The 72,089-nt window shown below is 33.8% G+C and overlaps 4 protein-coding genes and 2 long non-coding RNA genes across 12 annotated transcripts; 1 reads left to right on the top strand and 5 right to left on the bottom strand.

Annotated features, from left to right (window-relative positions):
- Positions 1 to 3,344: 3,344 nt before the first annotated feature.
- LOC132033187 (peptidyl-prolyl cis-trans isomerase FKBP43-like) lies at positions 3,345 to 9,222 on the bottom strand. 2 transcript variants are annotated; one of them, XM_059423083.1, is made up of 9 exons: positions 8,613 to 9,222; positions 7,670 to 7,778; positions 6,219 to 6,342; positions 5,733 to 5,949; positions 5,572 to 5,659; positions 5,305 to 5,346; positions 5,176 to 5,224; positions 4,957 to 5,074; positions 3,345 to 3,544 (listed from the first exon to the last, which is right to left on the bottom strand). In XM_059423083.1, the coding sequence occupies exons 1-8, from the start codon at positions 9,129 to 9,131 to the stop codon at positions 5,011 to 5,013; spliced, it is 1,212 nt and encodes a 403-aa protein (XP_059279066.1). In that variant the 5' UTR covers positions 9,132 to 9,222; the 3' UTR covers positions 3,345 to 3,544; positions 4,957 to 5,010. The 2 variants fall into 2 exon arrangements, with proteins under 2 accessions (XP_059279066.1, XP_059279075.1); XM_059423092.1 differs by having other exon boundaries at positions 7,670 to 7,775.
- Positions 9,223 to 18,544: 9,322 nt separating this feature from the next.
- Positions 18,545 to 22,413, bottom strand: LOC132047936 (uncharacterized). The gene is made up of 5 exons (XM_059438904.1): positions 22,143 to 22,413; positions 21,876 to 22,039; positions 21,314 to 21,698; positions 18,927 to 19,039; positions 18,545 to 18,837 (listed from the first exon to the last, which is right to left on the bottom strand). Exons 1-5 carry the CDS (start codon positions 22,410 to 22,412, stop codon positions 18,723 to 18,725), a joined length of 1,047 nt encoding a protein of 348 aa, XP_059294887.1. The 5' UTR covers position 22,413; the 3' UTR covers positions 18,545 to 18,722.
- Positions 22,414 to 30,033: 7,620 nt separating this feature from the next.
- LOC132033178 (methyl-CpG-binding domain protein 4-like protein) lies at positions 30,034 to 33,799 on the top strand. The gene is made up of 5 exons (XM_059423070.1): positions 30,034 to 30,211; positions 30,796 to 31,104; positions 31,176 to 32,585; positions 33,150 to 33,346; positions 33,423 to 33,799. The coding sequence occupies exons 1-5, from the start codon at positions 30,152 to 30,154 to the stop codon at positions 33,538 to 33,540; spliced, it is 2,094 nt and encodes a 697-aa protein (XP_059279053.1). The 5' UTR covers positions 30,034 to 30,151; the 3' UTR covers positions 33,541 to 33,799.
- A 7,730-nt stretch (positions 33,800 to 41,529) lies between these two features.
- Positions 41,530 to 45,841, bottom strand: LOC132033159 (uncharacterized). Of its 5 annotated transcripts, none has more exons than XR_009408670.1 (3): positions 43,767 to 45,841; positions 43,471 to 43,607; positions 41,530 to 41,907 (listed from the first exon to the last, which is right to left on the bottom strand). It is a non-coding gene; the product is annotated as an uncharacterized LOC132033159 (long non-coding RNA). The 5 variants fall into 5 exon arrangements; XR_009408669.1 differs by having other exon boundaries at positions 44,474 to 45,841; XR_009408671.1 differs by having other exon boundaries at positions 43,471 to 44,775; positions 45,483 to 45,841.
- A 172-nt stretch (positions 45,842 to 46,013) lies between these two features.
- On the bottom strand, positions 46,014 to 50,129 carry LOC132033152 (uncharacterized). The gene is made up of 3 exons (XR_009408665.1): positions 49,487 to 50,129; positions 48,149 to 48,225; positions 46,014 to 46,340 (listed from the first exon to the last, which is right to left on the bottom strand). It is a non-coding gene; the product is annotated as an uncharacterized LOC132033152 (long non-coding RNA).
- A 60-nt stretch (positions 50,130 to 50,189) lies between these two features.
- LOC132033142 (uncharacterized) lies at positions 50,190 to 57,017 on the bottom strand. 2 transcript variants are annotated; one of them, XR_009408664.1, is made up of 4 exons: positions 56,815 to 57,017; positions 55,716 to 56,178; positions 54,722 to 54,771; positions 50,190 to 52,538 (listed from the first exon to the last, which is right to left on the bottom strand). XR_009408664.1 is itself a non-coding variant. In XM_059423028.1 (2 exons), the coding sequence occupies exons 1-2, from the start codon at positions 56,873 to 56,875 to the stop codon at positions 55,817 to 55,819; spliced, it is 423 nt and encodes a 140-aa protein (XP_059279011.1). In that variant the 5' UTR covers positions 56,876 to 57,017; the 3' UTR covers positions 55,406 to 55,816. The 2 variants fall into 2 exon arrangements, 1 of the variants encoding a protein (XP_059279011.1); XM_059423028.1 differs by lacking the exons at positions 50,190 to 52,538; positions 54,722 to 54,771 and having other exon boundaries at positions 55,406 to 56,178.
- Positions 57,018 to 72,089: the final 15,072 nt, after the last annotated feature.

The raw sequence follows: 72,089 nt of genomic DNA, 5'->3' as shown, positions 1-72,089 counted from the left end.
CGGTTTAATCGGCCGGTTCAGGTTAATCGGTCGTATTTTTTAAAAATCGGCCCGGTAGAGAAACCTGGTAGATCGACGACCGGTAAATTGGTCCACCGGTTCCGGCTCTAGTTCCGGTTCCCGGTTACCGGTTTTAACCTATCCAATCGGACCGGCTAACAGGCTTACACAAGGTCTACTAATAGTGTGACACCTTTTTGGAGAAAATCGGTGCAAGTCTTGCCCGAAAACGAATAATATAATATCATGTTAACACAGAGGTGTATTTAGGATTTGAAGGTGGCGAGTGCCACAATTTTCTTCAATGTACATCTTGTTAGGAACGTGTATTTGGGTCGGGTCCATCTCTTTTTAGTTTATTCAGGTCAACTTAATAGGCTTTTTTTTATTTGCAAATATGAAAATTACATCTCAAAAATCAAGAACGAACATAATTAACATCTTAAACAAGGAATCACACTCATTAACAATAGAAGTAAAATCCACATTTTCACCAATAGACTTGCATCTCTTATGTATATTAAAAAATGAATTTGCACAAGTAAAACAACATCTTCAATAAGGGAATTACACCAATCAAAATAAGAAAAATAATAGAAAAACTTTTCAATAGGTAAATACACCCCATAAGTAGATGTAGAATTAGATAAACTACAAGTTCTCAAAAATAAATCATAAATTTCATGTTTTTTCTAATTAGCGCTGACGAAATTTCCATCACAACTTAAGTAGTAAAGTGATTTAAATTGAATTTAACAATTATAAATAGCATAAATTTTTATAACACACTCCCTCCATCCATTTTTTGTTTGTCCATTATACTAAAAAAATATATGTCTACTTTTACTTGTAAGTTATATAGTTTGAAAAATCAAGATATAATTTACCATTTTATACCTATATTATCCTTATTATTAAGTACTCCAATTCATTTCTCATTTTATTTATTGCTTATTAAGAGTGTCCCAAGTTAAATATAGACAAGTAAACATGGACGGAGGGAGTAATAAATAAAAGAAATTATAAAAAATTTTAAAAAAAAAAATTGGTCTCAATCCAAAATTCCCATGGACACCCAAGTTTTTCGATTTAAATGCTCACAGATTTGAGATTAAGAGAAATGCTTAATTTAAGGGATTTTGAAGTTTCTATTTGTGTGTTCTCGTTAGAGATCACAAATAAAATAATAAAAACGAGGAAATGCAATATAAATAATAAAAAGATAAATAGAAAATTCGGAGGGCCGAAAAGGGAAATACTGGTACAAAGGAAGTAAAAAGCGCAAAGAAAAATGGGAGTCGAAAAATATTCAAGATAAATTTAAACTTTTCTTTTTTCTGGTTGTGGCACCTTTATCTAATTTACGACTGGAGGTGGCAGGATCAAATATTTAACCTAATTTAAGCAAACCACAACACAAGTATATAAAAAATTTATTAATCGAGGGACACCCCCACCCTAAAGGTGGATCAGCCCCTGTGTTAACAGCATCTTTGGGATGGTTTAGCCCAATAATACAAATGCCCCTACTAGCTAGACTATCATTGGCGTTCTAGCTACTAATTAATGAGTATTTTGTGAGTGTTAATAACTGCAAAACATTTAAAAGTTTGTCTTCTTTTAGACGCTTGGTTCTATCTTGCTTCCAAAAGTGTTTAATTTTCTCAGGCCCAATAAAAGTTCAGTTACTCGTATGACTTAAGCTAATTTTGTAATTGAGCAACCTTGTGTATATGTAAGCAATTGTGATGTCATTAGTAGTATATGGGAAAACTACGTATATATACGTATTGGAGAAATATTTACGTGATGTCATTATTACATATTTTCATAGTTTTTCGATTGTTTTGAAAGATATATATATTTTTTATAAAAAATGAACTGTCATGACTAGTTGTATGAAATGTGTATGTGTGAGCTTTTTAATAAATTCAAATTTTGAGCGAAGCCTTATTGTATGAAAATTATTACAATGATTAAAAATGTGAATGAAATTCTAAGTCTTGAGGAAGATATACACATTTCATACCATTCTTATGAAAATTTTAAGCATAAAAAAAAGATATTCTTATATATAAAATTTGCTTTTAAGGGAATTACACATTTCATACACAAATTTATATTTTAAGTCTTGATGTTGTAAAAGATATATACAATGTTGTTGTACTAACATGAACTTTATACATGAAAATGTGAGATTTTAAGTATAATTTTTTATTTTTACAACAATTCAATTGAACCCTTTTACACCTCTCTACCTCCACCATTTTTAAGTAGGGATAGATTTCATACAACTTTCATACATAAGTTTTTGAGCAAAAAAAAAATATTAATTTTTTAAAAACATAAAAAAAAAAAAAATATTTTTAAAAAAAATGATTTTTAAAAAATAAAAAATAATTTAAAAATATTTTTTAAAAAAAAATATAAAGCATGTTTTGTATAGGATTTGTAATGTTATGTTTTGTAAATATAAAAAAGCTATCATCGAGAACCCATTATATATGTCCAACGTATATTATATATCTATATAGAAACTGCTCAAATAACAGATATGTTAATGAACTTGAACAAAAAGCCTATTGGGTGCTCTGGTCGGATGGATGGCCTGACGGGGGTATCTTTGGTCCAAGTCGAGGGTTCACACCCTGGTGTGACGATTCTTTTTAAAATTCAGAGTCATCTTTAGCTGACAATCCATGTTTCCATTATAGAGTTTAGTTTTTACTATCTTTGATTACTTTACATTTAGTTTACAAATTCCTTTAACATTGTGTAATTTCTAGTGAACATAGAAAGAGGAAAAAATCATTGTCCAATCACTTCTTTTATTTTTCTTGAGAGATTTTGGCAATTTGGCTAAGAAATCCTTCAAGCTAATTCATTATTTTTCCCAAAAAGTGAAAAGTCATTTTTTTTTGTATAATGATAATATTAATCGTAATTTTCTCATTAACTCTTTAAATCATCACGTTTAAATAATTGTGTACTTATACTATGTGATCTATAGTAACTTTATATTAAAAGAAACGAGCACCCACAATCCGAAAATCCTGGATCTACCACTACCACTTGTCATGACTCAATCTAGGGTCGTGACCAGCGCTTAGGGGTAGGGGACCCAAGAAAACCTTACCAAGATTTTAATGAAAACCAGGCAGGGTTTTTTCCATATTTCTTGGATACCCGATTATTTTTTGAATTGCACAGTTACATAAATTTGCAGCAAAGATAACAATACAACTTAAACCTTCAAGTCAAGAACTTGGTTAGCCTGGCTAACTTAGCCATATAATGCGAAGCGCTTAAAGCATGAAGCTAGCAATTATATGACGAGCATGAAATGATAGTCAACAATAAATTTTCAGATATAAAAACAAACTAAGTATTTGCAAAGGAGAGACATCATCTCCAACAAAGATAGTTGTTAATGGTTTCAAGACAACCCAAAAAACATGGCAGATTGCTTTAGTCACACCTTCCACTTCCAGACAACACTAGCAAAACCTATTGTTGGCCAAGATCATTCTTCCATGCTATGATCCTATAGATGAACAAAAGAATGGTATTGTCAAATGTATAATCTTAGATGCTTCTTAGATGAATGGACATTAAAGGACAAACAGAATAATAAAATAAGGACAAGGAAGAGAAACCAAAATTTTCATCAATGTAAAATTTCATTTATCTGCGGACAACTGATGAAGCTTATTCTAAAACAGTCCCCATTAGAATTTGTTGATTCATCAATTTGTTATGTCCCACATCGGTGGGAATAATGTGCTTATGTGGGTTTAAATGGCCTGAAGGGCTCTCTCAATGCAGACAAACGATGAATATGGCCCCTAATACAATGCGGAGTGGTGGTTTGTTATGTCCCACATCGGTGGGAATAATGTGCTTATGTGGGTTTAAATGGCTCCTCTCACCTTAATAGCTAGTTCCCGCTATGCCTCTCACAAACGAGGAATAAATACAAAGTGAAAACCTAAATAGCCTCCTGGTTACAAGGACTCTCATTTACCTACATGTACTTGTTAGAAATTATATGTGCTTGTATCAGATATTTACCTACACCCCGAGTTTATTGTAACATAACAACAACAAGAAGCTGCCTAGAAAACAAGAGTTGCCCCAAAAATAGCTCCAATGGAACCTAAAACTGATCGAGAAGCTCATGATTTCTAAATAGGTGTTGATACCTTCCAATATTGAGAGGAAAGCAACAGTTTAGCCTACATAGAGGTATGAATCACTTTTAAGTATGCAAATTTAATGGTGAACATGGAGAACTATTTATTATATCAGCTCTGAGTTCATATTGTTCTGGAAGAAAATAAACTTGCAGCAAGATACATCTGCGCTGCAGCAAATTCTAAGTTGACATTCTACTGAAAAGCAGTTTGACGACTGAAAGCCGGGACTGTTTTCCAGTTTGTTAGGACAACGATCACAGGAGTTCAGCTAATAAAATGGAAAGGAAAATACACTGCTAAGAACAAGAATGGGGGATGAGAAAGAGAGGGGATGGAAAGGAAATATTTCTTAGCCTAAAGACATAGTCTGCACTGCAGATCACAGAAACCATTAAAATCCATAGTCAACTGATGGTAAGTTTTTACCACAGAAATAATAATGTAACACAATTTTGAGTAAAATGAAAGGAAGCCCGGTAGACAAAGCATCCTGCGTTAGCAGGGTCCGGGGAATAGGGGAAGGGCCGCACCCTAGATGATGTGATGTAGATAGCCTACCCTATTGCAAGCATTAGTGGCTGCTTCTGCTGCTCGAAGAGCAGTCACTGACAGGTACGCCATTTCACGGTAGAATTCTCATGGGTCAATATGCAAAGTTAGCAATCAAAAAACAAAAATACCTTCTGTTTACAAAATTAATATCATCACAAGAGCTGAGAAAAATGCAGTTACCAGCTAAGACAACTCTTCAGATAATTACCTCTGCGAGGGGTTGGCAAAATTCCTTTCATTGTGGAGTAACTATATATTATCTTCATTCACATATATCAACCAATTCAACATCATACTGGATCCATGAGTCTGGCAGTTGTGTAAGGCTGCACCGACATAAGGCATGAGAGCAGAGAAATGTTTTAAGTGTTGGAATCACAACAAAGAAGTTTAAAAAATGAGCATTTCAGCAATGGTTTGTATATACCCCCAAGATGGTGGAATAGTGAGTCTTCTCTTTTCACCAACATGCATACCTGTAAGATTATAGTTTAGCCACCCATAATAGAACGCTTAAGATATAAAGGAAATAGTTTCAGTCCATGAACATGGTTACCTTCAATGCCAATGCTCAATCCCTTGCACGTTTTTTCGTAACCTGATCAAACATCAACATAAAAATTTAAAGAGATAATCGGTTAATGTCAATGGTGGAGCAAAGTCACAACTTTTATTATAGGGAAAAGAGTGATGAGAACTTTATCGGAAAACATGAAGAACAAAAAAAATCCACCTAAACTATATATACTCCTCATCTGTTTATCCAGACAACTAACAGAGCAGTGTGTGTATGAGTAGAGAGAGAAGAAGAAGAGAGAGAGACCTAGATTTAGTATATAGGGAGCTCCACCAATGATTGAGGCAACAAAGTCTTCAGCATCTTTTACTTTGAGGGTGAAATAAATTTTGACCTGGACAAAAGAAAGGATCAGTCAGTAGCACGACATTTGCAGCATCTCTATCTGAATGTTCAAATAGGATCACCTGCTTTCCCGGAGAAGCTACTTTTCCGTCTGGTTTTCCCTTCACCAGCACCTCAACGGTCATTCCATCCGGTAATGAAGTGGCACTCTCATTGATCTCCTTAGAACTAGCAAAAGCGTGAGATGGTATACATGAGTCACAATGATTTTCTTGGTTTTTAATCTTCCTTTTCTTCTTTTTCTTTCTCTCTTGAGAATGGGGGCTTGTGTTTGAAGCTCTGAATATTCAAAGCGCAAGTCATCAGTTAGACAAGAAACTAAATGTGAAAACTACCAGAAGTCGTCATATAGGTTCAGCAGCAAAACAGAAGAAGATGAAATATTAATGAAAAGATCGGTGAAAACCCATAATAATACGCCTTGAGGAATTCCTACCAGAAGACTTTCCTAAAATTTACTTGATTCTAGTACATCTTGCAAGGCATGTAATACTGTCAAAAAGGAAAAACTTGAAAGAGGAACAAAAGGAAATAATAGAAAAGCTTACTTTCCAGTGATTGGTTTCCGACATCCAATTGTTTCCACGTTCATAGCCTTTGGTCTATCTTTGTTGAGTCCACAATCAGTTGCTATATTACACGAACCCTGTTTTCCTTGGGAAAACTCATTTCCTGAAAATTTAGGACAGATTAAATGATAGAAGCAGAAGAAATTGAAAAAACAATACGAGAGGCATCATGAATTGTAAATCTGAAATTTTGCACTTATGCATCAGGCTCCAAGAAGATGAAACTAAAGAGAGGATACAACATAATATAGGGATAATATTTTCAGTCTTCCAAAGTAAGATCTTTGTTTGAGCATGTGGATATTTCCATGTCACATGACTCAAATCATAGAATTAGAACTCTTCATGGAACCGTACATATGCATACATTTCTTTAGATAGTTTCATATAGATCGATGGACCCGATCACGCAAAATCAGAAAGGATAGATGTCTAAAGGTTAAGAGTCTCTTGCATTCCAGTTCTTTGGTACTACAGTTTTTCAGATTACCTTTGAGCTTTAATTAATATATAGGGGACAACTTGTTAATTTATTTTCTTTGTACTCAATAAGTATGGTATTAGCAGAAAATTTAATTTGTGATTTGTTCCTTCAAAGGTGAACTTAGTATGGTTCTTTTGGAATGAAACGAAATTTCTGCGACAGTTGACTCCCATAGGCAGAAGATTCCTGTCCAGTTGGGGACGAGTTCTTAAAAGTTCATTCCGCAATAAACTAATAAATTTGAAGTTAATTTTGATAGCGTAGATAGAAAGTCTGCAAACTTTTCCAAATAAATTCTACAGAAACTATAATTTCTATGATTTATGCCCCAGCTGAATACCATTTGGAGTTATTTCTTAGGAATGTGGATAACAAGGACCCAGCATAGGTATGCTAACAATTGGGATTGATATCACTTCTCTTTTCTTTTTTTCTTTTTCCGGTGCGAGAAGTGAAAATTTATTTGTTGAAATCGTCCTAATTAATTTAGCTCACAGACAACACTAACAACCAAGTAGTTGCTTATTAACTTGACAAAGCGAACAGGAAGAGAGCAATATATGCCCAAGTTTTTAAGTTTCTTTGCCATATATTTGTTATTCATGTCACTGGAAAGGATATACATATTCCACATGTGAAAAGGTTGCTGATGCTCATGCAAAACCCTATTTGGTACCAGCAGATAAACTGATCTTGGAATTGGAAAATGAAAATGAAAGCACCAAAAGATCATCAATAGTTCAAAAACTGATTCAGATCACTAGCAGATAAACTGATCTTGAAATTCGAAAATGAAAATGAAAGCACCAAAGATCATCAATATATCAAACTGCTAACACTGCTTCTGATTCAGATAATTGCAACCAATAACAATTACATATATAAGATTAATTTTCCCCTCACACACAATGAAAACTAGATATTCTTAGCTGGATAGAAAGCTTACCAAAACTATGGCTAGCATTACAGGCATCTGAAACCAATCGTCCATGTTTTATCTTCGTGTCCAAATAGCTCATTGCTATCTTTTGTTCCTCTAGTTCATAAAGCTCCTCCTTGCATAAAAGTGATCGTAAGAGAAAATATACACACCTGAACGGTACCAAGACAAACAAGTTTTAGCTTTGCATATGTTCCTTGCAAAATATGAATCACAAAATTGCACACTAATTTTATATGATATGAGAGTACTTCTGAAGAGACTAGAAGTTCAATAACAGGCATCAGATATACAACTTAATTATTAAACCAAGAACAAAAACAAAAACAGTTCACACTGAAACAACTGACCATAAGCTCAACGTGTTAATTTAAACAACTTAGGTCCCAACAGACGCAATCTCTTTTTGTCCCAAAAAAGAGAAACGAGAGATGCCCAATTCTCACTTTACACAGCACTTAATGAATACACCAAAAAAAAAAAATTGTTCATTGATCCTTCCATTACACATACACCAAGTGGTAACCAGTGAAGGACGATAGGGAAAATATATTTCTTATCGCTGGTTCCAGTTGAAGAGAAAATTGATAGAAAAAAGTTGTTTAACAGACTAAATCAGCTCTGTTTGAGCAATAAGGAGAGGAAATTAATAACATGAGAACTGTAAAAATCTTTACACATGTTTATGCATATATTTAAAACCCTTGCAAACTTAAAGATCTGCAAAACCTGTTACCTTTGGAACCACAACTTGAATAATTGGTTGCCAATAAGTAGTTAACTTTGAATAATTAATATGCAACCACCACAAAAGTCTAGGCAATTTTTAAAACAAACTAATTATGCAGCTTTGGTACATGATACTGAAGGTGTGTGGGAAGAAAATTAGTATATTAATTAATGGAAATCGATCTTCATAAAAAGATGAAACAAAAACAAAAGATTATACCTTTTTTGGGGTTATCCATGCCTCCAGTATTTGGTTGCCATAATTCTTCCTAGTATTCAAACTTTGAGAAAGTAATTTAAATTGTTCAAGAGCTACTTGCACTGGATTAGACTGATTCCTAGTGATAGCTGTTAAGGCTAGCCCTACTTCTCCCACAAAAAATTTATCCGATGGTTGCGGATCCAAACTGTTGTAAGGCCTAAAGGAACAAGAATTACTACTCTGGCGAGTAAATTGTTGGTTATTCTCATGATCCTGGTTAACATCACCCCAAATTTTGTCACTTAAGTAGAATAGCTCTTCCTCGTATGGGACGCTCGGAGTCCTCCCCCTCTTTAAATAATTCTTTTCAAGCTCCAGTGATGGTGTCTCAGTATATATCATTTTTTTCTTACTTGATGGCTTCCCCTCGGATTCCTTTGAACCACCACGTTTATCATCCAGTGAATGCGTCACCCTTAGATATTTTCCGTTCCTTTTCTTTTCCATGGAATCATTTTTTCCCCTTGACAATGACATCACTTCATCATAGTCATATCCTCTATGCCTCTTCTTTTTACTTTGTCGGGAATCTGCATTTGAAAAAATGTATAGAACGAATAAGAGAATACATAGTGAAGAAGGAATATATAGAATCTTACTTTTCATTTCCAAGTAAACAAATACCTATTACTAGTGTTTTAGTACTCAAATTGGTGTTTCTAATTCAATACAATATTAGTTATTTAGATAGTAATATCTTTATAAACCTATTATTCCACCTACTGATTAATTTCTGGAATATCTTCACAAATCTCACTTAAAGTTTCATCTAATAACTCATGCTTCTCCTATAGTTTTAATATTAAGGACTCCCTTTTCTTTGATATTCAGAATAATAAAACTATTTTAACTTGTAAATTGATAATTTTCCCTTTAATTATATAGGGTTAACTAACAAGAGAAATTAATTGTGCTTTATTTTTCTCTAAATGATACCGTGAGGTAATAGCAGGCTCATAATAAAAAGAGAACATGGAAAATGTAATAGCATTGACTGGAAAAACATATTGTGTTTTTCTTGTGGTATCTCTTTGCCTTTCTTGTGGAGTGCCTAATCCTCCATCTTCCATCTTCAAAACAGAAGCAGAGAGACAGAATTAAGGATAATCTAGAGATGAATTCTTTAATGGGAGAGAAGAGGAAGAGTCAGGAAAAAGAAAAGTCACAGTAATGGGCGGGAAATAGGAAGAGTCATGAAACAGGAGTGTGTAATTATTTTCAATCATTTTCAATGTAAAACTAGTTTAAAATGAATGGGACGGAATCATTATTACTAATACATACTCCAAAATGAATTTCAAACTTGAGCCTGTTTGGATTAGCTGAAAAAATTTGTTTTTAAGCATAAGTGCTTGAAGTATTAAAAATTATTTTATAAATAGGAGGTCACGTGTCATATCTAGTATTTGGATAAAAGTGTTTATATGAAAAATGGGATGGATTGAGACATTTTGAAATTATAAGAGATAAAAGGATAAAGTTGTTGGTCAAACTAAATGGTTTTTTGGTTTTGACTTATTTTAAGTACTTTTTAACTTAATTTAACCGTTAATATAATACATACTCCAAAATGAATTTCAAACTTGTCCTCTTGAAGTTTACTACTCCCTCCGTTTCATAATAACGGGTGTTTTTAGTTTGGGCACATCCCTTAAAAAAATTACTCACTTTAAAAAAGTATGAAGTGTTTTTACTAACTTGCCCTTAATCAAATGCCATGAAAAAAGAAGTATAGCTCTTTAATGTTTTCTTGGTTATGTAAAAATCCACTTATTTAATAAAGATTAAATTGGAAGAAAAAAATTAATATTTTCTTGATTTTGTGAAACACCGCTTATTTTGAATAAAATGTAAAGGTAAAAACACCACTTATTATGAAATGGATGAGTAAATACATCAGCAAGCATCAAGCTCACAAGTTGTGAATTATTTTTAGAGATGTATTTCTCTTGTATTCTCTTGTACTCTATGGTAAAATATTTGTTTTATGTGTGGCTCGACTAATGTAAAACGCATGACTTATATCAAATCAAGATTAAATCTCGTCCATTAGATCAGTTATAAGTCTTAAACTCTATTATAAGTTAGTTCTCCCTCTACCCATTAGTATCATGACCGACTTAATGAGGAAGCCACTAAAGCAATACCTTTAGGCTCCCAAAATTTAAGGCCTCAATTTCTTTATTTTATATATTATAAAATCCTCTATTTCAATTTATGTACTGTTTGAAATATGAGGATCAAAATACTCAATTTCTTACTATGAATTCGAATATCATTTCTTCAAAATATTACAGAAAAAGCTTAAGAAAAATATTTGACTCCCAAACAGTAACACCTTCACATAAAACGGGGCGGATAGAATAATAAAAAAATATTAGTTTTATGCTGATTTCTTTTGAATGCAATAGAAGTTATTTGGACAAATAACCCAAATTATAATAAACATACAATATATGATAATTAGCAATTTGATGACATCTTTGATAATTTAAAAATGGAGTCTTGTAGACATAAAGGGTAGATTAAATGATTTTCAGTTCAAAATAGACTTGAATTATTCTAGAAGTATGAAATTATTCTAACATCTACTCAGTGGTACAAAATTGAGATTATGAGAATTTATTGGAAAAAATTATCTTAACCGTATGTTTCTTAAAATTATATCATCTACATCTTAGTGAGTAGAGTTGTCAAATATCTCCTATCATGGGAGCTAGCAGGTAACAGGGAGATGAACAAGGTATATACAAGATGTACACCATAGGTACAAAAAAGAGAAGAAATAAATTGATTTTTTAATTAAATTAATTTAAGGCCTCTTACAAAGTTTTGCCTTGAACCACTGATTTTGTTGAGTCGCTCCGATTAGAGTTACCACATATTCTCTGCACAATTCCATCACTGATAATTGTGGTAACGTAAAGCTAGGGTAAAGAGGTAGAAATCAATTTCAACTAACTCTTCCCCTTTGGGTTGGTTCACGTCGCAGTCGCCTGGTGTCCTCCGTGATCGCCTAAGTAACAAGTTCAATTCTAGGCTATTAGCACTTTGGGTCAGTTTGTGACTATTAGGGAGTCGATTTGTTAAGAGTCAGGTATGTACAACTAATAAATAGGGTTGTGTCTCCTGTGAACATGTGTAAGAAAATATCCGGATCAGAATGCAATCACTCTTTTTCTTTTCTGCTACACTTCTTCTCTCTGGTAATTGCTCTTGTAATCTCAATTGTATGTGACATTTAGCTGTGTAATTCAGCTTAGATTGTAGAATTTATCATGGTATCGGAGCTGGTGAAGTAAATTGAAGCTCGATTAGGTAGAATTGCTCGCAATTACTGATTCACGAAACCTGACATTGCTCAACAATGGCGGATGATGAAGTACTTAATTAGCAAGTTAAATCACAGTCACGCATCAACTGATAAGAAGCTATGGAGAAACATTTTAAATTTTACATTTAATTATTTTTAAATAATGAAATTCATGATTTGCCACCTTAAACTACTATTCTCTGTATCAGCTCAACAACAAAAAAAAAAAAAAGTGACGCAAATAAACTTGTTAGAGAAAGGGTTCAATTTAATAACGTATGACTTATCTTAAAGTTGGCAAGTACCATAGTCTCCGTGAGGAATGTTGGTGTTGGAAATAGGTGAAAACAAAAAAGAAAAAGAAAGAAGTATTTGTGAGCTAAAGATTAACAACTTAGACATGTTACATGATCTACAAATCCTCAATTACCAGTAAATGCGTGTTGTTGACACCAGGAGTTGAAATTAACAGCACATTCACTAGGAGTTGTTGACACCAGGAATTGAAGTCCATCCAGATTTAGGTACTGGATTCAGACCTAGGGAAGTCCATCACTTGGGTCGTACTTTGCACGATTGTCCTTATTCGGGGGTGGTCTTTAATTTTTGCCCCTCAAATTGCTGGTCTTTAATTTTTGCCCAGATATTATCACAAAATGCGTGTTAGATAGGAAATGATAATACAATAGTTTTGGATATAGTTGGTTAACTATTATTGTGATTAATAGCAGCTTTATGTTGCAGAAAATGGAGCACCCAATTCCATAATGCTAAATTCTGAAGCCAGCAATATCAATTTGTAGTCCACACAGTATCTCTAGAAAACAAAAACGAAAAGTAACCTTCTGAATGGAAGTTCTTAATTAGCCCGATCCATCAATTGCAAAATCTTAATATTAATTCTTGCAGAATTTATAGCAACATCCGGTGCGTATATCCTATCCATCACACACCACATCTGCTCAAAACCATCAGTCCAAATATTCAATGCAGCTTCCATCCTAAAAAAGAATTAACACCAATAAATATAGCCACTGTGACGTACATATTGTCTTATACTCCATGATTAAAGAAAAACATACAGATCTCATTTTATGGTTGGCTCTGAATGGAAGGCTGAGTACAAGTGATAGGTTGTTTAAATGGGGAGTGGATCCCCTCCAGTAGAGGTTACGTCCAGTTCTTCCGGTACACAACTAGATTCATTACACGTGTCTCACTTAAAAGCTGTTAGAACCCGTATTTTTGTACAGTGGAATAATCTGGATTAATTACGATAAGTTAAGGACAAAAATTATTTCGGGATACAAAGTCGGGATTCTTGACCTTCGATTTTATTTTGAGATATAAGTCTTTATTGGTATGGAACAATTAGAAAAATTTGGGGCCAAAAGTGATAAAAATTGGAAGTGGAAAATCATCCACAATTTCCATGGCTATCTTCACAATTTTGTGTCACCTTTTAAGTGGTCCAACTCATTTAATGTGGGCCAAGGGAACTTGACCAAGTCTTGCTCTACTTGAAATAAAGATGACCACTTCATTCTTTTAACTTCATCCACTTGAAAAATAAAAGAAGTGAAGACTCCCTCCATTAAGGAAGCTCACGGCCAGCAGCAGCAAAATCATCCCTCATTTCTTGTCCTCCAAAAATTATTTTGATGATGAAAACCCACTATTTTGAGGTCCCTAAGTGACGTGGACAGGAGCGATCTAGCCATCAATTTTTGAGATTTCAAACCCTAGCCTAATTGTGGAGTAAAGAAGAAAGGTAAGAATTTCTCTTGTTTTATGAGTTGTGAATGTTTTGTGCACATTGTAGTATGTTAATATGGATGAAAATCATGAGATATAGTATGTTGGAAGTGGGTTGTGTGATGTTGTGCTAAGCTGTAATGGGTATTGTGATTGGGTTATTGAATAAATTCCTTGTAGCATGTTAAATTGTTGTAGGGTGTAGGATGGCTAAGAATCATCAAAATATGTATATGTGTAGTGATAGACGAATATGGGTCATGCTATATGCCAAAGAACACACTAATGTCGCTTAGCGTTTTAATGGTTGTTGTGATGACTTCTAGTTTGGAAATGAAAGTTTAATGTCCCAAAGTGATATGGTGAATTGTTGCGGGCTGTTTTGAGGCTGGTCGTGCATTTGACATGAATTGTATATTTTATGAAAATGACATCGTTATATTGAGGATTGTGATGCAAAGCATGACTTGAAAATGAGGAAAAATGAAAAGAGGGCTGCTTTCTTGGGACTGTTTTCGCCCAAAAATGGAAAAAATTGTGGGTTGTTGGAATTATTATGTGAATTGTTTAGAATGTTCTTGAATGTTGTTAGTATGGGTTTGGGTTAATAATCAAATGTATAGCGATAATACGGCTTGAATGTAAACCGTTGAGTTAATTTATGTAAGTTGTTGAATAATAGAAAAGAAAGCTATTATTGTTGTTTTGCCTTTCGGATTGGTTGTTGATGTTGTTAGGATTGGTCGTTGTTGTTGTTGTTGATTGATATGGCCGAGTTAGATTCTGGGTAGCCTATTTATAGGGGAAATGACCTAATTTCCGGAATTGGCAAATTTGGAATCTAATGCCCAAAAAGTCTTTGGCTAATAATTGGCATTTTATGGCTTGTTTATAGATCGTGGGCAGCCCGAATCATAGATTGGATTAGCTTGAGTTTGGGTCATTTGGAGAGCGTTTGAGGTATGTAAAGTAACCTTCCTTTTTGGCATGTCTCGTTGAATTAGGCTATGATTCAAGCCTCGAGGAAACTCTATTCTCGAAATCCGAGCTTGTACGTGATTCGCACTTGTTTCCTTGGTATCCTTGTGCTAATATGCCATAATATTGATCCTTACATCCTTGGAATTAATAATTTGCAAAGGCTACTTAAAAGCTGATTTTTTTTTAAGAACTTATTCATTAGTGATTCAAAAACTACAAACGCTCATAACTTTCTCGAGAAGCTCGAATGCTTTGAAACTTTCGTAGGAGTTTGTATGATATATAATGAGTATGTTTTTCATAGGTGGCTCAGTTCGGGTCTATACTCGTCCGTGGGTCCCGCGACGCCCTTTTATGTAAACTCGGCAACTTTGAAACAAAAAGTGATAATTATTATTCCGATTTCGAATATGACTATTTTATTTATCCTTCGGGTTTATACTAATGATTTTATGCATATGATTCCTCACTACTCCGCTCGTGCCTACTATGATATCGTTCGCGGCTCCCGGCCTTCGTTGTCGTGCGCTTTGTGATACATTCCGGTGTTATCTCGTGTTTATGGTTCACCGTGCTCTTTGGAGGGCCGGGTTCCACTTATGTTTGGCGTTATCGTGATCGGCGTTATCTTTGTGTTGTGATGTGTGAGGGGATTCGAGATTTGAAACTTTCGGTGTTATCTGTGTTATGGCGCCATCGACGGCGACCATATTTTCCTTCGTGCCCTATGCATAATTTATACTTTGGAAATAAAAATTTTGATATTTTTGGATATGTATTATTTTCCATACTTCCGATTCGATTATTGTTGATTTCGCCCGCTTTGCATACTCGACATATTTCGTTTACCCCCTCTCCGGGCTTTCATGCCCGCAGTGGTCGCACGTTCACCGGTGATCCACACGGACACCCTTACCTTTTGGGAGTGCTCCTCTCATTCGGAGCTTATACTTTTGGTATATATATTCTTCGTTGATTTATATATATTGTTCATGGGTACGGCGGGGCCCCGTCAAAGATATGATTCTCGTCTAAATACGTTTAGGATCTACGACTTGTTTTGTGGGTCGTGCCTATGAGTTCGTGTGTGTGTATACGTCGTGTTTGGGGCGATCCCAGCCGCCGCGGCGGCCGGATATATGATATTTTGTTGAGTGTGGCCTTTGTTGGTATTTTAGTCACGCAGGGTTATTTTGGATAGTCCATTAAACAAAGGAAAAATTTTTTCCGGAAATTATCTAAATTTGAAACATAGCCTTGTCTTCGCTATATATTTGAATGCGTTCGTTATGATTTGAGATAGCGTTTGATAGATGTGTTTGGGTGCCCAGATCGGGCACTAGTCACCGCCTACGGGGTTGGGTCGTGACAAAAGCAATGGTCAAGATTTGTCTGGTGAAACTGTTATTCTGACCGTGGTTATATTCCCTTTCGTCCATCTTTGGACCATTTAGCCCAATCTTCCTCTTATGTAATGAAAATAATCCTCCACTTTTTAATCTTATATTTTTGCAGAACTTCACCCGTTTCTATAACGAATTAGTTTAGGCAGTAATTAAGTTTTAGAAATTCTACCATGGATTAATTGAGTGAAGAACTAGTTGGCTTCACATTGTAGAAAAAGTTCAACAAGATTCGACAGGAGTTACATGGAATATCAATCGAAAGGGACGAGGGAGAGGTAAAACATAATTAGAACAATGAACCGAAAAAAAAAAAATGAAAAACACTAATGCTATAGCTTTTGATGTTCTAAAATTACTTCAGTTACTGGATATAATCGCCAGGAAGTGTTGGATATGAATACTTTCTCTATTAAGAAGATGTATCAAAAGCTACGAGGGGATTTCATCAAAGTACCTTGGAGGAGATTGGAGTGCAACAACCTTGGACTTCCAAAATGGATATTCACTCTCGGATTCTTGGAAATTATATACTAGGACAAAAGCTAGTTTCGTGGTGGATGACAAAGAATGTGCCTTATGCAAGGTAATAGGACATGGACCATCTCTTCTTCAAATGCCCTTATTCTAAGAATTTGTGGACTAAGCCACCGGGCTGGCAAGGAGTGCATCGACGTTCCTAGGTTGGAATGCGGGAACTAGTATGGGCGGGTAAGTTTGTGAAAAAAATGCTAGAACTATGGTGTACGAATGGTGTTGGCAAGAGTCTACTTCATAATGGGGGAAAGAAATAATAGGATATTCCAGACAACTAGACCTCATAAGTATTATGCAAGATGATAGTGCAGAAATACATTCTCGAGTGCCGCATTCTCAAAGCTTTGGTGCTCAAGAACATGAATTACTACCCGTAGAAGTAATAGGTATAATGTTGAGTTCATGTAGAAGGAAGTATGATGGGTAACTGGGATGGTCTCTGTTTGTTTGTAGGTTGGGGTATGTCCAACTTTCTGGGGGTTTTAATTTGCTTGTACATATTTCCCTTGGTATATAAAGATCACTTATTTACCAAAAAAAAAAAAAAATTACTTCAGTTACTCAATTTGATCTTGCAATTTCACCTCCTTAAAATATTAAATAACGACAGTTTCTAAGGTTCAAGCCTGTAAAGTGACATTGGAGATAGACGAAAGAGAAGATAAAACCATGGTTAAAATAATAGTTTAACCAGACAAATCTTGACCATTGCTTTCTAAGTGCGACACGTGCAAGAAATCTGGTTGTGTACCGGATGAACTGGACGAAACCCCCACTGGAGGGGATCCGCTCCAGTTTAAATGGGGCATAGTGAATACAGAAACATGCCCATTATGTGATCAGGCTAATGCCAGCATATCCTATCTTTTCTTCACTTGTGCTGTTTCTTGGATCATCTGGAAAAGGCTATTGGTTTGGATGGGCATTAACAGGGGACCTATGGGCTATGGCGTGGGAAGATGAAATCAAATCAGCTGTAATGTCAGGTGGTGTGTATTTCATATGGATGGAAAGGAACCAACGGGTGTTGCATAACAAGCAACAAAGCATTGAGACTTTGCTCAGAAGACTTATCCAGGAGATACATCATGGAGGGGCATTACAAAGAAGATTGAGAGCTTGGCTCGAATAGCATAACCATTATCCCTAGCTACTGAGAGTAGTTCTAGTTGTCGGGTGTGCGAACAAAGTAACACGTTGGTAGCTAAAAAAAAAAAAGAAAAAGAAAAGAAAGCTACCTTACAAGGTGTTGGATACTCTTAATTTTGTGAGGCCTTTTGGGAAAAACAGTTGGGGCTTGGTCCAAAGCGGACAATATCATACCGTATAAGAGTATCTTTGGACCATTTTAGCCCAACAATTGATATCAGAGCCAATGGGTTGGCAGAATGAGTATGAAAATGGCGGAGTGTGGCGTGGGACCCGGCTTAGTTCCTTTGCCCGTCTATGGACCTGTTTACGTCCTTTGCCCGTCTATGGGCCGGTTTACGACCCTTACCCATAGCTTTGAAGGCGCATACACAGCCTTTAGGCTTTAGTGATCGTAAATACTTTGATGATGTGGGTGGCACAAAGACACGTTGAATCTCTGACCCTTGATGAGTAGTGTGGAACTTAGTTCGAGGGGGAGATTGTTGGGTGTGCGAACAAAGTACCACATTGATAGCTGTAAAAAAAAAAATAGCTACTTATAAGGTCTTGAATACTCCTAATAGTGTGAGGCCTTTTGGGGAAAACCGCATTTAAAGCGGACAATATCACACCGTATTACGAGTATCTTTGGACCATTTAGCCCAACACTAGCTAATGCAACAGTCGTATTTTGTGATTGAGTAGCCATCTGTCATTTTGGGGCTATATGTCCAAAAGACAGTTTTTTGCTCTGTACCTAAACTCTTCACTTGATAATAAAATTCTTTATTATAAAAAATAAAAAAAACATATAGATTTACAATTTCCCAATTTCCAACTCACAGAGCTAGTAATAATGACTGCCATTCATACATGATTCTAGCAAGCTAGTACTGCTAATTCAGATTTGAAACTGCTAAAACCTACACGGCCATAATGTTACATACCTTAATACTTCTTGTTCTTCTTTTCATAGTTTCCGGTGGCATGATGATATTCTGATGGTAATAACACATTTAATGTCTTGCCAAGTTTTATTTCATAAGAGTTGGCAAGTTCAAACCTAAAGATAATCAAGAAATAAAATAAATCAAGTGTATGATTAGAGCTCTACAAATTAAATGGAAATGGAGGATAATATCCACAACTTACCAGTAAGCCAAACACTGAAATGGATGATAAAGCTTGTAGAATTGTTGTAGTTTGTCCTTTTTCCGGAGACTAATCGATCCCTTTTTTCGCTTTCTCAGATTAAGTCCATGAAGCTGAAATCACGGCAAGTAAAATGGAAATACTATTCTGAATTTTCTACCTTGTGCCTTCTGGTGTCTATCTGATGTTACTAAGCAAATGATTGATGTGTAATGTTTACATGAACAATCAATTCATTAGCTTAATTTAATGCCTCTGTTTCATCCTACTTTTTCTGCATGAAGAAACACAGATAATCCATCCTAGAAAATATGGAACAGTTATCTGCTTCTCATGGACAGATCGACTCCATGGGAATTCAAATGATCTCTGGCAAAAGACAAATGTCTCTGTCTTTTGCGACCAAAGATGTGTATTTTCTAAAAATTGAACGTAGAAACTGAAAAAGGCTCATTAATCAATTGATGACCGGTATTTCGTGAAATGCATGCAAGCTGCCTTTAACTATGGGAAATGAATCATTGAATACAAATATCAATGTAATCTTGATAGATATGCATATATGTGTTGCCTACCAACAGATACAATGATAGGTTCTCCCATCTCTGCTCCATCATTAATCCAACTCAACATGGAAGTTGCAAAAAACACTCAAGAAGAAAATACTCTTAATTCAACAAATATCAGCGTATTAATTACTTCAAATTGAAATGAATACGAAAACTACTTTTACGTTATCTACGTACATGAACTCTTCATTAGGCTTTACATATCTTCAAACGAGAGTGACATGAATATGGTTACAAGATGCAGACTCTTCAAAATACCCTAAGAATTAGCAGCAAATTAAACTGCACATACTCACACCAAGAGAAACGTTATAATTCGGCAGAGAACGTCTCGGGTGGAGGAGTACAGTTACGTTATAAAAGGGATAATAGAGAAAGAGAGCTAATAGCTTATAAAGCTCCTTCTCCAATAAAGTATTCCAAACATTCACTTCTGAAGAATTTGAACTAATCGTGCCACAATTGAGTGATTCTGATCAATCCTTACATCGACACAATACAATATCTGACTACATTAACATGTAATAATGAAGTTCAGTTGATTTTTCATGGACCATAAGCTTTCATTTTCCTTCCGTTGCTCAAGATCAATTGGAAAATAAATATATGAGATATCTACTTTCCACAAAACTTCTCTTTGATTTTACGGCTAAATACAAATTTATTAAAGTGATAGTTTCTAATACGTTAATCATCCTGCTCAGATATCTTCCTTTATAGCTCCTCTGTGAGACAACCGAAACTGATTCAGTGAAACATATACGTGCTAATACATGAACAAAATAAATTCTCCTGTCCCAATTAATTAATGAAAAATATTATATAACTTATAACTTTAGTTCATACAATAAATCAGCAATTAGCGTATAGGACTGGAGGAAAAAATTGGCGGTAACGACAGTTGAAAATCTTCTATCTTTGCCATTGTATGTAAATTTCCAAGGCTAATTAGCGTTCAAAATCTATTGCTAGAAGTCTCAACTCTCAAGGTTGTAATATTTATGTTGTGGATCAGCTCTCATAGCCTGACGCGGCCCTGGTATTGGATCGCACTAACTGAGTTAGAATGACTTCAAGAATTCTGAATTTTAATCCTTTGTAAATAGCTTCTTTGTTTTCTTTATTTTCATCATAACACTATATTTTAAATGTTTTACTAGCTTGTTTTCAACCAAAAAAGTGTAAAGGCAAAAAACAAAGAGTTTATACCAAAGCCATGCTAACTATGTTCATGCTAATTATATTTTCTTTCTTTCTTTCCTTTTTTTTTTTTTTTTTTTTTTTTGATAAGTATATTTTTCTTTCTTTTGCAATATCTCATGTTGTTATGGATTACTATTTCACTATCTTAACAGGTTCTCATTTGTGACTAGGTTCTAGTATAAATCTTTGTTTGCCAATTAGTTTTATCCTAAATCTGGTCTTCCTTTTTAACTTTCCACATATTATATTAAAATCTTCTATATATTAAGTTGTTTCCAATAAGGCAAGCCTCTTAGTATAAGAATCAGATCTGTAAATTTCTTCTCACTTGAATTTTCAGTGCTTTTAGAGGTTACTGGTCTCACAAACCTCTTTTTTATTTGAACGGGGGAGTTATACCATCACTTCCTCTTCTAAAAAATCCACGAGTAGATCAGTTCATGCAAAATGAGAGAACACTGATTCTCTGTTAAAAAGAGAATCTAAACATGTTTCTGCACTTGCTATTTATTTTCTATGCAATTCAATAGGCAACAAAGCACATCAAGTAAACCAAGAATAATCAATTATCAAATATTAAGAAGAATGAGAAAAGAGGATGTCTAATTTTTTTACCTCTTTCATATGACGCACCGTTTCGCTGTCAATTGGAATATTATCATAGATTCCAGCACACATCATGATAGTATCAATGGTGAAAGGACCAGCACCATTTATCTTCAGCTTAAACCTTGCACTTGGTATATCACCAATGTCGTCTTTTTCAATATTAGACAGATTAATTTTTCCATCAACAACTTGTTTAGCCAAGATAATCAAGTCCGCTGCTCTATATCCAAATTTCGCTTTGCCTTTTAGCTCTTCCTCTCTAAAACTTGCTAATTCTTCTGGACTCGGAAAGTCTCCAATAGGTGTAATATTAGTTCTCTTTCTTTTGGACATGACTTTTTTAAGTTGTAGATCACAAAGAGCCTTTGCCAGATCCAAAGATGTCTTCCACCTAAGTAAAAGTTGGCAATATATATTTTTAACATCAAGCACTCTGAGCGATACCATATTAATTCATTTAGATGGTCAAAGAATCTAGCTTTACTTCAAAGGCGTTGATGTTTGAGTTTTAGAAACTTAACAAGGTTTTTCAGCTTCTTTCTACGTTTTGTTGCATCTATGAACTTACGGGCAAAAGCGAAGAAGAAGAGACTTGGCCACATCTTCAAATAAGGTTGGTGATCGAAACAACCGACCAAATCCTTTGGCCTCAGCATCTGGATGAATCTTATGAAAACATCCCACATCTTGTTCATCCTTATCAGAGAGTCTCAGCATTCTCTTCACCTGAGACTACATAGAAAACATTATTTCAAGTCAGGTTCTTTATAGTTTTTTAGATGTTCTCCTATTTTTTCTTTTTGTGTGTTTACAAGGAGAGAAGCAAGAATAGTACCAGGATGGCTCGCTCATCCTTAAGTGAAAGAACACTTGCACCATAAACCTTAACGACAAGATGATCCCCTCCAGGAGGTTGTGAAACGAAAGTCATAGCAGATGTGACGGAATCTGCCAATCGCAGAGGACGGAAAAGGCTTTTAGTGGACGGCTCCCAATGGTTGGGAGCCATCATGAAAAACCCATGGTTGCACACCGCTTTTTGTAAATTGAACAATGGAAACTTCTTCAATTTGATAACGAAATCCCAAGATGGTAGTGTCTCCATTTATTTTATTTTTTTTCTGCATTCAGAAGTGTAATTCTATTTGATAGTCTGATTCTGAAAAATTAAAAAAAGAAACGGGATTTTGTAAGGTGTGATTATGGCCAGGGACAAGGGGGCAAACTGAAAACCTGGATGCGCTATCAATCTATGTCAGTTATTTCATGGGAGCAACATCTACATGGAGTCATCAAGGGGCTAAAGGGAAGTCACAAACAGCTCAAATTTTCAAGATGATTTACACAGACTGTGTTGTCTCTGGATAGAAAAAAAGTAAGAAACCTGAAAACCTTCGAAAAAGTTGGTCGAGATCATGAAGTCATTGCTAGAGAAATAGCCTATGTTTGTTGTGTGGAGGATTTGTTCTTCTATGTCTGTTTTTCTGTTCTAGTTTGCCCCTGAGTGTCAGAGGCGGATGAAGCACTGCAACTAGGGGTTCAATTGAACCCCAAACTTTCGATGCGATTTATAAATTTATCTGTAAAAATTTTACTAATATTATAATAAATAATAGTAGATATGAACCCATAACTTTAGAAATATAATGGTTCAATGCTAAAAAATTTAAAAGGTTGAAGCCCTAGAGTTTAAATCGTAGATCGGCCTCTGCTGAGTGTGGTGCTGCTTCACTGGTGATTCATGAAACCGTTAGGTACCCAAAAAAGTAGTAGTATATTGTAATAAGTAACTCGCTTCAGGTTATTAACAATTTCTGTTTGGTTATTTCTTCTCTTTGTTAGCCACGGGAGATCAGGTCATTTCTGGATCTTTATTATTAGAAGCCCCCTTTCCCTCTAATTAACTTCATTTATAAAGGCAAAATACATATATTACCCCCTAAACTTGTCCGGAAGATTTGGTTGTACACTTCAACTTCAAATGTGGAGGATGACGTTGGCTAGTGAACTTCACAACCCAATTTATGACAAGTTAATGGGGGCATTTTATGAATTTTCCCATTTATAAAAACCATTTCTCTCCTTCTCATTTATAATATTCTTCTTTCCTCGTTAACTTTATAAAGTCCTTAGACTTTTTCTTGTTCCATCTTTTGTAAAATTTCCTGGTTTAAGTCAGTGAGGGACTTTATGTGTGTGTGGGGTGTGGGGTGGATGGGGATGGATAATACTAGTACTAAGTTATAAGCAACTGCAAATTTTTAGTCATGCATGTGAACAAATTAAGCACCTTGCATTTGCATGACCTTTAAACCACCTTAATTAATTCCTAGATATGTCTAGTCACATAATATCTTTGTCTTATTTTAAACCATAAATTTCAAAAGTCCTCTTTCATTCTTCTGTGTTCATTCTAGGGGTGTTAAAAAAGTATGAAAAATCGACCGAATTGACCTAATCTAATCATACCGAACCGATTTATAGTGTTTTTTCAATGAAACCATGACTTTTTATTTAAGCTTAAAACCGTCCCGAACAATTAGGGTGGTCTTTTTAATTTATTAAAAAAAACTAAAAAAAATCCCGAACCGAATAGCTTTACATATATGAAATATATTTTATATATTACAGATATGTTAAATTGAATATATAAAATATATTTTATAAGTTATATTTCAAATATAAATTAAAAAAGAATTGTGGCCACTGGACATATATGTATCAAATTCAACTTGTGGTTTCTGTGGCCTATAAGCTGATGTTTGTTTTGGCTCAATTGATCAACATTGTTGTCTTTGGTAAGTTACTATTCTCCCTGGTCAATCAGTGAGGGATTCACGTCATGATGATGCTATCGTTGTTGTCTTGCTACTTGATATTACACATTTCAGTTTAATTACTTTGTGAAGTTTTTTAATATCTTTTACATTAAATATTTCATAAGAAGAAATAAATAGAAGCTTTATTTGATGGTGTGCTACAAATAGGTTTGTGGAGGTCTGCGTCGTTACATTTTAATAATGGTGTATTCTTAGGTGACACTTTAAAATTAAAATAATCGAAAATTAATCGAACCGTACCGATATCGAAGAAAAATCGAGATAATGGGACGGTTTTGAAAAGTCTAATTTTGGTTATAACAAATAAAATAATCGAAAATTGGGATGGTATGATTATTTAAAAATAACCGACCGAACCGTCCCATTTACACCCCTAATCCAATCAAGCAACTTAATTGGTACTTATTTACTTACCTCTAAATGCCTTGTTAGCTCACTTTATCTTAGCTTACTTTATCTTATTGTAAGAAGGATATTCTCATCTCTGTCTCTACTTCCCTAAAACAGAAAAATGTACACCGATCAAGCAGCTAGTATTAAATAAAAGGATTAAGAAATAAGGTAATTCATAAGACATGCTGTAGTAATTTTCCCTTTAACTTTTTCCACTGCTACTCACCGAACAACTGAGAACTCTGTTATAAGAATGAACATTGAAGTGATGCCTATTCACCTATCTGTAGGATCTCGAGTTTATATCATTTCCTGGATGAAGGCAGCATTAAAGTTTCGGATTACTCATTGATCATATATTTTTTGTCATTTCTTTTTCAAATTCCATACACTCCTGATCATTGCATGACTGTTACTTACTCTCTTGATATTCACTCCTTCCAGCCACCTAAGGCTAAAGCAGTTCATCTATCTAATCTCAGGGGCTTATGTAACAATGTTTTCCAAAAAAAAAAAAAAAAAAAAAAAAAAAAAAGAAAGAAAGAAAGAGTGTACAGTCAATACAGCAAAGATAATTAACTTAAGAAGAAAGAGAAAACTAACCTCTGTGTGTTGGGAGTAAGAAGAAGAAGAGACACGCTAGCTTTGTTCCTAAATAAAGAAGAGATCAATTTGTTCAGATTAGATCAAATTATTTTTATCTAATCATTAGATTAGACAAGTCACTGAAGAGGTGTGTCAAAAATTAAAGTCCGTCTCAAAAAGAACTACTCGCTCCCTCCAAAACAATATCTTACTTTCCTTGTCACTTTGTACCAAAAAGATTAACACATTTCTATATTTAGAAGTAATTTAATTTTATAAAATGATTTACACATCTAAAGCATATTTTAGACCACATATTTCAAAAGTTTTTTTATTTTTATATTTTGTATCAAGTCAAACTAAGATAATTTTTTTGGGATAAAGGGAATCTTTTTCAAGGTATTTATTAAGAGCAAGTTACTAAAAATACATTTTACTTTCTAGGAATGAGAAATTTTTTTAAGGGTGTGCCCAAGCTAAAAACACCACTTATTTTGAAATGAGAAAAATATGATATACTCCCTCTGTTTCTAAATAAATAGCGTTTTAAGCTTTTCATTTTATTTCAAATAAGTGGTGCTTTAGAATTTGAAGAAGAAATTGATCTTATTCTTTCAAAATTACCCTTATCAAGAATCATTAACTATTTTTTCTAGGAAAGAGGTAATTTAAACAGAGATAAAATTTGATTAGGTATTAGTTAGTAAAAACACTTATAATTTTCAAGGAGCGAATAATTTCTTAAAAGGTGTAAATAAGCTAACAATAAAAAATAAAGGAAACAGAAGGAGTATATAAAATTACAAAAAGGGAAACATAAAGCCTTAACCTTCCATAAGTGACAAAAGAAATGTACATGATAGAAGCAATCAAGGGGGGTTACCCTTAGTCAGAAAGCCCGCCAAAAAAAGGGGATTCCCTCGCTTTTATTCTCTTTCATTTTGTAATTATCCATATCTTAGCTTAGGATATGTTTGGAAAGCCACCTGGTAATTGGAATTGATGGATAGTAATTACACAATCCAGTAATTACATGCTATAGTAATTACGACGACCTAGTTATTTGTCATAAGTCATAACGTAATTATAGTATAATTATAAGCTTACTGTTTGGTTGCACGAGTGTAATAACACAGTTAGATTAATTTAAAAATAAAATTTAATTATAAAAAATTAAAAGTTAACATTTGAAAAGTATGTGCCTTATAAATAATATAAAATTAGGTATTTAAGATATATATTTTTTCTTGAAAATATATTAACTAATAATCATATATTTGTAACTTATACTATAAAAAATAATTGATATATATATTTTAAATTAATAATAAAAATTAAAAACACACATTTTGTAAGAACCTCTTGGACTGCATGTTCAACAAAAAGATTAATATTATAAATATAATGACATAACATTATTCAAATATTTGATAAAATAATAATCTATCAATTGTGAGTCAAAATTGAACTGCATGCAACGTGAAATAATAAGTCAATAGTACTAAAGCAAATAAATTAAAATCGAAAATATAACTTAAATTCAAAATCCAAAAAATAAGTTTTACACAATACTCTTATGTCATTCAATATACTTTATTATGGATATACCTCATAGAATTCTCATAGTATAGAAGTATAAGTGTTTGAATTTAAGATATTAAGAGTATATTCAAAATTGTCATATTATAAGATGTATCGCGTAATTAACATTTTAGTTTATTTATCATGGACTAATGTCATTTTCTAATCAACCAAGCTAATGAATTGGCTGGATTAATTAATAATCAATACTCATTCATTTATATCGTAAAAAATAGGCGGAATAGTATGGGAGATCCCTGTACTTAATACTCTGTGACATCCCGGTGTTTGTACTTACATGTTTGTCAATTGAACCCATCTACCCATCAGAACTGAGCATTTTAAACACCTTTCATCCTATGTGGCATTTGACTTAGCTATGCGTATGATACACTCACTTTAGGCGAGTGAGGTCTTGTAAAAAGGCATTAACAGTCAATTTTTGCCTTTTAAAAGCCACCTTCTTCTCCAAATATTAAATCACCATTGTTGAACCAATTTTGAGCTCTGCCATAATGTTAGTACATTATGATATCCTCTGCATGAAACCAATGACTAAGTCCCCTGACTATTCCTAGGAAGGAACCATCAGTGTTGGTATTAGCCTGTAAAAAACCTCCATTAAGAGCTTCCCATTCGATCATGATGCTTCTAACCCCTGAAAGAACACCATATTTGACAAAATCAAAACTTCAAATTCAAATATCTAAAGTTTTTTAATGATTCTGATTTTTAGTGGAGTTTACAATTTTTTGTGCCTTTGGTGAGAAAGAAAGAGCGAGGAGAGAAAATTTATAGCCTAAAATGGGAAAAATTGAAGCCTAATTCCTTACTTATCCTATTATTTTGCTGTAATTAATAAATTATTGTCATATTTTATTATTAAGTGTAAGTAGCTTAAATAATTATAATTATGATTTAAAAATAGCTTATATCCATGTAAAAGACAAATGGTGCTTTAGTAATTTTGATTTATTATTTGAGTCATCATTTAAGGGTTGGGAAATGATACACCCTCTACATATTGAATGGAAACGATAACCCCCTTATGTAATATTTTTCAGTAAATTTTTTGTTCTTGGATAAATATCTTTTTCTTTTTCTTTTTAGAAATAAATTACAAAAATATATAACCCTTATTATTATTCCATTCACCTATTCAGTTGAAAATAATGTACTTATCTTTTATGAATTAACAACGACTTGGAATATTTTTGTTAATAAATTTCAAGCTAGGAGTTAGTATTTTCTTAAATGGTATGCTAAAAGTTATGTGAACACTTGTTTTGAACTGGAGGGAGTAATTTAATTTTAAAATTTCCATTTCACTGTGAATAAGATGATTTATAGTCATACATATATATTATAATTTATTGTAGACAACAAATTTAAAAGCTTTATTTTAAAACTCCGTGTCTAGTCAGAGTTTTCATATTAATAGGAATGGAGAGTGGAATTTTATCAAAATTTATAATTTGGCATGCATAAAGCGCACATGTTGAATGAGATTTATATATGTCCTAAATAGAGGTATTCAATGATCTAAATAGCTTAGCTCTTGAAGAGAAAACCAACAATTTTTCAAAGTTTAGTTCATACAATCTTTTTTTTTTCTCTAAAACTAAACACAAAAATATATAGCCAATTAAAATTAGGAAGAAAAAATATTGATACAAAATTAACATATGGTGTGGAAAATTATTTAATAACAAGCAAATGTCAGTATTTTCTTAAATTATGCTTAACAAATTATTCCAACCAGTTGTTATATCCTAAAAGATAATTACATTATTTTCCAATGGAATAGGTGAATGGGACGATAATAAAAATTATATTTTGTAATTTAATTAGACTACAAAAAAAGATCTTTATTCAAAAAAAAAAAAAATCACCTAGTCAGAGTTTCATAAATATTGGAGAGTGGAATTTTATCAAAATTTATAATTTGGCATTCGCATATGTGGAGGGAGATTTTTATCCCTTAGGGGTCATTTGATAGTTGAACTCTTGAAGAGACCAACTTATTCATTTGCTAATTTATCCATTAAAACTTGACACCAATTATGTTTTAAAATTAGGAAAAAAGCACCTTGTTAAATAATTTACGTACTTATACGCGTTTGGTATCTAGTTAGGAAGTAAGTTATTCATGAATAAAATTAGTACAACGTTTGGTTTGTAATTTAGAAACCGCATAACTAATACATGTATGAGTTATGATGAAATTTGTGTATTATTTTATGCGGGGTAGAAGATAGAATAACTAATACATGAATAAAAAGTTAAAATGACAATATTACCCTTATCATTCTCAACTAAATACTTTCCTTTTCTAAACAAATGTTTTATATAATATTTTAATATAATATTTTACGATAATATTTTAATTTTAATTATAAGCAAATATTTTAATTTTAAGAAGTATGTAATTTGTTAACTTTTAATATAACCAACCAACTTCCAAAGAGATGATTTATGCATAAGTAAGCCCTATATAACTAAACCCTGCATAACTAACAACTTATTTGGCCTAGTGGTTTTGAGGCCAAAAACGTTTTTTTGGGAGGAAAAAGCACTTATTTGGGTTATTTGAGATGTTTGGCTAATTAGTAAAACCGCTTTTAAGTAGAAGCGAGAACGGTTTTTTAACGTAGAGAAAGCGAGAAATTGAAAAAAGGAGAAGCAGAAAATCATTTTTTTCAAGATAAAAGTATCCCTACCATAAATACATATTAACAAGTATATCCCTCATTAATCCATTAATTTTTAATTAATAATTTATTTTTATTTTACTTAGTATAAAGTTTGCTTTCACATATGTAATAGGCTTTTATAATTTGTGGAATGATTTTTAATTTTATTTTGATCGTAAATTTTTAATAAATTTAAATCATTGTGTTGATATTGTATCAATATTTAATATTTTTATAATTTATATATGTATTATATTAAATGAAATTTTTAATATATAATTTTATTAAGTTTTAATTAAATAAAAGTAAGAACTTAATTAAAATCTTTCATAATAGATATTTAAAATAATTTCTCTTTGTACAATAATCTTGATATGTCCTTTTTCGTAATTTGACACTCAAAAATACTTTTAAAAAAAAATTAATCAAATACAATCTGCTTATTAAACACATCAAAAATATTTTTCAAATGAATTAGCCCAAACACATAAATCGTTTATACTAAAAGTACATTTTTAAAAATCACTTTTAAAAAAACACTTCTCAAAATAAATATTTTTTAGCCACTCTAATACCTGTATTACTATCACCTACATAACTAATAACTATATTACAAATCCCTAACCAGCTACCAAATGACTCCTTAACGTTAGCGGTAAGGTGAGATTGACTTATAATTTGGACAATAGAGTTAGATTGTTTGATTTTCCCAATTTTGTGTCCAAGTGCGATACAGTACATATGGCGGGAGGATGGAACCCAGATGGACTGTGAAGGAATCCGTAGGCGGTGGGTCGGTCCATGTGAAGAAGGTATTATTATCTATTGCTCCTTCTTTTTCTTTATTAGGGATTCACTTTTTACAGGTTAGGGCTATACATTCCTGATTACTCTGAGTGACCCACTGGGTTTCAGCTTTTCTTTCTTTTGAATAATAGATAGTGAGAGTGCTTTCTGGGCAAACCAAATTCTTTTTATCCATTATCACAATATATAGATTCCTTCAATTCTTCAAGGGAAAAGGGCTATAAATATCATTCATTATAAATTTGGATAAAAAATTAACTCTTCCGTTATTAAAATTTTCAAACATACCCGTCTTAATTAAAATCTTCGACATAACCCGGTTTCATTTTTAAATCCAAATCAACTAAATAAAAAACTCACATGTTATCTGCTCCCTTGCCTAATGGTTCCAGATGTAGGACTCGGGAACAAGTTGATCGTATATTGGTTTTTTTATATGGAGGGGCAGTTTTGACCCTTTTCCCGTTCTTCAAAGACCCATGAATCCCTCTGTTTTTTGCTGAATATTTCAAGAAAGCACTAAATATTCATGGTTACATTTGTGTTGGTTGGATGACTGACATCTATCATTTATTACTTGTGTTATTAGATACGTACAAGTATGTCCAGTTCACGCCGCAGGGCGAAGCCATGGAGGGAGTTCCTCATCGGAATCCTCTATGAAGAATTGGTGATTCATGACAAACATTTCAACCAACTAGACTGGCAAGGAGTTGTTCAAAAATTATATCATCAAACAGGCAAACAAATTGGTGTAACACAACTGCAGGCATTATGTAAAAAATTTAGAGATGAGACAAAGCAGTTCATGGATCTGTTACAAGTTACTGGTTATGAATGGAACCCAAATAACAACAAAGTAACTTGTAACGATGACGTCTGGGAAGATATTTATTGGGTGAGTTTGTTAAACCTACTATATTTTTCGTGGTCAAAATTTGAGTCTAATAAATTTATTTTCTTTCACAGATCCATGGTGGTAAGAAGATGTTTAGAAACAAAGGGCTTTTACATTATAAAATGTTAAGGGAGATATTTGGCACTGCTAAATATGGCAATCACAGTGTCAATTGTAGGTTTCTTTCAGAATCAGATGATGGTAAGAACCAGACAAACAGGGCACGTTCATCAAGGTCAATGTCAGCTCAGAGTTGTGATAATGTTTCTATTGTAGCAAAAGTCGGTGATGATATGCAGGATGTATGTATGGATAATAAAAGAAAGAAGAAAAGGAAGAAGCAGAGGGAGAAACATTGTGAAGAGGAAGTAAAAATTGTAAAATCTTCTCCATATTTCAAGAAAGTGCCTGACTATGAGGAGACTCGAAGTAGTCAAGCTATTTCTGATTTGTATATGAAGCCTATCAAGAGTGAGTGCATGGTTACTCCGGAAATGCATCAGAGGAGTAACAAAAGGAAGAGAAAGAAAAATGCTAAACGTGGTGATGATGAGAAATTGGGAAATGATAAGAGGGAAATGGATGCCAATCCAGTCCTGACTGGTCCTCCTGATACAAAATTGGAAAATATTAATGAGAATGATAATAAACAATCTGCTGATTTAGATGAGGGAAGTGCTACTGTTGCTTCAATTTCGGTTAATCGTGGTCATAATGCAGTGGTCAAGAGTATTGATGATCTCTTATCACAGTTTGTATACAAAGGTGGAAGCTTTAGTTCCGGTAAAAGGAAAACTGAAGATGAGAAGATTGTCCTCAAGTCACAAGTTAGTAGCCCTTTCTCTCGAAGGTTCAAAACAATGCAAAAGTCTTCGGAATCTGGCTCTATGATTGGAAATGAGAGTCATTTATCACATTCTGGGGAAGGAGGCTGCAGACCTAAAGCTGATAAAACTATGTTTGAACCTTGCGTATCTCAGAATTTGATTGATGAAAAGATGATTGAACAGAAAGCACGAGTAGTTTCCCCTTACTTTGTGAACTCAAAGAATGGTGAAATTGAAGTGAAGAAAGGAAGGTTGGTAAAACGTGTGATGAAAGGAAATGGAAAAAGTGACAAGAAATCACGAACCAAAGTTCGAGTGGTGTCCCCGTACTTTGCTAAGTCAACAGTGGGAGAAGACACAAAGGTAGGGGTGGATAGACCAAAGCCTTCTAAGAACTGTCTCACCAAAAGAAAGGTTTCTCCCTACTTTCAGACTGCACACCGTGAAAAGAAGAAGAGTGGAAAAAGTTCAAAAGGGCAGAAATCTCTCCTCTCTGCTTCCCAGAAAAGAGATGAGGCTTATTTAAGGAGGAGTGAAGATAACACGTGGGTACCTCCGCGATCCCATTTTAATCTCCTCCAAGAAAACCATGCTCATGATCCTTGGAGGGTGTTAGTTATTTGCATGCTTCTAAATTGCACCACTGGCGTGCAGGTAATTGTTGCCACTGTTCCCTTTCTTAAGTAGTCACGGGTTATTGAGATGTTTGGCTTATGTTGCTAGATAAAGTTTCCTGCATATTAAGCAGCAGCATCCTATGGGCAATTAGGAAGCAAATTTTAGACCTAAAAGTGATATATAGGCAGATTCCATTCTCAAAATAGGGGATATACAGGCAGTTAACTGGTGAAATTATTGTGTCAAAGTATCAGCTAATTGATAAACGTAAATACTTCTGATAAAGCCTTTCCATTTCTAGTCACATAATAGAACAGATGCAAGGATAGACCCAAGCATCAAAGCTCAAGTGTTTTGGGATAATTTATTGCTTTGCATTAGCTTAAAAGTACTGGTGGACCTATTTAATGAACAATATGTAAGGGACAGCCAATTTTGAATGGGGCATTCCCCTTTTCCTGTGGTTCGGGTTGCTTGTTGATCAGAAGTGAAGCAATGAGAGCCACATAGTTATTTGTGTCTTATATTTTGTATAATGACCTTGTTATGTGAGGGTTCTGTTTATGAGATCACATACTAATAGTGAGCACATGCATGTAGGTTGAGAGAGTGCTAGCAGAGTTTTTTACTCTGTGTCCAAATGCAGTGGTTGCTACAGAGGTTGCTGCAGAGGATATTGAAAATCTGATACGACCTTTAGGATTATATAGGAAGAGGTCACTGGATATTCAACGGCTCTCTCAAGAATATCTTGGAAAAACTTGGACTCATGTCACACAGCTGCATGGCATTGGCAAGTAAGACACGCAACTAAATGGATTTTAGCTCCTCATCACAGAGAAACTGAATTGATGCTTCTGTTTAACTTTCCAGGTATGCAGCTGATGCCTATGCAATATTTTGTACGGGCAAGTGGGATCGAGTCTATCCAAATGATCATATGCTAACTAAATACTGGGAATTCCTGCATGAAATCCATGGAAATGGCTAGGCCTAAGGGTTCAATGTATTTACTTGAAGTTAACAGCAGATAATGCGTAGTTAGGGGTATATTTGGGGGTCAGTTACATATTTTTGGTAGATTAAACCTCTGGACTTTTTTAGTGGTATAGAAGCCTTATGGTACTTACTAGGCAACTGTTTTAATATGTCATCTCTGTATATGACAGGTGCTGACTTCCTTTTCCAAGAGTATGTGAATCCTTGTTCTATTTTTATGGCTCAATACATATTGAACATCTAATATATAATATATGCTCAAACTGTCCCCATTAAACACAAATTTGACAATTCTAGATCAAGTTCAATCACATGCTACTGACATGGAAACATATCACAAAACAAGTCAAGGTCCAAAAAAGAGACAGAAGTTAACTGGAAATGGATGATTTTCGCTGCGGTTTACTCTTTCCGGCAATTTTTTTTTTCCTGACGTTAGTGTTTGAACCGGAATAGGAAGAAAGAGTGCATTTTCTCATAAAGTGTTCAATAGATGAAGAGAAAGACGTCTTCACTAATTCTCAAGCATTTGATTGTTTTTTGTTCTTCGACCCAGTTTTTGATCATTTGTAAAATGGCAGACACAGCATAAAGGTTGAATTTAGATATAAAAGGGTCAAATATTGTGCTTTTCGCGGAAAAGAGAGGAGTATTTGGGTGCCAAGCATCTCGATTTTTTCCAGTAAAGGTGCTTCTTCATCTAGAAATGTTGTAGTATCTAACCTAGGGAAGGCAATGGGGCGGTGCGGGACAGGTTTAAGTTCATGGGGGGCGGTGAGTTTTTCTGTATAAGCAGGGCGGGATAAATGATATGTTTTAAAATCTTAGGCGGAGCGGGGTGGTTATGGCTTTATTCCACTAACTAATATATGGACATTTTAGCATTCAACTACTCAAGTAGAAATATCCTCGGCCACTGTAAGTTCTGTACTTTTTTTTAGATTGACTTAAAAAGTTTCATGTAGTTTCCAAGAGCTTTATCATGAATCATAAGAATAAAAGTTAATTTCGACAGAATGTGCTATTACAGAACCAATTTTCAAAAGCTTATACGTTGCCAGTTAAAAGAATTTTACAAAACATAAACAACTCCTGTCATTATGAGAAGCAGCTTAATATGTTTTTGCTTCTATTGAGAAAACGCGAGAAAACTGTAGCAATAAGTGATATCATTCTTAACACATTTTCTTTGGAAACTAATGAAAGTTTGGTTTTTATGTTTATGATTTATAATTTTAAACAACTGCATTCATTATTAATATATTTAAGGTTAGTGATAGTTTTATCGGTTGTTCAAATCAGTACTCCGGAAAAGAATCAGTCACCAAGAAATGTTTTTCCGTAGTGTAAAGGAGCGAAAATTAGTACAAACTACATGCTGACAAAAACAATTACTCAAAAAAAAAATTTGAAGCGGGGTGGCCGGGGCTGGTTGAAAGAGATTTCTTTTCCTATACAGTGCGGGGTGGAGCAGTTGAAGTCTTCACGGGTTAAGGTTAAACCCGGCCCGCAACTGCCTCTCTCCACCTCGCCCCGCTACATATAAGAAAAAAAAGCTACATATAAGGTGTATGAATATTACTAATAACGTGAGACCTTTTAAGCAAAGCCGTGCGAGCTTGACCTAAATGTTATATCCCGTATTTTTTTTTAACGTCGGATTATTTGTAAGCTGAGGTGGGGCCCACACGTCAAGATTTTTTTTTTGGAACATGTGACAAGTTATATGAATCACATATGTGGAGTTAAACACAACTCAAGAAGGACCCTTGGGCCAAATCAAAGTGGAAGCCCTCCAAACGAATATTTTTAAGAAAATATTTTCGGGTGACCTGACTTTGAGGGGCAAAAACGGTATTATAAGTTTGGAATTTGGAAAAATACCAATAAATAGAAGTTGTAGATAATTGAATTAGCTTTCCAACCATAGGTCGTGGGTTCCCCAGTGTGACGACATGGAGATATGGACATTTTAAGGTCGAAAGGTCGGTGGGCTATGCCCAACTCCCAACCGGTTGGCCCAAAAAAAAAAAAAAAAAAAGAAAATTTAGGCCCAAAAGTGAGGTTGGCCGGCCATGGTGTAATGGCCCAAGCCCATGGGAATTTTCCATGTGGCAAATTAACAATTTTTTGCGCGGAGTGCCCTTCTTTTGGGGTGGTCTTTAAATTTTGCCCCTCATATTTGTGGTCTTTAAATTATGCCCCTCATATATTTTTTGCCCTTGCTCAAGCAAAAATTAAAAAAAAAAAAATCGCAAGACAAGGGTTGAATCGCTTTCCACCCATACTTTTGTTAAGGAATTACAAATTTTATGCCGAACCCGATACTCATACCTTATGGGCGATTGGCATAAGTATGCGGTCCGGCATAACTTTGATAATTTCTTCACAAAGTTATGCATATACTTTTAATGGGCAAACTTTCTTCATCACAACACTTGCACATAACACAAATTGGTTCTACACTTTTGTATGATCCTATTAGCGAAATCGCCTTCCATGTAAGCACAATCACATTGTGAAATATATTTTGGTCGAGTGGCATGTTGAAACACCATAAATTTTCGATTGACTCTTTCGATTACCTAATAATTGCAAGAATTTAGTTCGAATCAAGCTTTTTCCAAAGGTTGAGAAGAAGTATGCACTTGCTCCAGGATTCTCCAAGAACCAATAATTTGTCTAACCATCCAATATGTCGGCCAAGCACGTTAAATTGGTCAAATCCTACTCTTTGACATAGTAGGCATGGATCCACTTTATCCATAAACTTTTATGCCGCCCAAAACTTTGTGAAGGAATTATCAAAGGCCCGCCATGTATGCCGGTCCGATAACTTTGGTAATTCCTTAACAAAAGTATGGGTCCCAAGCGAAATTTAAACTCTTGCCTTGCGAATTTTTTTTTTAAAATTTTGCCCTATGGGTGTTAGCCGAAGGGCAAATTTTAAAGATTTCAAATATGAGGGGCAAAATTTAAAGACCACCCCAAAAGAAGGGCAATTCGCAAATTAATATAAGGGATCATTTAAGTTGTCTTGAAACATTTAGAAACTTCAAGAAATAAGAGAACAAGAACAAAGAAGAGCAAAATAAAAGGGCCATACGGCCAAGCTCTTGAATTTTTGCCCCTTTAAAATCTTTCTCCAAAAATTATTTTCTTGTGGTATTTCCACTAATTCAAGGGTCCTTTACAACTTGGTGTAGTTGTTTTGGAAGAAAGAGCACTTGTTTCTTCAAGTTGACAACTTGGTCAAGTGAAGAAGATTGTAAAAAAAAAAGGTAAGAATCAATTCCTTTTTCTTATGTTATGAAGGTTTGTTTATGTTGTAGTATGTAGAAATGAGTAGAAATTATGGAAATATGGAAGTTTGCAAAGTGGGTATGTATGTAAGGGTGTAGCCGTGTATGTATATTGTTGTATATATAATATGAGTTGAATTTTATGTTGTATTCTAGTTGTGGTTATGGTGAAATTTATATTGGAAATGAAAGTTGAATGAATTTGGTTGAAGTTGGGAAGTGGGAATTATGGCCATGTGGTGTGGAGATAGAAATGGAAATGAATTAATTTTGTTTAATATGTTAGTTGTGTTGTTGTGATTCTTATAATGTAAATGAAGGTTAAATGGTTTAAGTTGGTATTGAATTGGAATGTAGAAGATTATGTCACTTTAGAATGATTTTGTGATATTATGGAAATGAAATTGTTAAGATGTAAATTATGATTATGGTTGATGGAATTGGAAGATGGAAATATGTTATGAATATGTATGTTGAAGATTAGAAGTTTTGGATGGATTATGGTTTTGGTGAAAAATTTGTATACTTTGTATATTTTGTGAATATTTCGTAGAAATGATATGAAATATTTCCAAATTGTATTGTAATGATCTTGATTAGTAAATGAATATGAGAAGGTTGGTATTGATTTGAAAATGTGAAGTTGGAATGAAAACTATTACACTATGTTGGAAAGGAGACTAGTTATGCTATATTGTGTTTTGTGATGATTGTTGGTGTTGTTGTTGAATTATTTTGGCCGAGTTAAATTCTCGGGGGTGCTATATGTATAGGGGAGATGCTGCCCAAATTTTTGTAGACAAGAATTGGTTAAGATTGAATTCTTAAAACCTTATGATTAATATTTGGTAAATATGACCAAATGTAGATTTTGGACGAAACGGGATTTGAATTTGGACAAGCGTAAAGGGCGAATAAGGTATGTAAGGCTTACCCTTTCTTTCTCTTGGCATGTCCTAGATGTGATAGGTTATGATTGGAACCTCGGAGATGATTCTACTCTTAGAGATCCGAGCTTAAATTTGGTCCATTTTCGTTCAATGGAATTGAATTAGATACTTTATGTTTTGTTGGAAAAAAATAACTTAAACATCTTTAACTTTCACAAATGGAACCAAACTACTTTAAGACCTTCACCGGTGGTTCCATAAGGCTTAACGTCCGTAATTTCCGTACGCCACCTCGACGTGACCCGAGGTGGGCCCACAATTCCCGAGACCTAACTGTATTGCTCTATTTGGCCGATTTTCGTACAATAATTAAGGGTAAACTTTTGGCTATCATTCCGAGTTTGTTATGATTCGTATGCATTCTCTGGTATAAGTATCTGGAGATTCTGATACAAGTGTTTTGCTTTGACTATTCTGATATAAATATTCCGATATAAGTATTTTGATATAAGCATTCTGTTTAAATAATCTGTTATGAATGCTCTGATAGTATGATGTGTTCGGTTCCGGGGTACTGTGGTATATGTCCGTCCCCGGCTACCGTGTATATGGAGTATGATATGCCGATCTCGAGTAATCGTGGTATATGTCCGTCTCCTCCGGAGTACCGTGGCCGTTCCGAGTACCGTGGTATATGTCCGTCCCCGATTCTGTGAATATGGATTATGGGGTACCGTGGTATATGTCCGTCCCCGATTCCGGTATATGGATTATGATGTGTCGGTTCCCGGTTCTCGTGGTATATGTCCGGCCCCCCGGTACCGCGTCTATGTTATGATGTGTCCGGTTTCCCGGTGTGGTATATGTCTCCGGGTACCGTGTGTATGTTATGATGTGTTGTGTTATGGTGACCATATTTCTGTGCTCTGTGCATGCCTTTGATTTGCACTATTTATGATCTGAAAGTAAGCGTTTTGATCTTCTGGATAAGGTACGTATTTTCTGCACTTCGACTCGACCATGAATCGTATATCAATCTTCCGCACCTCTCGATCATGATAAGGCTCGTCCGATATACTTCGTACATCCGATTCCGATTGTGATTTGTTAGTTGCATTCCCGTCATACCGGATTGGCTTATGATTCTGTTACAGTATTTCTGGCTTTGCATACTCAGTACATATTCCGTACTGACCCCCTGTTCTTCGGGGGCTGCGTTTCATGCCGCGCAGGTACACCCAGATGATATGAAGTTATTATAGCGGATGTTCCGGCAGAGTTGGCAAGCTCCATTTGCTCCTGGAGTGCTACCGAGTCAGAGTTTATACGTATGTTTTTTCTGGATTGATGTTAGAGGCTTTGCAGACAGAGTCGTGGGTATAGTATGTCAGTTGTGTATGCGGCTTCATCAGCCGGTATGTCCTTCCTCGCATTATGCGTTAAATTCTGTATGATCATAGATTCTGTTTGATTTGGAAAACGTCGGACAAGAATATTTTGAGAGTTTATTGTGTATTTTATTTTATTTGATTTAAAAGCATAATAAAATTTTGTATGTCATAAAGGTCTGTGGGTTCGCTCGGCTCCGGATATGGGGTCGGGTGCCCATCACACCCTAGTGGAATTGGGGTGTGACACTAAAATCGAACAGTATCACATCGTATTAAAAGTATATTTAGGCTAGTTTAGACCAACAATACAATTCCCACTACTAGCTAGACTTTATTGGCATTCTAGCTACTAATTAGTGAATAATTTGTGAGTGTTAATAACTTGTCATTATTTAAGACTAGACGGGCAAGGTAATGAAATTGTAACTCGCTTAGACCAAGCAATTGCACTACAAATGTTTATCAACTTTTTTTTTTTTTTTTTTTTTTTTTGGGGTCAGGATGACCATCACTTCTGAGCATGTCTTCATTCAAAATTACAGTACACTTTGCTAAAGCCGAAACAGTTAATCGCACTCCCTACAAATGGAATCTGAAACTCTCATTAATCAAGCATTCTAAATTCATCTAGCACTGCAACAACTTTCACACTTATGCAATGGACATTACCAGGACGCCATGATCTGTTGCATGTGAAAAGTAGATACAATAACAAAAGACTTCTATATACTTCATTGTGATTAATAGCTACTTTTATATCTACAATATATGGTGAAAGAGATAAGTACATTATCTAGTAGCACCATATTCAAATATAATAAACACTAGTGGTTAGCCCGGGTCCGAACCAATATTAAGAGTTAAATTTGCAATCCTTTTCGGTCCGTTCTTTTTGGCATTAAGTTATTGAAAAAATAGTTCAACATTTTCTGCAAATTCTTACAAATAAAATCATGATTGAGAGTTAAAAGAAGTAGAGTTTCTTTTTGTTTTCAAAATGCATGATATAAAAACACCTCTTCTTTTTATTTTAATGAAAGTTTTGTAGAGTATACACTTCAATAACTCAAATTGAGTTTGACTATATGTAGGATTAACTTTGCTTAATTTTTGTGAATTGAATCAACATATACTGACCAATCAACTTATCATAGAAAGATATTTTGATATTCAAGAAATGCTAACATAATTTTCAACATCACATAAGTAAAGATACTATGGTTTGTTAATAGCGGAGAAGTGACAGACATATACATGCAAATGTGCAACAAAACGATACATCAGTTAGCAAGTGTCTACAAAGCTTATCATTTATTTACAAATTCTCTTCTTTATTTTTCTTTAACGTTTTAGGTATTTCCACCTTTGATGCAATTATATTTTAACCAACTTTGAAGCTCAAAACAAAGTATGTTGGTTCATTCTCTTGTTTAGACATTCCTAGAAGAAAAAATAAATGCAAGCGTCGATTTCAAGTTGAAAGTAATAAATAACAGAAAACTACTGTCCTCAAACCATTACTGATAGCAAGCTCATCATATAAGAATTCGACAGATTGGTCATGAGAATGCCTAAAGTCCAAAACCTCTCGAGGAATGTCATAATCAATGGTAGTGCTGGAGTCTACAACTTTTGCTTCAACAAATAACGTTCCAAATTTCTATTTTAATTTAAGCCCATTCGATAAGACAGAATCATCAAACACTGAATGTGTGCAATGTCAAATGTGTTTTAATCTGTTAATACATTTATTATATCATAGTGCAATATGTGGAAGTCCAAGAAAAATAAAAAGCTAATTAGTCTCATACCCGTTTCTTTAACTTGAAAAAGTAAACCTATATCGAATGCAATTCCATAACACTTACTGTAACTTAATAGTTACAAATAGTTATTCTCAATTATTAAAAATATAATTACACCTTTTCATAATACCACGCGAAATTATGTTAGCTAATACTGTAACTATTAGTTTTTAATGTTGATATTATTTTTTTGTATAAAAAAATATTTGGCTCCCCGCCCCCCAACCTAGGAACAACACTAAGACGTTTCGTTTCCATTTTTTTGGTAAAAAGGTATTAAGTAAGATTTTAAAATTATATACAATTTTGTTTTGATTAAATTACCCAAAAAAATCTCATATATGATGCAACATACTTCTTTTGTCCCAATTTATATGATACTTTTTGTTTTTCAAGATTTAAACCATGTGAACTTTGACCAACATTTTAAAACGTATTTAGATCATATTGATATGATAAGAGTTGCAATTTGTTGTATTTAATTCTATTTAACTTAAAATAAAATAAAATCAACTCTCGATAAATAAAAAGTATCACATAAATTGAGATAAAGTTATCACGTGACATTATTCAGAAAAATTTAAAAAGAAATAAGTAGCACAAGAGGAGTTGGAAATTGTAATATGAGCCTTACAAAATGTCTCAAAAGTTGATCTTGTTTACAAAATTACATGGTGGCAATTGAAGCAATATGAAATTAACTCAAGGGAAAAATAAAATGGGACAATAAATCTAAAAGTTGGACAACACATGTCAAGCTTTCAATGGGGGATACAAGTTTGTGAGGACGACAAAACCCCAACATTCTCATTTCTAATATAGTAGTAATAATATCCAAAAATTATATATAAAATGCATCTTCAAGCATTTCTTGATTGATCATTTCAAATGAGCTAGAGCTATAGTCCCCAACTTAGTAGCCGACCTTCGCTATTCCAGAAACCACATAGCAAGGAGGCATTTCGAAGTACCTTCAAAAACCAAGTACACATATCATCAGCTAAAGAAGTTGGAATTGAGAAGAGTGCAAAAATCGAGATTAGAGACATACAAATTAAAAGATGCATCTGTTTCGCTTAGAGGAAAATTTAACAGATATACCCTCGTATAGTTAATTGCAAACTTCTAGACAATTTCAAATGGAAAAAAAAAATTAGAGAGTAGAAAAAGTATGCCAACATCTTAGTTTGTCTTGTTAGTGATTCAGGTAAAACTAAAGTGACATTGTTAGTGCCTTACTACAATTGCCATAGCAGCTATTTAGATGTCTCTCCTCCATATATTTCAACGAAAGAGCAGTCACAATGTGAACACCAAAAATAATTGGTGAAAACAGAGAACTTCATTTTTCAAAGTGTAAGTAACTCTCAGTATAATAAACTAAAAAAATAACTTAAAACAACACGTGACAGATAAAGCTAAGAGCTTCATTTTCCCTAGTGCAAGTAACTCCCACTATAATAAACTAAAAAAATAACTAAACATGTGACAGATAAAGCTAAGAGCTTCATTTTCCCTAGTGCAAGTAACTTCGAATAGCAAGAGGTATAGATGCAGGGATACTTTAGGATGTTATATCATCTGATGAGTTGCTAGGTTATAGGTATGACACACACAGAGTTAAATTTGGCAGTAGATCCCCAACTAAGGCGTGTATAAAGAATGGAGCAAAGCACTGAACTAACATATCATGTCATGTAGAGGGAAAGGGAAAGGGGACTGGTGACCATGTTTCTGTGATATGTGGTATTTTTGATCTACACCTTCATCTTCTTTCTATGTATAGAATTATAAAGATGGCTAGTTATTTATTCACTCTCTCTTCATAGTTCTATTTTGAAGCCTGCTTTCAAGTCAGACTTACCTTTGTATCATTATATTGACTTCAAGTATATTAGACCCCCTTGAAGAAGATATTAGAAGAAATAGATTGATGCTAAGGATTCTTAAAATCAAAGCACATTCTAGAACAACGTCGTGCGAAACAGAGAAGCTCCTAAAATACAGCAGGCTAGAAATTAAGAATGGCTGCGAGCAATCTACAAGCATATCATTCATTTCCTATATTCACGAAGACAACTTTTTATTAGACATTTCTGAGCTCTTCCACTAGGTACTCTAGTTCCTACAGCTTTTCTACTTATCATTTATGTAAAAACAGTCAGTCAAAACGACTAATTATTAACTAATTTGAATGAAACTTGACTATTGAGTTCTCAGCCAAAATTGACGAAATACAAAACACAAAAAGCAATGCAAGTTCCAAGCATTTTCCTATTCTTTCTGCTGCTCTTAAGTTCTAAAGACTAAGTAGATAACTGTTGAAAATCATCTGCACAAGTTCCAGTTCAACATCACAGCTAAAAATATACCAAAGACACAAATTAATTCCCAATATAATGACTTAGAACCATTAAAGTTATTTTGAAGGTAAATTTGCTAAATTACCAACACAATAGCACAATCCAACACCTAATTCTACATTCAAAACATATTCAAAGCAAAGCAGAATGATGACAATGAGAGCAACTTACTAGGGATGCTTCTCAAACCATCTCAACATGTTTTGGTGTGTTCTTCAGCAGATTTTACACCCACTTCATCTTCATTTTTGTACCACATAGACCAGACATGTGCAACCCCCAGAAAGAATATTCACAAAAGCATTAACCTGCATTAGAATACCATAAACACCCCATTCATTCTCATTAGCTGTAATACATAGTGGCAATGCATTCCAAGTCCTATCAAACATCTGTTGGAGGGTAAGTGGGTAACCGTGAATCATCCGGTTCGAGTTTCCTATATGAAGTAAGAAAATTAACTCAACTGCATAATTATAATAATTCAGAAATTTGGATGCACCGACATCGGCTTTTTCACAAATTTGCACTCAAGTTACTGTTCTGCATCATGGAGATATCGACAGAGCATGTTTCTTAGATGTATATCCAATGTACGGAGTACCAGCCCTAATTTCAGAAATTTTGTTGTTGAGTATTACTGCAACTAAAAGTCAGTTTCAGTAACACACACTAAAATTGAAAACTTAAAATTATCAGTAAGTACCTTTTCGCTGTAAATTTATCAAGGAATAATACCAAGGTAAATAAAAGAAATTGTCGTCGGACTTACAATAGGATCCAGCTGCACATCCAATTGGAAAAAAATCACCAACTTGATATATGTAGATTTACTTACATGCACAGGCACAAGCGCCTATAGAGCCAGATATATATGCTCCAAAAGATCTTACCCTACATGCAGCAGTTTTTGGATTCTATAAATATGCGTCAATCCCAAATTATTCAGGTCGCCAGCCAATACTTTTAGGATGGTAAAAATGTAAAATTAAAATGATAAACTGCATATACTGCTTAGAGTTCAGCATGTCAAGCAATTAACTTACATTTCCTTGGAGGAAAGAAATCTAAGAGGCACGAAGTTAAAACCATGAGAATCATATAATTAAACTTGATAGTCAAACATAACTGAGAAAATTTATTAAAAATAATTATCTCGAATAGCAGTGTTTACCTTCTTTCTATTGTTCCAGGTGCTGCTTCTCTTTTGATTTGTTCTTTCTTTGAGAGTCGTGTTTCACCAGAGGACAAAACAAGAACAACATATTGATTGGCTATTTTTAGTGGGTATCCCAAGTAAAAGGGATAGCAATTAGCTAGACAGAAAGAGGAACTTACCGTTTTGAATTTTACTAAAGAAAAAATAATAGTTAGGAGTTTATATGACAAACCAGTGAGCGAAGCAAGGAGGAACTCGGCGGAGACGCTTTGAAAGTTTGGCGTCATTTAAATTGGGACCCTATATCAATGGTCAGTCTGAATTATAAAATTTGCACTTCACTTATAATACGAACAAAAGATTAGGAATTCAGTACCATGAGATTTAATTGTCAACATTTATTTATTGCAAACTGAACTAATAGTTTCCTAGCTTAAATATCCTCTTGAACTATGTCTAGAGTTTGATAGACCTTTTTACCATATCCATGCCAGTGCCAACTGAACTATAGAAAACCAGGAAATCCTGCAACTTACAACCAATGTATGTCATGTATTGTTTTAAATTTTTTATTTGGTAATTGTTTCTCATTAGACTATAACCTCTTTGATTTGTGCAAAAACGAAAAATAAAAAAATGCTCGACGATACTAAAGCTCAATGACATCTGTGAATGCCATAATACTGTCCACAGCCTATTACTTCGACAATTACTGTTTTATTCGTAGAATTTGTAGTGCATAAGCTACTATATCAAACACATTCTCTTCTTGGAAAATTGATCCATTGTTATTACACAAATCTTTATGAACTAAGCCATGCCGCTGCACTCTCCATGATGATGCCCATAATTTTTTTTCCTTCTTTAAAGTGTCAAACACATAAAGACATGTCAAGGAAAAGTAAACACTCGACAAATATTAACATTATCCTGTTCTTTAGTTGATTCAAAATATAGTTTCAGAGACTAATACAATGGATGGCATAGTAACCACATGTAGTATAGCAGAAGAAAAAAAACTCACAAAAATAGAGCAGGAGGAAAATCATGTTCATGATCGGCATAATCGTACACATCCCTGCGTCCCTTCTACGATTGACTAAATCTTGGCATGTATTTGATCTGTCTGCCAACATCATCAACCCAAAATATAGGCATAATACATAAACAGGCCTTCAAACTTGGCCTCAGCTGGCAAGTATGCCCTCCAACTTTGGCTGTGCACAAGCAGGCAACTCAACTTGTCTCCACTTTATCAATTGAACACTCCAAAATAAATGTGCCATATCAGTGCTACGTCAGCATTTGTGTTACGTGTTCCAACTTTATACAAGTTGAGGTCCTACTTGTGCACACACAAAGTTGGAGGGCATACTTGCCAATTGAGGCTGTATTAGTCAATCGTATGGACCCTCACTTTGGACAGTATTATGGCATTCACAGGCTGTCAATCGTATTACTTCGACGATACTAGGGCGAATGGACCCTCACTTTGGAATTAAAAGGGGGTGGCGACAGTTCATAAAAGCAAATGGTGTTCAAGTAGGAGATACAACAAACTACAAATTAAAAAGTACAAGTGAGGAAACCAACACAAAATCCAAATTGACATACGCCAATAGCCGAACAACTAAAGAGAAAAGGAATAACTAAATGAACAAGGGACATGCTAGAGAAATTGTAACGAAGAGAAAGAGGGATTATAGCGAAGACGAAAAGGTAAAAGAAGAAAGAGAATTGAAATACAGGAGAAATTGAGCAAAGTGATAGAGAAGAACATAACTCACAACCACATCCAAATCTAATCTCTGATGGTGCAGAAGCTTCTTACTCGATCGTCAATATTCATGCCTCAGCTTGATATTTTTCAACAGTCCGATCACTGAAATGAGTGTTTAATCAAGTTCTTAAAACCCCAGTTTCAAAGTGAAAATCTCAAAATCCTTCATAATATTAAAATGGATTATCCACATGCAACACTCCATTGATGAAAAAAATTACATTGAACAAACCAAGAACAAAGATAAAAAGAGAGTAATAACCAGTAAGGAAAGAAGAAGACGAAAGCTTGAGGGCAAGACTGCAAGAAATGAGGAAGAAGGTCTTAGAAAGCTAGCAGAATGGGGCACGTGTTTTAGCGTCTGAAGATGGATGGACTCGTGCATAATTATTATTTTGCACTTCGCCTGCTACAAAGATTCACTTATTAAATAATTAAATAGTTATAATAGCAATATCTCAAGAAAAAGTAAAGCTCCAATAGATATGAAAACGCGAAGCATACAAAAATGCACATCCTTAAAGAACCCTCACGACACATCAATTGCAGAATATCTAATACATGGGAAACAATGGGAAACAATCTTTACAAGATCAACAAAACTTGCAAAAATATATCATGGCCTCTCCACTGTTTTGCTTCAATTACTGCACCACCAGGAAGAGTCCCATACTCAGATAACTTGACAGAAATGTTACGATATCTATTAAAAATTGTAACAAATCAGCAGCTATCTAGATTCCAATATGAAAAAACATAAACCACAGTAAATTTAAATACATATTTTAACATATCAGTGGCCTAGGTGACTTTTCATCTAGCAATTGTTAGGAGTGATGCAACTTTGACTTTACATATTGTTCCAAATTTTGTATTACTCTTGGTTTCCTTAGAGCCCACATTTCCTCCACGTTTTATTAGAAGCGGAGCTACCTGTCAACAAAAAGTAGTCTAAGGCCTTGTGACATTTAAAAACAGGGACGGACCCACGTAGTACGTGACGGGTATCGATACTCGCCTCAGCACTTTTTTTGGGAAAATATTCTTATCCATCTTGTTAACGCTTAGTACTCGCATTTATTTTTTTCTTTTTCTCGCTGACTTATGGTGTTAGTAGATTTCTTTTTAATATTACTATCTAATTTCATTTACTTTTACCACTGCTCACTTTATAATTAAAAAAAAAAAAAATCTAATTCACTGTGACAAAAAAGGAGAAAAAGATAGTGACTTGCTTGGTTCAAATTTTTAGCCTCCTCTTCACTTTCCTAACCCAAATTCAAAAAAATTCTCTATTTTATCGATTTTTTTTTAACAATGTTTGTCTATTATTATAGGCGGTAAAGCACCCACAACCTTAAAACCCTGGATCCGCCACTGTCTAAAAAATGTTGTAACCTTGATGATAGTATATTTTTGGGAGGTTAAATTTTGAAACATTTACTTTGACTCTCTAAGCATGTTTTAATGTACACTCAACTTCTTAGGAATATTATGGACCAGCTGCCTCAACTGATGATTTACCAAACACCTTTTAGTAGATTAAAGATACTTCAAAGGAAAGGGATGTGTTCGGTATTAGAAAATGCCGACAACGAACTCTTCAGTCACATACAAGAGAACCCTTTAGAAGAGTTTCTTTGATTTGTGAAAATAGTAGTGAGCTTAGAGTACTTTATAAATCAATATCGCCAGAGTTTCCTCAATTTGAATCATTGAACAATATTAATACTAGATGCATGCTTACAAAGAATTGAATACAATCTAATTGTTCCCTAGTAAAGTCTTCAAAATCTTGTCCTGATCCTTAAGGAAATATTAAGTAACTCATTTTTGCGAGGTCCAAATGAGAAACATAAGCTGCAAAGGGAAAAGTCAGTGTCTATGAGGTACATGAAAAATACACTTACCTCCGTATCAGGGACAAAGACGTGGTCAGATCACCAGCAACCTCAATTACTACAGCCCCTTCATAGATTCTTCTCCTCTGATTTTGCAAATAAAGATTTAAAACACAATCAAATTCTTTCACAATGTAGATGCAGCATATATACCAGGATTCTCGAAATTTTTATTGAGCAGCCCTTTTAGTGTTCTCAATACATAAAGAATCACAAAATTTCTTTTGCTATCAACAGTCCAAGGAACTGTTAAATCTAATTCAAGCTATGAAACAAAGCTTATTAGCCCATCATACTTATGGGAAAAGGAAAAACAGCTCATATATTATTTAAAGGAGTATATATTTATTGTTAACTTAGTTTTAAAGGAGTTGCCGACTCAGGCACTCAATAGTAGATCCCTTACCTTCCACTTTATACATTAATCATCCAAACTCATTGAGCAATCTCTGAACTCTCACAAACATCTGTTATTCCTAATAGTATAGCATCTTTGAAAATATAAAGTAACTCAGATCTACTCACACAGTCTGTCCATCTAGTTTAATATTTCCATGATCTTTTACTTGCATAGAAACTTAACTTGGATAATAATTCATTTCTACATCATTGGTTGAACAGATAAAATGATAGTGCTTTTTAAAAAAAATCTGGTCACTCTTTTTCAAAAGAATGTCATTGAACTTGTAATCCAACTTCTACAATGCTCTTGGAGAAATATAGCCAATCAAGGTCCTTTTTAGTCTTAATCTGGCACATCATGTATAAAGGAGATGTCGAGCAACTAAGTAAAATATGTTAAAGAAAGGAACTGAGCAAAATGTAAAGCGAGGAACAAAGCAAAATGTAAAGAAAGGAAAGCATTATAGAAAATCATAGAAATGTTATCCTACCCCTTAACAAAGGAAACAGGTCACTCATTTCCGCTTCTTAAGGACCTTATTTTTTTTTTTTCCTTTTTAAAGACATATTCTACTAATTAGAGAGAAGTTAAAGCATGTGCTTGGTGGGATCACTATATCTATTTTTACAGTTGGACTTACAAAGATTTGTAAGATGCAGATCTGTAAGATGCATCACTGATCTTAACTTATATTATTTTAGCTTACCAATATTTTAAAAAAAAATAAGAAGTGCAAGTCTCTTTCATGCCCATCACATTATATGGAAGTTATACACTTCATTTTTTTATAACTTACTTCATACTTCTCGGTTTTAGAAAGTGTTAGCCCCATCATGTTTTAATAATGACATTACTAACCCCAAATTTATTGCAGGAAAAGACCTGTAAAGATCAAATGACAACATGGTCCTACAAGAAGTAACATGCGATACTTCAGTGCTTACAAAAGGAAAACCTTGCAGCCAAATACGTTGGCTGTCCCGGAGGACCAATAAGGAAAAGAAATCAAGCAGCTGCCAAAGATGAAAGAGCTCCAGCAACGAGCTCCAGCAACGCGCATTAATTACCAGTACGAAACCTCACAATCACAAAAGGAAAGACACAAATCAGCGCACCAAGAGGAGTAGAAAATAAATCAAGAAAGACAATCAAATCACTGCTCCAAGAAGAAAAGAAGATTCAGACTTATCAATCAAGAATCAAGGAGAAGCAGCACCAAGATATGAATCAAGAATCTGCACCAAACTCTCGGAGGAGCCCCATCTAGATATCAATCAAGAAGCAAGAGGTTGCAAATCAAGAATCTCACAGATTCTTGATTTGAGGGCAAATCCCTTGGATTACCTTAGAGCAAGCACTTGGATTATCAATCAAAGGAAAGAACTGATTTCCACAATCTCATCAATACCATCACAAAACAGGCCAGCAGTCGCAGCTATAAATAGAAGACCATCAAGACCGAAGAGAAGTACAACTTCACTTGAGCAAATTCTTATTCACTCTTTCATCTTGCAAAAGCACTGTATTCATTCAAGTTTACTAGTGATAGAAAAAGAAAAGGAGAGGATAGGTAGCTATACAAGTCGAGGCTGTCACCAAAGAATTGTGGAAACTAGGTTCAACAGAACCATCTCTGTAAACAAGTTACTTGAAGGCTCTAAGAAAACCCTTGTAACCCAAACGATACAAATGATAACGATTGTAGGCTTTAGCTCAACTGAATGAACTGATTAAGCACAATAATTCAGTACCCCTTAGGCCATGAGAATTTTTCACTTTTTTCCGGAATTGTTTTTCACTTTTTCCAAAAATTAGCGTTTGGCCATGAAAATTGTTGTATTTGGAGTTTGAAAAACACCTAAAATCTTGTTTTCACTTTTTTCACATTCTGTACATTCAAACAACCAAATATTCTTTGCAAAAACTATAACCAAACACAACTCCAACTTCCACTCCATCTTCAAAATACCAAATAAAGTTAAAAAGATGTGGTTGTCATGGCCAAACGCCTACTGAATTTGCATTATCATATCACTGCTATAACAACATAAATCTATTGAATAAAGATGGCATATTACAAGAAATTGTAGTCCCAACTTGCTAATACAGTTTGCAGCTAAATGAATACTGGGTTTCTACTAAAGTTGGGGAAGCCAAAAGACAAATGCATTATCTCATATTGTTTGATTCATTTGTACTTGTAGTAGACAGGTTGCTCTATTGTCCTTTCATATTCCTGATCAAACATCCAACATGACCATCCAAATCCAATGTGGTGATGGTAAAAAGTAAAAGTTTGGGACTGTTTGGTAAACACACATATACCTCTCCAATCCAGAAGTAATGTTACCAATATATAGTAATCATGAAAATTATAGTCCATCAATCAAGCACTCATAATATAAACATGTTTTCATTGTGAAACAAAAAAGGCAACCAAAGTTCACCAAGCACGTTGAATTTTTAACTGAAAGGATAAAACTTTTGCGTGCTGCAAGTACGTCCGAAGAAGTCATAGATGCTGAAGCTGCGCTTTCACATGATCACCGACCAGCATCAGTTCCATTTCCTAAAGCAGTAGGCAAGGTTTCCTTATGGACCAGATTATCGAACATGTTATACACATTAGATGCATCTCCTATTTTTTCCTCACTGAATAGCTGCAGAGGAGCCTTTGCCCAATTGTACATTAACTTCTGTCATTCAACACTCATTTGGTGCAATCAGGTAATTAAAATTTCCTTATTTCCTCTCAAAAAGGAGCTTGCTTTTTCATAGAACCATAACGTATCATCACGAACACTCTTGTGATTCAGTTCTCCAATAATGTACTTGTAACTGTGAGGTCAAAGACATATAGTGTGGGAAGAAGTGTTATCACCTGAGACGGTTTGAGTACTTTTTTTATCCTGTCTCTCAATGGTCGAGTTATGTTGTTCTCTCTCTCTCCACTACAAATATATCTAGATGGAACAATGTGAAACCACAAAATTGCATATCAAAATTAAACAAATACAACCGAAACTACATGTGAAGAACAGTCGCAGAATCATATGCATCTACATAGTCCACTAAGAACACATGAAGAAAAACAGAAAAAAGAAGAAGTGCACCCACAACACATTCAAGATCCATACCGAATCAAAAATAGAGGACAAATGACAGAGAACTCAAAAAGCAAAATATGCGTTTCAAATTAGCTATCTAGAATAAAGCATCAAAGAATTGCATTAGCCAACAACAGTCAACTATAGATGATACATGTGAAATATAAGCTAATATCCAATTAGCAGAATTTGCAAGCAATCAAAATGAAACTCACAGCCACATGAAGAACAGTACAATTGAATCAACAATGGAGAACGATCACAACACAGAAACCAAATGGCAATGAAAAATAACAAAAAGCGTGGCTAATTGGAACACCAAAGAGGTAGCACACGTGCCTTACATAGTACATGCGTCCTTCAGAATGAACGAAGAGGAATTAAAATGGGACCACGTGTTTGCTCTCTGAAGTTAGAGGGATACAAATAGAATTTGGTCAAAAGATATCCATGTTTTTCAGAACAACGAAATGTACAAACAGAAAATACATGATGTACAATTGAAGTAAACTTGAAACTCCATAATTACGCCTGTTCGTCCTCTCAAACTCCCCTTTATAGTAAGTAGAAAAGAAATACACCAATTAACATTGCTTATTTAACTATGTTTTTTATTTAAAGGAAGGAGAGAAGGCTTGCTGTATAAATACATGTAGTTGAACCAAATGATGATGAGCTTTGCGACGATACCATAGAATATATGTCGTTTGATTCTTTTCACCAAACAGAGGGCATACATGAACAATTTTGCAAAAGCTCTCTGGAATGGACCATCCTCCTCATCAGTAAAGAGAAACAAACTATAGCTGAAATCGTTGATATATAATCCAGACGATCAACTGCACATCTTGCTTCCAAAAAGCTATTAACTGTCTAATTTTCTCAGGCCCTGGAAAAGTTGATTAGCATATCACTCGTGATTGTTTGTGAAAGAAGGTGTGAACTATGAAGACCCAATCTATTGTCGTGAAGACGCTTAGGGGGTAGGACCTCCAAGCAAGCCTTACTGAGATTTGTAGAAATCAGGCAGAGCATAGTATCGGCTAAAAGTTGAATATACTTAAGATATATTCTTATGTTCAATTTTGAATTAAATTTATTCCAGATGTAAGGAGTATGAGTCGAACTAAGAAAAATATGTGCAAATTGCAGAAATATGCACCCAAAAGAAATATAGAAACCGTTAATCGTAGAAGGTTTGTGCAGAATGCAGGAAAATCTGCAAACATGAAGAACATGGTGCATAAACTGAAAAATAAGTGCAAAAATGCATTAGACATGAAGCAAAACTGAAGCGCAGTATAGAAAAGAATAACGCAGAAACAAGTAAAAAAGGAGCAACATTCAGAATTATGCTGGCAAGGAAAATTGTAGAAATTAGTATTAACAGAGTATCGAAAGATCTAAGCTTTGGAATGAGGATGTGCCGGTTTTTACATTGGTGGAAACTTTTTCTGCTTCTCTTTCCTCTACTGGTATTAGCTACGAAGTTCAGATCTTATTTTAGAATTTCATTCATCAGTAACTTGTCTTGAATATTCCTTTTTTATTGGAAAAATCTACCCGAAGTTCTATTATTAGACAAAGTCTACCAAAAGTTCTCGTCTAACATTTAGGTAATAAGTTCTTGGATTTAATTTTAAATGAAGCTACTGCCAACTATGGGTTCTATCAGAAGATAGGCTGCTTAAGTAATAACAACTAAAGTTTTCATGTGTCACGTACTATGTTTTACTTAAGTAATCATTCAGTTAAGACATCCAAATACCAACAAAGGGAAAGTATCATCAAGAATATAATTCTTTGAGTTAACTTTTATCATCACTGAAATGAATTATCAATGGTGGCAAGGATACAAACTACAAAAGTGAATTTAGCATAGGAGCTTGTGGCAAAAATACTTTAAATCTTGTTAGAAGATCACCTTTACCATCTAAATCAAAACATTGAAAAAATATTGTGCAGATGAATAGATAAGCTCTAGAACTTCCTTTTCAATGTTTTGGATAGGTGAATCTAAGCTCTAGAAATGCTTTAGTACAGCGTCTACTAATTCAAGTTTTAGCAAAGCAGGTTACTCCATCATGCCTTAGGGGAGTAGTAATTTTGTCTCATTTGCTCACCTTCCTTTCCCAGAATGCATATCAATCCGATGAAACATATTACTACGTGAAAAACTGCAACTATATGCACATTTTCAAGCTAAATTATATGCAAAAGTTGGAAGTAATAATCTACAGTCAGTTTATCACTTTTAACTATGTTAAGCCAATTATGTCCAACTTTATTTCATCACTGGAGTGAATTACGAGTTTTGCGTACTATTAAAATAAAAATTTAGTCTCCAAGTGCACATTACACAACCTATTCAAATCAACACATGTTTTAAACAATTGAAAATTTTACTCATGCCAAGCAGGTCCCATACACAAAAAGTTAGTGATCATAAAACGAGCTTGGTTTATACTGAATCTTCTTCTCAAGTCTTTACTGAAAAAGCATTTATCAAAAAGTTTTTATTCAGAAGGTTTTTACTGATAAAGCTTGCATATACAACATAACAGTCATAAATGGAGCTAGATTAGAGAAGAGGATGGCGGTTTCCACTTTGCAAGCATTTGGCAACAAAAATATTTATATGCTTCCGTTGAACATTTTTTTGCATCCTTGTAAAAAATCCCTGCCAACCAATGGGATGTGAAAGTTGGATAGGATGAGGAATCTGAACCATAACTAATAAAGTTCTTCATTATCAGCTTCAACTACACACGTGCGCGTTTTTTGTTCGGGTAAATTCATCATGTAAATAGCTTTTTGTATTAACATTTGACTACCAAATTTTACATTTATTTTAATAGATGTATTGACATCATTTGAAGTATGTATGAACAACAGAACATTGATGGATGCTAGTAACTACAAATCCAAATGCAATATATTTCCTAAATCTTGGATATGAAGGGAGACTTTGGGGTGCATTTCATAATGTTTGCACACTGATTTTCAAGGATTTAACTGTCTGGAGGAGGCATTCACTAACACTTGGGTGGAGAAAAGAAGAGGAGATCTTACTCAATTTATGTGAAAAGCTTCACCTTCAGGTCACTTAATTTCTGCTAATGCTGGGGTTTACCTGCCAAAATAAAACAAATACTCAGCCCTTCTAAGCTAAACGACTATGAGGCTAACAATTGCTTGTTCCCTTTATTTATGTTTGTGAAAGTTTATCATTGCTTCTTAGGAATAATTATAAATAACAGTGAATCAAAAAATTTACCGTCTACATAAGGCAAGACTTGTATGCAAGCTAGATTATGCAGTAGTTTTAAACTGAACTACACACAATGACCTCATAAGGGACAGTGCATATATCACCTAATTAACAGATTCAAGAGGATAAGCAAACTTTCAAGTCCCTAGATCAGAGACAATGTAGATATGCTAAAGCTAAACTATGATATTTAGCATTTAATTACGTGCTGCTTATTTATTGGCACGTGAATGAGAAGCTGAAAACTTCTCAAACTAATTGCATCAGCAATTATAAGTCATGATTGATGTGGAGATGGATTCTTAGAGAATAAAAAGAAGACATAGAACACAGAAATCTTCTAGAAACCAATAGCAAAACCTATTGTTGGCCAAGATAATTTTATAGATGAATAAAAGAATGGAATTGTCAAATTTATAATTTTAGATCACTTGAAATTAAAGGAAAAACAGAGTAATAACATAAGGACATGAACGACAGAGCATGGCGAACTGTTGTATTAAATAACTCGTCAATGTAAAATTCCATTTAGCATCGGACCATTGATGAAGCTTCTAAAACAGTCCCCATTAGAATTTGTTGTAGACTGATCAGTTACATCTACTTTGCCGACAAATGAAGTTTATGATCACCTTCGATGCAAGTCAATAATGAAGGGATACTAAACTGTGCGATGTAAGGCAAATAATACATAAAGAACTCTTATATACTTGTAATGTTACAGATTAATCCATTCTCATATCAATCAACAAGCTCACCACTAACTAAATTCCTAAAAGTTCATTTCACAAAAACTTGTACGAAAACTATTTATTTTCAAGGTGTTCTATCTCTTGCTCTCAGATTCCTCTATTTTCTTTAGAGGTACTTCAGTTTGAAAATGCGGGCCACTATCATCACTTTTCAAGATCCAGCGATGGTGACTCGGTATATATCAATTTTTTCTTACTTGATGGCTCCCACTTGGATTCCCCCGAACCACCATCATTATCATCTGGCGATGGCGTCTCGATATAATCCAACCTTGGATATTTTTCCTTCCTGTTCTTTTCTATGGAATTATCTTTTTCTCCCTCCTTCCCGCTGGATGATGTCATCATTTCCTCGCAGTCATTTCCTCTACATCTATTCTTTTTATTTTGTCGCCTTCTCTTTAAATTAGTTGTTGCTCTCTTTTGCCTTATCTCATTAGGAGGAGGCCGTTTCGCTTTCCTCAACATCTGATCTTCTCCTTCCACGAAATAAGGTGTCTCAGAATCTGCATTTGAAAAAATAAATGGAATGATCATAGGAGCAAATGATAAAAATAGGAGAAAAACCAAACCTGGAATTTCAATAGACAACACAGGGAGAGAATAAATAGTGAAGAAGGAATATATCATATCTTACTTTCCATTTCCAAGTGCACATATACTCCCTACTACTGGTGTTTTAATTAGTCATAGTGAAGAAAGGAATTTATTATAACATGGAAAATTAAATAGCATTCCTTCATTGGAAACACACAACAAATTTATATATGTATATATACATATGTATGATTAACAAGCTTAACAACTGCTGGGAAGCTTAACATTTATTCTTCGAAGAATGAATGAAATCAAGAATTCTAACCCTTGAATATTATTAATATTTTGACGAAAGGTATAATGGACATTCCATACATTTGAGAAGTCTATATATAGTATCCCAATTTTCTTTTATGGGCAAAATCTTAAAACCAAAAGAAAACTGAAAAAAGCATTTCCATTGTTTACTTAAACCCTTAAAAGAAAGGAGTAAACCCTTAAAAGAAAGAAACTCATATATATCTGAATCTAAACTTCCTGCCCTTTTTTTTTCTTTCTTCAATGTTCCACTTTGTTGGTTTTATGATCAACACATACATACATACCTTGGGAAGGAGAAGTTTGTGTTTTTCTTTCTTGTGGAGTGCTAAATCCTCCATCTTCCATCTTCAACCGTTCAGATAAGAACGAGAGTGTAGTAGTGGAGGAGGATTTAATTAAGAAGCTTGCCTTTAGATTTATTTATAGATTTCTTTAATTAATGGGGAGGAGATGAAGAGTCATGCAAGAGAAAGTCAGAGTAATTATTTTCATCGCTTGTGTACTCGTGCGCGCTTCGCGCCATCATAAAAAAAAATTAAATAGTTGAATACTAATGTTACTAAGTACTTTTATAAAAGGGAATTAATTTTTATTAATCACATAATTCATAAAAGAGAATCCATGAAAAATGTTTTAGGTTAAATATGAAACAACTTATATAAGAAATCAATATATGTGAACGTGAAAAAGTAAAATATTAAAAGAAGAATTAATGAAAAAGAAAAAGATATTAAAATTAGTGAAATGGAAACTTGAGATGTGATTGGTTTTTTTTTTCTTCCACTGAGGCTCTTTCCTTAATTATATTTTTAGTATGATTTCTCGACACTTATGCTTTCACAAGATTCACATTTTGTATTTCTCTAAATTAAATAAAAAATAGACTAAAAGAAGGAAATAAAATAAAATAAAAATCAATTTAATATACCCTATCTTTTGTGAACAATTTTCAAGTCGTGCATATAAGATGCATACTCTCTAATTTGAGTTGCTTAGTTTTTCACATCAATATTTTTCCCATTCCCGCTTCTTCCTCCTCTTTGCTAACTTCATTACCATTCACTTTCTCGTTTTCTTCTATTCACCAATCTAAAGGATTGTCATATCAAGATCACTAAAAAAAAAAAAAATTAAAATTAGGAAACAAAAGACGGTTAGAACAAAATGCATTTAAAAATAAAAATAAAAAGAGAACAACAGACAGAAATAGCTACATGAGAGAGAAAGGATAAGAAGGGAAGACGGTAATTAAAGTTACAAAACATTAAAGCGTATTTTCACATTCCAAATGAATTACTACATTCAATACACATTAAATTCCCAGAAAGAGAGTAAGAATAATGGAGAGTAAGAGTAAATAAGAGGATTAAGAATATGTGACTGTTGGACAGGTCTGTAAACCTAACAGGAGTGATATTTGTATATGATTACACAAAATAATGAACATTAATCATAGGAAATGAAATGAAAACAAAAAATTAGACATGTTGAGACAATTATTCTTAAAATTATATAAGTGATAGCGAGGTCCTTCTTTTGAGTCTACACGCTTCTGCTTAATATGTCATTTGTATGCTTCTTAATAAGGCAGATCCCCTCTTTTTTGTTCTTCTTTTGCTTGCGCACCAATCCAAAGGCTAAGGGACCTTTTCTTTAGGCAATGATGAAGTTGGTTATGAAGGATCAAATAGGTCATGGCTCGGGGAGTCATTGAAATCAGGGTAGCATTTACTACAACATGCAAAATATACGCAAGTGAAACAATACCACAAATTTAGATAATTTAAGAAAGTAAAAAATAAGTTAAGTAATCACACACACTCAAATTTAAAATGAAAAAAAAAAAAAAACTTAAGAAAAAGAAGACAGCATTTTGCTATGAAGCCTTGAATCACAATAATAAGAAAGTTTTATGCACGACACGCTTTTGCCGTGAGAAGGGTTCTCGCCACCACTAACTCTGTTCAAAAGATAATTTTAAAATTAGAAATTTAGAAGAAAAAAAAAATTCTGACATAAATTTATGAAAGCCCGATAATATGTTGTACATTACCATAAACTTTATAACAATCACCACAATGAAATAAAAGTTGTCAACATAAACATAAGAATGAGAATAAATTATACCATAGCCCTTAATATAATTCACTTTAGATCTATATCTTGCACAGGCCGTCAATATCCGGAACATTTGACCAAAAAGTAAAAGAAAAGAAGGTTAACGAAATATTTAAAACGAAAAAATTAAATATTTAAAACTAAAAAAGATTTTATAAGAGTAAAAATCTACAATGAGATAGTATACCTTCTGAATTATGGGAGATCAAATACAAGGAGTGCTTATATGTGCTATTAGCTATCCGTTCATGACCGCCTGAATATTTTGAACATAAAGGAGAAAATCTCTTCAAATTGACATCGGAAGGATTGTTATATAGCATGTCACAAAACTTGCACAGTTAAATTTAGTACTCCGTGGAAGCGAGACGCAAAAGATTCATCTACAATTCATATCACAGATAGAATAGCAATCTGAATATATATCATAGCAAAGTCATCTGGTCTACTTTCATATAATATAAAAATTAAATATTTATTGGGTAAAGTAAACTAAAAGTAAAGATAAAGAGAGAAAGATTTGTTAATAACTCAATGATGTTTACGGTGTATCTCAACGATTGTGTGAGAAAAACTTATGGCCATCTAGTTGAAGACAAATCAAACAATCTATAAACAACTACATATATTTTACCATACACATTAGATAGATAGATAGAGAGAGAGAGAGAGAGAGAGAGAGAGAGAGAGAGAGAACAAAAATGTGAAAATTAGACTTTTAGGCATAAGCTTACAACTGCAAAATTGAAATACCATAAGACATATGAATGGACAATTTGAGCAGAGCAACTAATATGGAAGGAGATTAAAAGCATAAACATTAATGTGTATTAATTTTTAAGCTTAATTGGAGATTTAATATTTGTTGACCCATGAACGGATGAAATGAAAAAAACAGATGAAGAAGATGAAAAAGCATAACCATAAATATGTATTAATTATTGAATCTTATTGGAGATAAGAATGATTTTTAAAAATAGAATAATTGAGGAAATTAAAATAGGAGAAAATGTCAAAAAAAGAAGAGAAAAAAAATAAATAGAAATGGTGGTCAAAGAGAGGTGTCACATCACCTTGTCTATGTCTAACTTTATATTATATATAGATATAGATTTCCAAAGGAAAAGTTAAAACTCCATCTGACCACACGATCTAAGTCCTGATAAACAAGAAACAGAATGCATGCTATATCTGGTTTTCATTTCTACATTCAAATACTTAACATAATTTCTGGTTATATATATTACATAATAATAAAATAAAAATTGTGAGAAAAATGCTAAATCTGGTCGTGTGGACCACCACCTCATCAACTCACTGCAAATAAATAGATGTTTCGGTAAAAAAATAATCAAGAAAATATTATAACAAGTGTAATGTTTTATTTGAAATACATTCAATATTACAATTTGGCTAATTCTTCTTTTTGGATATTAAATTCAAGAGGCTTTGGCTTGATTTTGCTTTTGAATTTAATGTATTTTAATCAGTGTTTTAAAAGGCAGGAGCGTAAGGCAGGGTTTTTTACATATGTTTCTGCAAGGCGTAAGCCCCAAGGCACGGGGCGTAAGCCCCATGGGTATCTAATTTTTTGTATTTCATAAAATAATATAATTACAATAAATATTTTTAAATTGGTGAAATTATATTTTAAATTTTTTTGTATATATATATGTTTGTGTGTGTGTGCTTGATCCTCACAAAAAACTAATCAAAGCAATCCGTTATACGCCACAAACAACTTGTAATTATATAACAAAATTTTATAAGTATAATCAATACAATAAAATAAAAGCTATTATGAAATGCAAATCAACTCTAACATCTTAACTTTCAAACAAAAAAAATAAATCACAATTTATTAAAATATCTTACTATCACACTATTCATTTTATCTTCCTAGAAGCAAATAATCAATAAACTTTATCTGTAGTATAATTAAAAGGTAACTACTTCATGAATAAAAATAAAATTACTTTCAAATAGCAAATTAATAAAATACGATAATTTTGATACATAAGACCAAAGACCAATGACAAGTGAAAATGTACAATTCGGCTATGTATTTTTAAAACAAATATTAAGTGATATTCACCTTCACAATATGCTCAATTATTAAATATGCAATACTACGACTTGTTATTTGAGTTACATCCAATCTTCTTATTTCTCAAATAGTAAAAACTATCATTCATTTCTCAAAGAATTATGAGGGTCATCGATTTTAATTAAGGAAGTTAGCATATAATTTGTGTAAGAACTGTTAGGCGAGCCCCGAGCATTGGGCATCGGGCCTCTTTAGGGCGTACATTCGAGCGCTTAGGGCGTAAGCCTCAGAGGAACTAAGCCCTGCACGTGAGCCCCGGGGCGTTTTACCAATGCCCTGCCCCGGGGCGAGTCCTAAAACTGCCTTTTAAAATATTGATTTTAATTCAAGAGCTTGAAGCTTGATCTTGAACTTGATGTATTTAATCTAGGGGCTTGAGTCTTGATCTTGAACTCGATGTATTTTAATCCAAGGGTTTAAGGCTTAATCTCGAACTTTATATATTTTAATTCAAAGGCTTAAAGCTTAATCTAGACTTTTATATATTTTAATCCAAGAGCTTGAAGTTTAATCTTAAATTTTATGTGTTTTAATTCAAGGGTTTGAAGCTGATGTATCTTGTATTTTAATCTTGATCGTCAAATGCTTAAAACACTTGCAACTTGTAGATAAACTTGTAGTCTTTGATCAACGAACTTTAGTCTCTTTTCTTCTTGTTAAAAAAATATGGTGTCTTTTCCGTGTTATGAGGACTCCCATTTATAATCGTGGAAGATACTATAATGTAACTAACAAATTGCACATATGAAAACACGTGTGCAAACCAATTTTCACCTTAAGAAACCGTGATGTGACTGATTGGTTACACGTCTGAAAACTCTTGGGTGAACCAGTTTTCACCTCAAGATACCATGATGTGACTAACAAATAGTGTGACTGTGAACAGAAATGATAATCATCATAGATACAAAATATGAGAATAAAGGCACATTTTATTCCAGATAATAATGTTCACAACCATAGAATATTAGAGACTCCCAACAAAAGAATCGAAAGACTCCATGACACTACTGTGCGAGCTTGGCCCAAGGCGAACAATAATATCACATCATATTAAGAGTATTTTTGGGATGGTTTAGCCTAATAGTATGATTTTCTTACTAGCTAGACTACTGTTGGCGCTCTAGCTACCAATTAATGAGTATTTCATGAGTCTTAATATTTCGTTGTTATTTTTGGATATGACTAATGAACATTTACTTATCTTAACTATATTACTAGAAAACTTATCTGCGCTTCACGCAGTCGTAAAACATCACTTTACGGCAACATACCCAGTGTGATCCCACAAGTAGGGTCTGGAGAGGATAGGATATACACAGACCTTATCTCTACCTTTATGGGGTAGAGGGGCTGTTTTCGATTGACCCTCGACTAAAAAAAAAAGGTAGTCAATGCAGAAATGCAAGGGAAGATAAGACAACAAAATATCAAGATACAAAACATCACTTTATATATGAATTTTCTAACATTATCTTATTAAATTTCAATAAAGTGTAGGCATATCTAAAAATAAAAATTTAGTAGCCTTTAAATTTTGAAAGGGTTTTAGTAGCTCTTGTATATTGTATAAATATTATTTTCAATACATGTAAGAACAATACCTTAATCGCATGATATACTTGAAAAACAAATTTATAACTTTAGTTTCCTATGTATACATATGTTTGATGTAAAAAATATAATGATGCAGATTCGTATCATTAAAGAAATTTAGTAACGATATTAATGGGGTTATAATAAGGGATATGAAAGTTGAAGCAATATCAATTGTTATTTTTTTGAGAGTATGCGGACATAATTATACTTTCTCAATTCTCTCACTCTTTTTAATGTAGAAACAATGAAAAAATTGTTGGAAAACCACAAAATAAAGTAGTAGTATAATAATAATAATAAATATTATTTATTTAGCAAAGTAATATAACAACACTTGAAAAATAAATATTACATGATAATATATATAGTAAATATGACTTGAGTCGTGCTAGGCACTGTCCTAAGAAACAATTTCAGCAATGTGAAATGTTTCTCCAGGATTAAACAAGCCCTTCTCTAATTTTAATTAGAAGATACAGAAATCAGCAAACTTAAAATAATACCAGCAATTTTTTAAAAGAGGAAAAATAAAAGACCGCAAAGAATTAATAGAAAAACAAAAGAGAGAAAGAGAGGGGAATCGGGTAAAATGGGAGAGGGAGTAGAAACTTTTGTTGTTAAATCACATTCTGCGGGAGGGAGTATAGCCTATTTATAGGCTTAAGACATGTATGTGGACAAGCCAAGTGTCCTATGACACTTGTCTTTAGAAAAATCTATTAAAAGCCACCATGAATTATATTAAAGACACATGGTTATTTAGGTGTCAAAACATTTCCATGCAAATTGCCACATAAAATCTAACTAGCCACTTCTCCAAGTAATAATATTAATTGTCATAAATTTTTTTAAAATACTACTACAATCCCCCACTATTTTAAACATTTTAGAAAAAAGAATAAAATTTGCTGGATTTGCATGTCTGAAATGCAGTAGGTTTGGTGCCTTTTGGGCTATGAACCAAACTTAGACCAATAAAATTTAACTTACAGAATTACTGGTGAAATATAAAATTTCTATGAACCAATAATTCTTGTTGTAAGTCAGAGACTTTATCAATCACATTTCGACTCCGTAATTTTGCTGTTCAACACGGTTTTGCGCCTTAGGCCATGTGCGTGCCTGGTTATTCATGAGAGCTCTAGAGACTAGGCCAACATCTCATAGGAGCGGCCCCACTCCACTCTCATATTGGTGAATTCATCAAGTGTACACTGCTTTAAATACACCATCCATAAGGACTATGAATTCATTAAGAGTTAATAACTCATCCTCACAATTAGTAGCAGTTCAAGCACTCTCTTTTAAGTGCGCAGAGCCAATATCGACTTGTTATTACCCATATGAACCTACTTCATGGGATCTCCAATCACATAGGTTGGGTTACCATCTCTATTGACAATCATATGGCCTTAACCCCATCTCTCTTGAGGTTTGAAGAATTAATTTTCTTCCCAAAGGTTTAATCAGAGGATCGGCCAAATTCACTTCTGACTTCACATAATCAATGAAAATTATTCCGTCTCTCAATAGTTGTTTAACGACATCATGTCTCAATTTCATGTGTCTGCTCTTACAATTATAAGATTTGTTCTTTGCAATAGCTATTGCTGCTTGACAATCACAATGCATAAACACATGAGGCAACTCATCCTTTATTAAAGGGATATTCGCTAAGAAATTTCTCAGCCACTCAGCCTCAGAACCAGCTAACTCCAGAGCTATAAACTCTGACTCCATAGTCGATCTAGCAATGATTGTCTGCTTAGCTGATTTCCACGATATTGCACCACCACCAAGGGTGAACACATAGCCACTGGTGGATTTTGTCTCATCTGAATCAAAGATCCAGGTTACATCACAATACCCTTCTAAAGTAGAAGGAAATCCACTATACAGGATACCGTAATTCATGGTTCCTCTTAAATATTTCATTAGTCTAATTAATGCAGACCAATGCCCATGATTGGGATTATGAGTATATCTACTCAGTCTACACACAACATAGGCTATATCAGGCATTGTAAAATTCATTAAATGCATCAGACTCCCAATAATCTGTGCATATTTAGACTGAGCAATTGGGTCACCATTATTCTTTTCAATTGCGAGTTAGGATCATAAGGAGTGGCCACAGGTGTCACTTCAAAACTTCTTAAGAAGTCCCTCCGCATAATGTTCCGGTGACAGCAATATATTATCATCACTCCTTATAAATTTAACTCCCAATATCATATTTACTTCACCCAGATCTTTCATATCAAAATTAGTAGACAAAAATAATTTGGTACTTTTCACAATATTTAAACTTGTACCAAATATGAGCATGTCATCAACATATAAGCATATTGTCACATAATCATTGTCTACCACTTTAGTATAAACATATTTATCCACTTCAACAGAAGAAAACCCGTCTTTAATTAAGACTTGATCAAATTTCTCATGCCACTGTTTAGGAGCTTGCTTAAGGCCCTAAAGTGATTTCATTAATTTACAAACTTTATTTTCTTGTCCAGTAACAATACATCCATCAGGTTGAACCATATAAATCTCTTCTTCTAAATCACCATTTAAAAAAGCTGTTTTTACATCCATTTGGTGGATAAAAAGTTTGTGAATTGATGCTAAGGCAATTTAAACTCGAATAGACGAAATTCTAGTCACAGGTGCAAATGTATCAAAATAATCAATATTTTGTTTTTGAGAAAATCCTTTTGCTATTAAATGAGCTTTATATTTATCTATAGAGCCATCAGAATTAAGCTTTTTTTTTTTTTAAAATCCATTTACAACCAATAGGTTTTGCACCAGGAGGTAAATCAGTCAAAATCCATGTATTATTTTCATAATAGAATCAATTTCAACTTTTATTGCCTCTTTCCAAAATTTAGCATCAGAAGAAGATATAGCTTCAAAATAATTTGATGGTTCATTATCGACAAGAAAAGTTTGAAAATCATTTCCATACGAAAAATATTCTTGCCTAGGCCTTTTGCTCCTTCTCAGTTCCTTATTAGAGGTACTCTCATTATTTCTTTCAACAGGTCCATGAGAAATTTTATCAGACAGTGGAAAAATATGTTCAAAAAATTCAGCATTCTTTGTCTCAATTATAGTATTGCAATCAAGCACATCACTTTTCAAGACAAGAAATATTTATGCAGCACTATGTTCAGCATATCCAATAAGCATGCAATCAACAGTTTTAGCACCTCTTTTTCGCGTTTTAGGTTTCGGCAAAAGAACTTTAGCAAGGCAACCCCACACTTTTAAATATTTCAAATTAGGTTTATAACGTTTCTACAATTCATAAGAAGTTTTACCGGTTCTTTTGTGAGGAATTCTATTTTGTAAGTGACATAGAGATAAAATAGCTTCACCCCACAAATTATCAGGTGCATTAGAACTAACTAACATGGAGTTCATCATTTCCTTCAATGTTCTATTTTTCCTTTCAGCTACTCCATTAGACTCAGGTGAATAAGGCGGAGTTATTTCATGAATAATACCTTCTTTTTCACAAAAAGCATTTAAGGACAAATATTCTCCACCTCTATCAGATCTAATTCTCTTGATTTTTCTACTAAGTTGATTTTCAACTTCAGTCTTATAAAAAATAAAAGCATTAAAAGCGTCATCTTTATTTCTAAGTAAATACAACTTAGTAAATCTAGAAAAATCATCAATAAAAGTCACATAATATCTTTTACCACCTCTAGTCATTGTCTGCTTTAAATCACCTAAATCAGTGTGAATCAAAGATAATAATTCAGTTTCTCTATTTACTGAAAACTTGACTTTTTAGTAATTTTAGCTTCAAAGACATATTCACATTTGTCAAAATTATTTGAGTCTAAACCAGCTATTAAACCAAGTGACTGCATTTTCTTTATATATGCGGTATTAACATGCCCTAGTCTAGCATGCCACAAAGAAATAGACTCAACCATATAAGCAGAAGTAAATGCATTTTCACAAATATCATTAGAAACATTAAGCACAAATAGACCACGGTTACAAGATCCTTTGCCCACCAAAATATTATTTTTGGACAACACAGCCTCATTTTCTTCAAAAGAAACCTTCACCCCAACTTTTCCTAATAATCCCACAGAAATCAAATTAGTTCGGATATTAGGAGCATGCAACACGTCACTCAATGCTAGAATTTTACCAGATGTGAGTTTGAGAAGAACTTTTCCTTTCTCAAGAACTTGAGTTGTCCTTGAGTCACCAAGATAAACAATTTCTTCTCCTTCCTCAACTTGGGTGTATGACACAAAATTATTTTTATTTACACAAATATGCCTAGTAGCACCAGAGTCTATCACCTAGTTTCTCACATTGGCCTCAATATTTATTTTACGAAATGACCGCAATAATTATATCATCCGTTTCAGTCAAATTTATTTTTGACTTAACGGGATTGTCATTTCTCGCAAAAATTCTCTTGCATTGAGGTGTATTTTTCATGAAGGTTTTATTATTGGTTTTAGGCTTGTAACCATGTCTATTTACATACCTGAATTTTGGCATCATTGTTTGGCTAAATTGTGGACATATTAATGCATCTTCAATACCATGGACATCTGGCAAGATTATGGGAATAACAGCAGTCATAACAACACTAACATCGGCGTTATCAATAATTTCATGAGTGATATTATTTGCCATAGTTTCTTAGATTGTTGGGAAAACCACAAAATAAACCAGTATAATATAATAATAATAATAATAATAATAATAATAATAATTTTTTTTTTATTTAGCAAAGTAATATAACAACATTTGAAAAATAAATATTACTATGATAATATATATAGTAAATATGATTTGAGTCGTGCTAGGCACTGTTCTAAGAAACTATTTCAGCAATGTGAAATGTTTTCCCAGGATTAAACAAGCCATTCTTTAATTTTAATTAGAAGATACAAAAATCAGTAAAATTAAAATATTACTAGCAAATTTTTAAAAGAGGAAAAATAAAAGACCACAAAGAATTAACAGAAAAACAAAAGAGAGAAAGAGAGGGGAATCGGGTAAAATGGGAGAGGGAGTAGAAACTTTTGTTGTTAAATCACATTATGGGGGAGGGAGTATAGCCGATTTATAGGCTTAAGACATGTATGTGGACAAGCCAAGTGTCCTAGACGCTTGTCTTTAGAAAAATTTATTAAAAGCCACCATGAATTATATTAAAGACACATGGTTATTTAGGTGTCAAAACATTTCCATGCAAATTGCCACATAAAATCTAACTAGCCACTTCTCCAAGTAATAATATTAATTGTCATAAAAATCTTTAAAATACTACTACAAAGATAACTAAAATCTAATGTAAATTTAGTACAATTACTACTACAATTCAAGATAGGCATTTTACGCCTAACAAAATGCAAAGTATTATAGTTAAATTAGCACTGTAATTACAAGCCTGCAACAAATTAAAAGAATAACAATATATACATCTATCGACTAAGAAAATTCAAAATACATATAACGTTTTTTTTCGAGCTCTTTCGGAGTTAATTCCCTTCCGTCTGATGCTCCCGACACCTATCAAAAACTCATAGTTATTTTAAAATAAAAAACACAATAAGGAAATAAAATAAATTCTTCCACAATATGCCTCAGACAAAATACCTCGAGAGATTCTTATTTGCTTTTTGTAATTTTTCACTGTCTCGTGTGATTTACCCTCCGGCTCAACCTACAACCATTTTCATTCACATGAGAAAGTACGTAAATTTGGGATTTTCAAAAACGAAATCAATTAGAACATGAAAAATCTAACTATAATCGGTTATAGAAGAATTGAAGATAGATGTACTAAAAAGAAGGCGTAATATGGCAAAAAAATCCAATAACGGGGAAAAGGGCAGACAAAATAAGAAGCAAAATCTTTCTATGCAGAGATTTTAGAATGAGAAGAGGAAAAGTAACTTTGTATGCAATGAAAAAATGTGCTCTAATATTTATAGTAGGCAATATAATTTGTAAAATATGAGGTAATACAACAGAAAGAGTATTAGGTGCATTACAAGAGTATTAGGTGCATTACTTATCACAAACATATTTCCTAAAACTGCAATCGATTTACCGTGTATGTTACTAAAAGGAAGTTTTGGGAAAGTTAAACTTGAAAACTTAAGATTGGAATATGCAAAGACTCCATTCTACAATGGAAAAGGAACTTACGCAACAGAAAAGGCATTTATGCAATTTAATGTTCCATCATAATGTCAATTAAACATTGTAACCACTAAGCACACGTTCGTTAGTTGAATTGTTCACGTTCATTAGATGATTTTAAAAGAAAAATTGTGAAAAATGAGAGAAAAATTCACAAAAAAAGGAGAAAAAAGATAAATGACTTTCTTGATCATCTAGAAGGGTCACATCACCTCTCCTATGCCTAGCTTTATAATATATATATATAGACTAAGGCCCCGTTTGTCCATATACCAAAAAACAATTCACTTTTTTTTGGAATTTTGGAGTTGGAGTTGTGTTTCGCCATAGTTTTTTGAAATTGTAGTTTTTGGTGAAATGTAGTTGTAAAAAAGTGAAAAAAGTTTTAAAAACAAGTTTTTTGAGTTTTTGATATTCCGGAATACAACTTCAAGTTGTTTTCAGAATTCTCATGACCAAACGCTGATTTCGGAAAAAAGTAAAAAAAATTTCTGGAATAAAGTGAATAATTGTTATGGCCAAACGGGGGCTAAGTTTCAAGGAAGGAGTGAAAGCTTGTTGTGGACCAGGGCCGTATGGAGGTACAAATGCATGCGGTGGAACAAATAGTTTGATTCTTTTCACCCAACAGAGGGCATACATGAACAATTTGCAAAAGCTCTCTGTGATGGACCATCCACCTCCATAGGACCTTACACTCTTCAAGATCTATTCTTTATAGTAAAGAGAAACAAATTATAGCTGAGATTGTTGATTTATAATCCATACGACTAACTGCACATCTTGCTATCAAAAAGCTATTAATGATTAATTTTCTCAAACCCAAGAAAAGTTCAGTAACTGCTATGATTTTGCTGATTTCTGTATTGAGCAACCTTGTTATATATTGTAAGCACTTACGATGTCACTAGCATATTAGATGCGATTATTTGTGAAAAAAGGCGTGAACTATCATGACCCAATCTATCGTCGTGACAGACGCTTCGAGTTATGGTAGGGCCTCCAAACAAGCCTTAGCGAGATTTGTAAAAATCCGACAGAGATTCGCCTATTTTGTGAAGTGCCTAGTTGAACAATTTTTCAGCAAATACAATATTTAAACCTTCAATCAGGAACATAGTAAATAAAATAATGGAAGTACTCAAAGGCACTAACATGTCTAGCATGAAATGACAGTCAATGAAAAATTTTCAGAGATAAAAACAAGCTAATTAAGTATTTGCAAAGGAGAGGCATCATCTCTACCACAGATAGTTGTTAATGTCACGACCCGGCAAGGGGGCCATGACGGGTACCCGGAGCTGACTACCGAGCACCTATAATTAGGTTAATCATCATACTCAACCTGAACATATATAATCTCCAAAGCAACCCATATCTATATACATAAGCCCTCACGGCTACAAAAATGATATACAAAAGTACAATGACATCATCATGGGACACAATTTACCCACATGTACGTATCTACGAGCCTCTACTAGAGTACTAGACATAAGGACGGGACAGGACCCCGTCGTGCCCAAAATATATATATACACAAAAGAATATGATCATAAGTAGCACCTCCGGAATAATGGAGTGCTCCTGTGAATCTGCTGATAAGCTCCTACGGATCCGCACCGTCTCCCTGTCTACCTGTGGGCATGAACACAACATCCAAAAAGAAAGGACGTCAGTACGAACATTGTACTGAGTATGTAAGGCATGAATAGTAATAGTATAATAAAGAAACAATGAAACATGAGATGAAGATATAACACTTAACCTTTAAAGGAAAACACAATTATGCATATCATATATACCATCATCGTTAACTCGCGTCCGGGTAACCATCATAACGCCGCCCACTAGTGGTGTCATGTCCGGCCCTCTAGGCACGGTGTAATCATAAGCAGCCCGCCTTAGCGGTGTCATGCCCGGCCCTCTGGGCACGGTGTGATCTCAAGCCGCCCGCCTTCGCGGTGACATGTCCGGCCATCTAGGCACGGTGTAATCTCATCATCATATACATCTCATAAAGCATGCATAAGAACTTAAGACAAACTATAACTCTATCGGGGTGACGTAAGGTCGAGAACCCCCGATTCCATTATGGAGTAATCATAATCATCATACCTCACCTTGAAGGAACTAGCATCATAAGGTGGGTCTAGCAATAATGAATAACATCAAAGAAACCGTATAAGGATCATTAACTTCGTGGCAATATCATATCATAAGCTTTAGGGTCTTTAGGCTTAGACTCATCATCATCATTATCATATTCATAACGTAACATAGCATAAGCCTTAGAATCTTATAAACTTTGACTCGTATTTTCCGGAATGTAAGAAGGTCATGGAGAATAAGGATAGTCATGTTCATAAGAATCATGCCTTAGAAAAGAAGGAACTAGCCTTACATACCTTTTCGTTTTCTAACTTGTCGACTATACGCTTCCTTCCACGTTCGTTTCTACATTCAAAGGATTTCGTGCTACGATTAGATATTCGGAAGCATACTTAAGCTTAGGCTAAAGCTAACGAAAATTGGGCAGCATTTCCTTTGTTTCTACAAATTTCTCCATATAATGTAACAACTCCCAAACGTCAATAACAATATTCATAATATCATACTCAACAATCTTCATCAACCATACATTATTCAATTCTCCTACTTCCATTTCAAGGGCATCCATAACCATGGTCATAATACTACATTACATTCATCCACCTATAACGTTTCTCCCATATTCTTAATATCATTTACAACATAACTATACTTGTAACATATCAAGAATCATGATTCATTTTAAGCTACTACCCAAAAATGCCACTATTCTTATATTTGTAACCCATCTTCTACCTCCTTCCATAATCCAAGTCTTTCAACCCCTCAATAGTCTAAATAACATGAATTTATCATAAAACTTACCTTTGATAGTGTGGGAATGATCTTTGGGTGGAAACACTTCACTTGAGGAAAAACCCTAGCTTCAATCCAAAGAGATTTCTTGTCTTGTATGAACCCTAGTGAGCTTCTTGCACTTGATTCCCTTGGTTTGATGAAGTTGATCCTTAATTTATCTTGGATTCTTGAAAATAAATGGTGTGGAAAGTTCTAGAGGTGTGGAGAGTGTTAGAGAGAAAATGGGAAATGAAATAATGAACTTGGGGTCCCTTATTTAAAACATGAAAATCTGTCCCGACCAAGTTATACGGACACACATATAGTTCGTATAACTTATATGGTCCGTATGTGTGACCATATAATGTGTGACCTTATAATCCAGCAGACCCCTTTTCTGGGCAAGTTATACGGTCAGATATACGGGCCGTATCTTTTATACGGTCCGTATAAAGGACCGTACAATCCACAATTCCCCGAAACTTGTCCTCGTCGACCCGTTTTGCCTCCAATCCTTATGGAACCTTCTTAACACTTGTTTAACACTTCATTAACAACTTAAGGAGCATTATAGATTTTCCTCAAGACATTATTAGGTCAACATTAACTCGGTACTTGTAAATCCTTTCCGAAACACAACGTATACTTTGC

The sequence above is a fragment of the Lycium ferocissimum genome, chromosome 2 (genome assembly GCF_029784015.1).
Source record: "Lycium ferocissimum isolate CSIRO_LF1 chromosome 2, AGI_CSIRO_Lferr_CH_V1, whole genome shotgun sequence".
NCBI classification, from domain to species: domain Eukaryota; kingdom Viridiplantae; phylum Streptophyta; class Magnoliopsida; order Solanales; family Solanaceae; genus Lycium; species Lycium ferocissimum.
Note: the sequence above shows the minus strand (reverse complement) of the source record. Positions and strands in the feature narration are given on the sequence as shown.

Bases quoted from the DNA above. Each gene is read 5' to 3' on its own strand.
- LOC132033187 (XM_059423083.1), bottom strand. From the start codon at position 9,131: ATGTCATTGTCAAGGGGAAAAAATGATTCCATGGAAAAGAAAAGGAAC. The intron at 5,950-6,218 runs GTAAGCTTTTCT...TTGAATATTCAG, and splicing joins CGGAAACCAATCACTGGAAA to AGCTTCAAACACAAGCCCCC. The intron at 5,225-5,304 runs GTAACCATGTTC...ATAATCTTACAG, and splicing joins ATTGAGCATTGGCATTGAAG to GTATGCATGTTGGTGAAAAG.
- LOC132047936 (XM_059438904.1), bottom strand. From the start codon at position 22,412: ATGGAGACACTACCATCTTGGGATTTCGTTATCAAATTGAAGAAGTTT. The intron at 22,040-22,142 runs GTACTATTCTTG...TTTTCTATGTAG, and splicing joins AGGATGAGCGAGCCATCCTG to TCTCAGGTGAAGAGAATGCT. The intron at 18,838-18,926 runs GTAAGTTGTGGA...GATTATCTTTAG, and splicing joins TTTCAGTGTTTGGCTTACTG to GTTTGAACTTGCCAACTCTT.
- LOC132033178 (XM_059423070.1), top strand. From the start codon at position 30,152: ATGGAACCCAGATGGACTGTGAAGGAATCCGTAGGCGGTGGGTCGGTC. The intron at 30,212-30,795 runs GTATTATTATCT...TTGTGTTATTAG, and splicing joins GGTCGGTCCATGTGAAGAAG to ATACGTACAAGTATGTCCAG. The intron at 33,347-33,422 runs GTAAGACACGCA...TTAACTTTCCAG, and splicing joins CAGCTGCATGGCATTGGCAA to GTATGCAGCTGATGCCTATG.
- LOC132033142 (XM_059423028.1), bottom strand. From the start codon at position 56,875: ATGGAAGATGGAGGATTTAGCACTCCACAAGAAAGAAAAACACAAACT. The intron at 56,179-56,814 runs GTATGTATGTAT...TTTCAAATGCAG, and splicing joins ACAAACTTCTCCTTCCCAAG to ATTCTGAGACACCTTATTTC.